The following is a 72,089-nucleotide window of genomic DNA, read 5'->3' on the forward strand; positions in this document are numbered from 1 at the left end:
CATGTTTAAACATGTAAATTTGAAGATTGTATATTTGAAGAAATCTGATGATGGCTGAACAGATATAAAACAGTAAGTCGAAACGTAATGAAAGGTAGAGGAAAAAATAAAGGTTATACTGATCAATTCACACATCAATTCGAAAAAAAAATACAAAAGAATACGGTGATCAAAACAATTGAAGCATATAGAATCAAGTTATAAGTTTAAGGAACATTATCAAACTCGGCAGAAAGCAGCAATAAAACCGATTATGCTTTTAGCTGATTGAAAGCTACGGCCATAATTTAATGAAGCTTTTAGCTACAAAAGCATACAGCTTGCTCTGGTAAATAGCTATATCAGTCCGCTAGCTCTGTTAACTTGAAAATACATCCGTGAGCAGTCAATTTAAAATTTTACTGTCAGATCATCCTGATCGATTTGGTTTATAGCAGTGATGACTAAACTGCGGCCCTTTTACATGATTCGTGCAGCCTGCGGACTGATTTCAGGGATGCGGTGATTGAGTAAATGAGTAAATTTTTCTATGACACAGGGGTCACTCAGTTTAATCGTAATGCCTCGTGCATGTTGTGAAACTGAATGCTTTCCGTTTTAAATCTTGCGGTGATTCCTAGAAAAAGGGTTTTGGGCACCACTGGTTCATAGCGTCCATAATAAAATATCTCACAGAATAGAGTCTCCGTTAGTTTGCGGCATATGCGCGTTAAATTTTATCATGCATATTGATATAACAGGTGGATAAAATCAACGCGCCATCGAAATTTTGCAATTTTCGAAAATTATATTCAATATCAATTTCTAGCAAAATCATTTTAGTTGCTTCCTGTGACAGGAAAACCGATTCTTTCTGCAAAAGACTGTAAAACAAAATTCTAGAATATGGCTATATAGTTTCACATAAAATATGATTTCGGTGTTGAACTCCAGTATTCTTCATAATAGGAACAAAAAATCTGATTGATTACGGTGTTACCGCTTTAATAGCCTTATAAAACTAACAGACTTAGACAAACAACCGGAATAAGATCAATTTCGATTGGTGCACCATATTGCACTGCTATGCTACACGTATGGTAAGTTTACAAAACACGTGGAGTTTTATCCTGGTAATATAAGCAACCACAATAAATTTGCTTTGTTTTATTGCCAGATCCCGACAAGGAGCGAAGAGCATAATGATATAAAAAAAATATCAAACTGTGTTATAATGCTATATTTTGTTATTGAATAGATATGGTGATACATTGATAACACATTTTGTTATTGAGCAGATATTTTAGGCAGTGGTTGTAAGATGAGTTTAATAACTGATTTTGTTATCATATCTTATTTTGACCTTAAAATGACATTCGATATATTTCATAATTTTTTTTATTGATTAATTTTAGATTATAAATATTTTATAAAATGATTTTCTAATATCTCATATGCTACTGCATATGTTATTCAATATCTTAATAATACTAAAATATGTTATTCAATACTCTGAATACAGTCATGTTATTGCTTTGTTATTCAAATAACACAAGTAGTTATTCTTTTGGCCTTACAGGAGCAAAATTTTGATATTATTTTTTGTTATTTTACTAACTATGTCAGCCAAACCAAGACCAAATTTTGATATGAGTTATTCGATTTGCAATAACACATTTTGATATTATTTTGCTCTTCGCTCCTGCTCGGGATGTTTTGACTCGTATTGATCTCGTACTTGATATTGCGTAATACCGTTATAAAACCGGCGGTAATGATTAACACCGCAATAAAACCTTTATAAAATTGAACTAAAAACAAGTGGCCTTAGAAGTCTACTTCATAATGATAGACAAAAAAGCTAAACACGAATGCCAACCAACAATTAAATAAGTGTCGTACTTATGTACGATGTCGATGTCACTCATTCATTTACCGATCGGGCAGTTAAAAATCCAAAGTACCAAAGGCAATGGCACGTTTCGTTTGCACAGCCAGAAGACGAGCGTACACAGAGTAGTCATCGTAACCTAACGAGCCAACATGTCCCTGCCGATGCCGATGCCGCTATTTGCAGCAGTATTAGTACCTGCTGTGTGCAAGTGCCAGTATGAAAATTATGTATTTAGAATGACCTAAATTTCCATGAACTAAATATAAGTTAATACCGTTTCGCGCGTTTCCTACTGGAAACGTTCTTTACTGCAACTGGCTGTCGGTTGGGAAAGGAGCTCGGTAAGTGGAAAAAAACAATGCATTCAGGGTGATTCCTGTGAACTGTTATTTCCGAGCAGGGTTGTCTTTACTGTTTTTCTACTGAGTCCATGAGGCATTACTTTTATTTTTTATGTTTTATACAATTTCAAAGAGTCAATAATTTTCACTGATTGACTGAAATCAATTTCAAAAGCATCCACCCTGATGTAAACGTGAAAAAACTTTTTGAACTAATAACGAGCCAAAAACATTTAGAAAAATAGGCATAACCTAACTTTACGACCGTCAACAAAATGTTGCACTCATCACCCAGTTTTGCTGCTTCGTTCAAGCAATAATTTTTCACGGCCCGGAAGTTTATGTCTCGGGCCTGCACTGCACTGTGCCGGGCTGGGGCACAGCTAAAAGACCGTTTCCGGGCGCCGCTGGTTCTGTTGTGCTGCCACCAGCTGGTTACGTGGAAATCTCACCCTGTCACGAAACTAAACCGCCTTGATGAAGAGCTTGCAGTTGAATGTATGGAAAGCCATGCCATTCCTTTCCCCCCTTCCGTTGCTGGGCGTGTGGTGGTTGTAGTTTTTCACTAACCATGGCACGATGGGGCTTTCCGCAATTTTCATGCGTCCTTCTTGGGGTGCATTGGCTTTTTGAACTCGAAAGCAGCCAGCCCAACCGGAGAGCGCAACTGCGCGGTAAAGACGAGCGGAAGTCAACCCACTTTTCAACTCTGAACTCCCCGGGTTCGTGATTTCTGTATCGAATGCAACGGTTGATGAAAATGGCTATGGGTTTCGTATTAAAGCGGATCGAAGTTGCATGTATGAGAAGGAACTCCATGCGATGCAATAAATTGTATGTCGATGTTTCCGGCGGAAGCCAACTGGAATTTGTTTAGCAAATCCAACAAAGATTCAATAGGTCGGAAAATGGGGGATGAAGTTTTTTTGAGTGATTGTTTTTACTATGTTGACATTTGACAGCATGCCAAGATTTCATCAGTGCCCAACTGACGGTTGGAATGGATTGTCAAAACATTTTTAAAATCTGTTTATTTTATTTTGACTTAATACAATAAGCTTGTCATCAAATTTAAAAGGTGTCTGGCACTTAAACACAGCTCGTGTTTTTCCCCACATTATTATCCACTGACAACTCATTTTATGTAGGTATTTCATATCAGTGGACTTTTTCTGTTTACACTGTGATTGCTTACGCAGCAATCGTACGCACAAAATACACCGTCTGTATACAAACACATTCATAACCAACCTGCCACTGGCAAAGGCGTGATGTAATCCAACTGTCGAGAGCGAGAGTTTCAGTTCCATTTCATTTCATTAAGGTGTTATTGAACCGACCTCATTTTTCGCTTTTTCTCTCGCTGAGACCATCATCAGCCAGCCAGCCAAACTCGGTGACTCTCTAAGCTTCGAGTCACGATTCACGAACAGAAGACCAAGCGGACCAAGCGGAATGTTACTGATGCAAATGGAGTGCACATTGTAGCTAAATAACTGCTCTGGAAAGGTGTATCACCACGACGAGCTCGGACCGTTGAAAATCCCAATTCCGGTGTACCCGGTGACTGGCAAGGTTGGTGCAACCGGCGAGATGGAAAACCTTTCGTGCGATAACAGTAAATGGTAATGTTGTAAATGATGATAATGACTTCGGTAAACAACCATGAATTTTAACTTTGGTTAGCATTCCTTAGATAGAAGATGATATGGAATAAATGATCGTGCGTCTCCATAGAATGATAATATGGAGGAAATGTTCGATGCGAAAGTGGATTTCAGATCTCAGAAAGACTATGTTTTTCTTAATTAAAATTTTTACACAAAGAAAGCAAAATGCAACCGGATCGGCAATGTATCTAAAAATCTATTTTACTCGATACATTGAGAAATGCGAAGAAACGAAGAGTGTGTAAAGATTTTGTTAATTGAAATTTAGAAATCTAATCAACGGAATTATATGCCATCATATCATGTACGCAAAAATTTAAAAAATAGTAATGATTTTTGCCCAATAGAAAGCAAAAGTCACACTGCAAGAAAGATAAATTATTAATTGTTTTTTATTAATTTGCAGACTTTCCAAAAAATTACGTTCTATCGAGATTTAAATTGCGTTATGTCGAGTTACGTAATATCGAAGTTACTTTGAGTCGAGGTTGCTTTATATCGAGGTCTTACTGTAGTTACAAAAACACGATAAAAATTATTTCTTGAGATTTAGTCATGAAGGAGTAAGGCTTGTTCGCGACTAAATTTGGACACCCCTAAACACACACAGCTTCGGAAATACATTAACAATGAGTGAAATATTTTGCAGAGTGGTAGACGTATGTCTGTTCTTTCTGAAAATATAACACTTGTTTACATTACAAGCGCTCAACGTAAAATGGCATCGAAAGAAGAGCAGATGCGAAAAGTAATTGTGTGCGGTCGCAATCAAAATCCGGATCTCTCGTTAAGAAAACTTGCCAAAAGCTTGGATTTCCTCCAAGCACTGTTCACAGTGTTTTAAAATCGTTCGATACTCGCTTGACAACAGCTAGGACGAAGGGAAGTGGAACAAAAACAGGCAAAACAAATATTACGGAGGAAATCAGATCTTTCTGTACGTACCATTGCTCGTAAAATAAAAATGTCGCCAACATTCTTGCACACTTCTAAGCAACGGCAAGGCATGAAGTCTTTCAAGGTGAGGACTGTGCCAAACCGTAATGATAAGCAAAATACGACGGCCAAAAAACACGCGCTCGTAAGCTTTATCGCGAATATTTAACGAAGTTTCCATGCGTTCATGGACGTTCATGCGTTAATGGACGATGAAACGTATGTACTAGACGACTTTAAACAGCTTCCTGGTATGTCTTTTTACACTGACATGAAACGCAATGGCGTTACAGAGCATTTTAGGACAAAGAAGAAAGCCAAGTTCCCCAAAAAATATTTAGTATGGCAGGCCATATGCAGCTGTGGTCGAGCAAGCAAAGGTACATTACTACGGGAACGGTTAACAAGGAAATGAACCGTAAAGCGATTGTTACCGTTCCTACACAGCCATGATGTACCCTCGCTGTTTTGGCCTGATCTGGCATCCTGTCACTAGGCCTGTCCTGTTTTGGAATCGTATGATGCTAATGGATTCCATATTGTACCGAAGGAGGCGAATCCACCTAACTGTCCAGAGTTACGCCCATCGAGCGGTATTGGGGTTTGGGGAAGAGAGAGCTGTCCCAGCACAAACAACAAGCAACAACTATAGATAAATTTCGAAAATCTTGGACAAACGCAGCTAAATTGGTTGCCAACAAGTCTGCACTGACCCTCATGGCAAGGGTAAACTCCAAAGTTCGCCAATTTTTCATACAGAGCAAATAAGTAATGTTAAGTTGTTTGATAATTATTAACGAAACACACATAAATGATATAAAATTGTTTCATGGATTAAACTTCTAGCAAATTTGTTTTATTGCAAAATTGAGGTGTCCAGATTTTGTCGCGAACAAGCCTTATTCGCAAGCAAGTTATTGGGAGACCAGATAAAATTATGGAGGCAGAAGGACATCGTTCTCTTTCTCGTGCCTTCAACAATGAGACCTCTGGTTTGGCTTTCAATTAAGATGTCCGAACGTTTGAAGAAAATTTTGATCCCGTTTCTACAAAAACATCATGCAGATGGACGTATTTTGGCCGGAGAGAGCATCATCGCTTTACTCCAAAAAACAGAATCGTTCCTGAATACCCATTCGATCCCATTTGTACCCAAAAACCAAGACCCTACAGATCTGTCTCGGTGCGCCCAATCGAAGATTTCTTAGAGATTTTGAGTTCTTTGGTGTACAAAAATAACTGTAGAGCCACGAATTACAAGCAGTTGATTGGTAGACTTCCAGCAGTTGAGTGGTAGATGCATTCGTAAAGTAGGCATGACGGTCGAACAACGCTCCATTTATGACATCAAACGGAAGTTTCGCCGAACAGCCGATTACGGACCATTTTCAAATGTACACTAATTTTTTGGACCATGTATCTTTAATTTCGGTAAATCAGATCTTCTTCATGTCTCTTTGTCTTTTTTGGCAGCTTGCGAAAAAAATCCAAAATTTTAGTTGTCACCCGCTACTATGCGTTTCGACAGAGACGAAATCTTTGACAGATTTCGTTGATAATCAACTCATGTTTCGCCAGTGAAACTTTTCATGATAGTATCTAAATACGATTTCAGTGACTAGATGGTCACGGGGTAGAATAACGGGATTCACACTATCTTCTGAAAGATACTGACTCAATCCTGTTCTGCCATTAATACGCAGCAATCCACGTTCATCAAGAAATGGGTTGAGTTTGCACAGTCAATAACGCTGACTTGAGGTCTTTCCGCTTCAGGACCACAGAAATGGGAAGATCTTCGGTATTGCGTATTGCCGCGCTCGTCACGCCTCCATAAATCCACGTAAAATGTTTTGATCGAGTGTTCCCAATGAAACATAACACATCTCCAACTGCAGAATCTCTCTCTTAGGATTGGTGTAAGGTCGCGTAGAAGCGGGAACGAATTTCTTCAATAGGAGACATTTCACTCAGACACTCGAGTACTCCACAGCGTACTTACAGTGCGACCCAGGCTGCCATCAACCTTTTCGACGTCACTTGTCGCTTCTGTGGAACGCACAAGGTTAAGTGGTATACATACTATAACATACCCAACGTCTTACCTCTTGAAGTTTCACCTTAAATCGTCCAATAGATTCGTAGTTATTGCAATTGGCAGGCCAACCATCCACTTTTGACCATTTCTACCAGCGACGCGAAGGCCTGTTGAACTTCGATTAACAAACGAGGGCGTACCTTTCTACATAGGGTGGTCAGTGACTCAAATGATTTTTTTGATTTCCCGCTTTTTTCCCGGTTTGCCCGGTAAAATATGTTTGTTTTTTCCGGTTTTTAATCGCGAAAGATAAGAGAAATATTACTTTTATTTATTTATTTTTTCTGTTTTTAAGAAGTTGTACAAAGAAAACAACGTTTAACTTTTTTGAACTTGATTTTTTATCGAGCAATTTATTCTGAAACAAACTTAGTTTTTCTAATACGTTTATCATACTGGACGCCTGTCGTAGTTTTTTCGCCGGCTGCCTTTTTTCGTTGTCAGTTTTGCGCAGCTTAAGCGATGGACTGCACATTTTGAACAACTCTTTCGAGTTTCAAATATCCGAGACCAAATTTTCCAGAGTTAGCGGTGGCAGTCAACTAGAAATATCGCGCGCCGATGTGTGCGTGCGGCAAACGTCAGCAAGCTCAATATAGTAACTATAGATGCAACCGATGCAACATGCAAGCAAAATATCTCGTTTTGTACGAGCGCAGCCAACGACAATATGTCAGTGAAAATTTCGGAGAGAATCTAAACTGATCTGAATCTGAAAGTGGTGTGTGCCTCTTGCTGTTTAATTTGATACATCGTTGCTTATCTAAATATTTAAAAGAACTTCCTATTTTGCTCAACTTGGCCATAACTTTTAACGTAAAATGCTTGCATGAACAAAGTGCTGTGCACGAGAATAACGCCTATTTTATGACCTAATATTACCGATTCCATCTCGTCACAATCCATCAGTATAGTAAAGTAAACGTCACTACATCACACGTCAGCCGGAATTCAGAAAATAGATCTGGAATTTCAGAGATTTAGTTGGTTTGTGCACAGTATTGAAATCGGTAAACTGTTTTGAAAATGGTATTAATAGCGGCCGCAGTATGCACTAAAGCAGGCAAGAGTATGTGTTTTATATACCCAAGGCTTCTGGAATTCCGGTGAAATATCTCGCTAACATGGCTTTTTTTCAGCTATCGTGTCACGCCAGTTTGTCGAAATGACAAAGGCTCGTATCGAGGGTCTTTTAGCAGCATTTCCAAAGTTAATGACGTCTGGCAAGCAACATACATTTGTAGAAACGGATTCGGTTCGATATGTTTATCAACCCCTAGAGAAGCTTTACATGTTACTTATAACCACTAAAGCTAGTAACATCTTGGAAGATCTGGAGACATTACGATTGTTTTCGAAAGTGGTAAGAATACAGATTTTAATACATAATTTACGAGTCTAATATACTTTTTCAATTGTAGATTCCCGAATACTGTCGTTCATTAGAAGAGAAAGAGATCATTGAAAATGCGTTCGATTTAATATTTGCTTTCGACGAAATAGTCGCCTTGGGATACCGGGAAAGTGTAAACTTGTCGCAAATTAAAACATTCGTCGAAATGGATTCTCACGAGGAAAAGGTTTACCAGGCAGTTCGTCAAACACAGGAACGCGAAGCTAAACAAAAAATGCGTGAACGCGCCAAGGAACTACAACGCGCTCGAATGGAGCAGAAAAAAGGAGGGCTTGGAGCCGGTGGTCGTCCGTATGCTGCCATAAGCTCGGATGGATTTGGTAGCAGTGGAGGCATTTCCAATCACTCCACAATAACGACCCCATCGATCGGTATTGGTGAAATTAAACCTGCCGCAACCGTACCGTAAGTATCAGTGTTTTGAAAGAAGAAATGACATGGTAAAACCTAAGTTTTTTTTTACAGTAAACCAGCTGCTCCGAAAAATGCGCTAAAACTAGGAGGTAAATCACGTGACGTTGATACGGGTGTCCCACATCAAATTGCACCACGGAAAAAACGCTGTAGAAAATTACCCGTTGGGTAATTTCTGTTGAGAATTTGAGTAGAAGTAGTTTAGAATGTATTATTTACACTCTATGTTTATCGCGGTCTGTTTTTCGATAATTGGGAAAAATGGCGTCATCCGAAAAACAACGTCGTGAATTTATTTTGCGTAAGAACCTGGAAAATCCTCAATTCTCTCATCACGAATGATGAGACTTACGTCAAGTCAAGGCGGAGCTTCCGGGGCTACTGGACTTCACCGCTTAGCACAAGTTTGATGGTCTGGAGGAAGTAAGGATGCAGAAACTTTCAAAGCTTGCCAAGAAATACATGATACGGCAAGCGATCTGCTCATGTGGCACCGTTCGTGACTACCGGGGTTGTACACGGGTAGATATACCTCAAGGAGTGTCGACAGAGAAAGCGTCTGCTAAGAAACTAAGACCCATCGAAAAATACTATGCTATAATCAAGCAGACATTCCGAGGAAGACAAACCTGAGGAAGACATGAAGAAAAAGTGGGTTTTCGTACAGATGAAGTTGCAGCCAGGTTGGAAAATTTTTTGAGTGGAGTTAAGCGTGAGATGCGAGCATACGGTTATGGTATTGAAGATAAATGAAACAAATATTCCAAAAGCTTACTAATGGCCAATGGGTTATATTTTGCTGTCTGAAAATTTGAAAAGGATCGGTCAATTAGGTAATTTTCTACAGCGTTTCTTCTGAGATGCAATTTGATGTGGGACACCCTTGACACGTATTTTAGTCCATCGGTGTGTCAACAAGCTATGTTTGTACGATAGAAAAAAAGTTTGTTCTAATATGTTGTGTAGTTTCTGAAAAAAAGGTACATAAAGTTTGAAAATTGTATTTTTACAGGAGCGGCGTTTTATCCGTCCAGTTTGTTCCACGCCGCGGCTGGTAAACGGCTGAATAATGCGTACCGTCGGTGCCTTGTGCACGTGTAGGCATAAAATAGACCCTACAGTGGTTCATAGCCTCTTATTCAGCAACTCCTATACCTACCGCCTCGTGGTACCAGCCGGGATACGAGCAACTTTGGTGGAGATCGGGTAACCAACCCCGGTGGAAGCCAAGGTCGTATGCTGACAGGAAAGGAGGGCTCTTTCGAGCTTCGTTGGCCCTCCGGCGAAACAGGGGGTTGGTGTAGCAGGCTTTGCGAGCCGTCACCACCAAAAACACTAAAGCACGGAACGAAGAACAAATATATTCTTACTGGAACAATCGGAATAGACTCACGCGACGAAAAAGGACTATGGATTGGAAACTCGGGACGTGGAACTGCCGATCTCTCAACTTCCAAGGGAGCACTCGAGTGCTCTCCGACGTATTGAAGAGCCGCAAGTTCGACGTCGGAGCGCTGCAGGAGGTGTGCTGGAAGAGCTCAACGGTACGTACGTTCAGAGATGGACATACCATCTACCAGAGCTGCGGCAACACACACGAGCTGGGTACAGCTTTCATAGTGATGGGCGAGATGCGGAAACGGGTCATTGGGTGGTGGCCAATCAATCCTCGAATGTGCAGGTTGAGAATCAAGGGCCGATTCTTCAACATAAGCATCATCAACGTGCACAGCCCTCACCTCAGAAGTACCGATGACGACAAGGATGAATTCTACGCGCAGTTGGAGAGTGAATACGACCGCTGCCCAAAACATGATATCAAGATCGTCATCGGGGATTTCAATGCTCAGGTCGGCCAGGAGGAGGAATACAAACCGGTGATTGGAAGGTTCAGTGCACACCAGCGAACCAATGAAATGGGCCTAAGACTTATCGACTTTGCCGCCTCCAAGAATATGGCCGTACGTAGTACCTTTTTCCAGCACAGAATCCACCATAAGTACACCTGGAGGTCACCAAATCAGACAGAATCACGGATCGACCACATTTTGATCGACAGTTGGCACTTCTCAGACATTATCGACGTCAGATCCTATCGAAGCGCTAACGTTGACTCGGACCACTACCTAGTTATGGTTAAGATGCGCCCAAGACTCTCCGTTGTGAACAACATTCGGTACCGACGCCAGCCTCGGTTAGATCTCGCGCGGCTGAAGCAGCCAGACGTCGCCGCAAACTACGCGCATTCACTCGAAGCTGCGCTGCCGGAAGAGGACGAGCTGGACGAGCCCCTCTCGAGGACTGTTGGAACACTATCAAAACAGCCATCAGCTGTGTGGCGGAGAGCTCCATCGGGCATGTGGCCCGGAATCAGCGGAACGATTGGTTTGACGATGAATGTAGGAGGGTGATGGATGAGGAGAACGCTGCGCGGGCGGCCAACATGCACTGCGCACACGTCAGAACGTGGAAAGACACAAACAGAAGAAGATGCAGCGAAACCAAATCTTTCGGGAGAAAAAGCGCACCCTGAAAGAGCAGGAATATGCAGAGTTGGAGCGGCTGCATCGTTCTCAGGAAACGCGGAAGTTCTACCAGAAACTGAACGGATCCCGCAAAGGCTTTGTGCCGCGAGCCGAAATGTGTCGGGATAAGACTGGCAGTATTTTGACGGACGATCGTGAGGTGACGGATAGGTGGAAGCAGCACTTCGACGAACACCTGAATGGCGCCCAGGCGGAAAACCATGGCGGCGGGGAAAGCGATTTCGACGGTGCAGCAAACGGGGAAGAGGTGCCAGCCCCAACGATAGGCGAAGTTAAGGAGGCCATCATGCAGCTAAAGAACAACAAGTCAGCTGGAAAAGATGGCATCGGAGCGGAGCTTATTAAAATGGGACCAGAAAAGCTGGCCGTTTGTCTGCACCGACTAATTGTTAGAATTTGGGATACGGAACAGCTACCGGAGGAGTGGAAAGATGGGGTTATCTGCCCGATCTACAAAAAGGGCGACAAGTTGGACTGTGAGAACTATCGAGCGATCACCGTTCTCAATGCCGCTTATAAAGTGCTGTCCCAAATCATTTTCCGCCGTCTATCACCAATTGCGAATAGATTTGTGGGAACTTATCAAGCCGGCTTCGTCGAAGGTCGGTCTACAACGGATCAAATATTTACACTGCGGCAAATCCTCCAAAAGGGCCGTGAATACAGAGTTCCCACGCATCATTTATTCGTTGACTTCAAAGCCGCATATGATACCATCGACCGGAAAGAGCTATGGAAAATCATGGACGAGAACAGCCTCCCCAGGAAGCTCATCAAACTGATTAAATCTATGATGGATGGTACACAGTGCTCTGTTCGGATTTCGGGCGGATTGTCAAGTTCATTCGAATCACACAGATGGCTTCGTCAAGGTGATGGTCTTTCATGCCTGCTGTTCAACATAGCGCTACACGGTGTTATGAACCGAGCGGATATCAACACGCGGGGCACGATATTCAACAAATCTAGTCAATTCGTCTGCTTTGCCGATGACATGGATATTATCGGCAGAACATCTGTGGCGGTGGCTGAACACCCAAGTAACAATTCAAAGCCACTTGGTTTTACTTGAATTTTATAAAGGTTTTATTGCGGTATGAATCATTACCACTGGATTTATGGTGGTATTGCACAATACCAAGAGGATACGAGTCCAAACACACTTATAGCTAGCTAGAAAACCATAATAAAACTGTTAATAAAGCGAATTTATTGTGGTTGCTTATATTACCACGTTAAAACTTGTTAGCTGCACCACGTCTCCTATAAACTTACCATAAGTGTGGCGTAGCAACACAAAATGGCGCACCAATCAAAATTGATCTTACCACGGTTACTTGTCAAACCGCAATAAATCTGTTAGTTTTATAGAGCTATTAAAATGGTAACACCCTAACCAATTTTTGCTGCTATTATGAAGAATACCAAAGTTCAACACCAAAATCATGTTTTTTATGCGAAGCCATATTGCCATATTCTAGTAATTTGTTTTAGCTCGCAAACAACAAGTCATCAAAGCAAAGTATTTTGCAGAAAGAAGGTCATTATCAATCGGTTTTCCTGTCAGAGGAAGCAACTAAAATGATTTTGCTTGAAATTGAGATTGACTAACTGAATATTTTCAATTTGTTAAAACAACCAGCAAAATTTCAGTGGCGCACTGATTTTATCGACCTATCATATCAAAATGCACGATGAAATTAAATGCGCACATAGTGCAAACCAACGAAATTGCTTAAAATTAATTAATATTCTATGGGATATTTATTCTGGTCGCTATAAACCAAATCGTTCAGAATGATCTGTCAGTAAAACTAAAACTTTTCTGCTCACGGATATATTTTCAAGTTGACAAAGCTAGCGAACTTATCTGGCGTTTGCTAGTATAGCGAAAAGCAAAAAGCGAAAAGCATAAAGCGAAAAGCAAAAAGCGAAAAGCTTTTTTAAATTATGGCGATGGCTGTCAAGCAGCGAAAGCTTAATCGGTTTTATTGCTGCTTTTAGCAGAGCGTGATACGACTACTTGAGTTTATAGCCTGATTCTTATAGCGGTTATGAAAACATTCTGAGGCGTGGGCCACTTGGTCAGAAAGCAGTTTTATAGCGGTCATCATAAAGTTCTGGTGGAGCTCATAGTTTTATTAGCGGTTTTATGAAATTGGTCATGAAAACCGCTATACGAACGTAATAAAACTTGAAATTGTTACTTGGGCAGTACACCAGACTAAAGCGCGAAGCAGAAAAGATTGGGTTAAAGGTAAATACATCTAAAACAAAGTACATGCTGGCCAGCGGAACCGAGGCCGAACGACACCGCTTGGGCAGTAGTATATTGATCGACGGCGATGAGTTTGAGGTAGTCGATGAATTTGTCTACCTTGGCTCACTGGTAACGGCGGACAATGATACCAGCCGTGAGATTCGGAGGCGTATTATCAGCGGAAGTCGTGCTTACTATGGGCTCCACAAGCAATTGCGGTCGAGCAGACTAAGTCCCCGTACAAAGTGCACCCTGTACAAGACGCTTATTAGACCGGTTGTTCTCTACGGGCATGAAACATGGACAATGCTCGAGGAGGACCTGCGGGTGCTCGGAGTTTTCGAACGACGAGTGCTAAGAACGATCTTCGGCGGCGTACAGGAGAACGGAGTATGGAGGCGGAGGATGAACCATGAACTCGCACAGCTCTATGGCGAACCCAGTATCCAGAAGGTAGCTAAAGCTGGACGGATGCGATGGGCAGGGCATGTTGCAAGAATGCCGGACAACTACCCTGCAAAGATGGTGTTCGCCTCAAATCCGGTAGGAACAAGACGACCAGGAGCGCAACGAGCAAGATGGTTAGACCAGGTGGAGCGAGATCTGGCGGAGAGTACTCGGTGTCCGAGGAATTGGAGAGCGGTAGCCCTCAACCGAGTTACATGGAGAAATTTTGTTCAACAGGCTTTGTCTTAGGACGGCAAGCCACCTAAGTAAGTAAGTTGTTCCACGCCGCACTGGAATGCTTATGTGTATGATTGTTTTTCGGCCTTTTCCCGTGGTCGTATCATTACAAAATTAGTATCAAAATAAGCGGAAAAGACTGCAGAATCAAAATCTGTAATAAACAAAATACTGATTTTTTCAACATTTTTAGCCGTTTAGGTTCCCTTAAAGAAGCTTTCATTTTCGGCACTGTCTCTGTCCATTATTATTTCTCCTATATACACCTTCGTTGTTACCTAATCAATACATTATTATATTATTATACGATTGTAATATATATAGTTTCCTTGTGTCTGACTGTAACGCTAGGTCCAAGCAAGCTGTTAAATAAAATTTGTTGTAGACTCCAACACGCGTAGTGAAGGTAACAATGATCTTAGGTTCTTAGGTGGGTGGGTGAAATCGGCAATTTGATGGGTTGCAACACAACTCATTCTAACATGTCCTGCGATTGAACAAAAAAAATTGCTTCTAAAACAATATTTCAAGGTCAACCGTTTGAGATTGATGGAGCACTCTAAACGTGTAATTTGGTACGTGATCACGATTTACTATTTAATTTACGATTTAATAAAGCTATTATTGACTATCAGAAGCTGCCAAAGCAGTGCATACTAAATATAAAGCATGAAGCCGCATATCCCTATCTTTACCTACATTTACTTCTTCCGGAGTTCCTTACAAGAGAGGTAGCTAAAACCGTTCCCGAATCAGGTGTAAGATTATACCAGAATCGCACAAAGGTGATGTAGAGTGTTTTCTTAAACAGTCTGATGTTTTATCAATGACACATTCAAACTTTTATGATAAAAACAAGAATTCATCAAAATGTGTTTATATGCAAAGTGTTGTTCCATGATGTTGTTGCTAAGTTGATTTACGAACGCAACCTGAATATCTCAGTATAAAGTAACATAAATATTGAAGTTTAGGCTCTAACTTTAAGAATTTAGTAGAAGTAGCTTTAGGCATTTACTGTAAAGTATTTTATTTTTTTATACTTTAGTATTTTAAAAGTATTCCAATTTTTTTTAAGAATTTGGGTTGCATAAAAGCTGTCGAAATCTCCAATATCCAAAGGTTTTGTATTGCATTGGTTCGATTTCAAGCAAATAACTAATTAAAAAGGTTGTCCGGATTACTAAAACGAAGGATATTTTTGTAGTTGTGGTCCAACAAGTGGTAGTGGATTAGACAGCAAGCATCAGCAAGCATAGCGGATTAGGCGGCAAGCATAATGCAATCAAATATTGTAGAAAAATCATAGGTTTGGCGACACCCAATTTAAAATTTGTCTCGGTTCTAAAATTGAGTAACTTTTCAAAATCGAGCAGCACGTTCTTTACAATTGGTAGATTTTCACCCTTTTTTCTTTTTTTCTTTTTCCTTTTTTTTGTTTGTAGATTACATGTATTTTGGTTAATAAAAGGTTTCCAATTTTTCGGTAATAAATTTTAATACGTGCTATTGAATTGAAAATCATATTACATTTTCAAAGGTTTTTATAGCGTGGCTAGCCACGACGGGTCAACCTAGTTTGTAATAGTGTATTTATATGTTTAATCCTGTTCCGTATCTATCAAATCTATCAGTAAATCTGTCAGTTTAAAGTTTCAGAAGTGCAATAAATGAAGTATCATAATTTAAATATATGAAGCTTCAGAATGCTAAATATTTAGAAAATACTATTTTTAAAATAGTATCTCTGCGCGTCCCGGATTGTAGAAAGAATAAAAAATATTTTATACAGGTATTCTATGTAACAAATAAAGAGCAGCATCAATTTGAAAAATGGAAAAGGTTATTTTGATTTCTCTTGAGATCAATTGCCATCGTTTCATACCGCCATGAAACCGTTCCAATTTTAGTTTTCCTTGTATTGGACTTGCTTGAACAATCAACGCTACCCGGATCTGAAGTTTGGTGGAAAGAATAAACTGAAAATAATCGTACCCATCTCGAGGACGAGGATGCTGTCGTTCGGTTCGGTGAAAGGGATCGCCAAAAAAAAAGAAGGTTTCTTTCTTCCAGTATTAATAACAAAAAAAAAGCGAAGAAGTGTATGTCTCCAAAAAAGCCACAAAAGTTCAAGTGTGCAGTTTTGCATCCTCAACCGCAGCCAGCCCCAGCCAGAGCGGCGAGAGGTGACGGTGTGTGGTTTATCGTTAACGCCCGAAACCGATCCATGCGAGTAGAACAACGAAAATCGGTGAATAAATCAACTAACCAACCGTGTTACCGGCCGAGCAGAGCAGGTAACCGAAAACCGAAGCTCTTCCACACACAACGCAACGCCAGCAAGACGCAACATTTCACCTACGAGAAACTCAATTTTTGGCCCGAAAAAGAGAAAGTAGCCGGTTTGACTTTGGCCGTGATCCTGACGTACACCGGACTGGGTGAGGTGATGTGGTGGCGAAGAGCACGACAGCGATGACAACGAACCTTTTTTAAGCGATGCTCCCTCGAAATCGTCAGCTCAAATAATGTATTTTCACTGGCATTTCCATTTGTTGCAAAACGTGCAGAAAAATAATGCCCGTTCCGCATTGCTGGCCGACCGCGTACGTATCGGCACTCAAGAAAGACAAGTTCAAGATGTTTTTTTTACGGATTTTTGGACCACGAGGAAAGAAGTTCACTAAGCTTTGGCCTCGGTTTCCGAAACAAACAATAAAATCGTGGTTACGGATAGCTGACTGCACCTTTTTTAGCCATTTTCGTGAGATGAGATTATAGAGACGTACCTACCTACTGTGATGCTTTATGCCATACAGAGCGCGGTTTAACTTTCAAAAGTGACGCTTTACAGCTCGCGAGCCGGTAAAAGCTGGCGTGGGTGAATGAGGAAAGTTTTGGAAATAATTTTTTCGCTTAGTTGACACCTTGACACCTTCCGAGCGGGTCACTTTCTCTATGGCTTATGGGTCGGGTGGATCTTAATCCATGTGGCACATGCCGGTATTGTGTGCGCAAAAAAGTCTATTCAAGTCTGCACAACATCAGCAGGGTATTAATTGTTGATAGTTTACTACGGTATATCCACCACTATTCGTCGGTTGGATCATGCATGTTAATGTTATTTTTTTATTCTGCCTCGAGCAGAAGATCTTTTGATATTCATATTAAAGCTATTTTCTATATTCATTTAGATATTCTAAATATTAAAATGATTTCAATCGTACTTCTATTCACTGGATTACGGTGAAAATTTCAGATTGGTTGTTCAGTTATAGTTCAATTAGAGATTTACTTGCTTGAAGATTTTGTTCAGCAATGAAGCTCAATTTTAATTAAATTGACATGTCAATAAACAAAACAGACGCTTTTCGGGTGAAGAGAATTCTCGTGTCATCTTCGAAATACAATTACATCTCGACTTACTTACTTGCATCTCGAAAGGATCACTATTTGCTACGCCTTATGGGTAATGTGAAGCAATTGTAGTTTCAGCAAGACGGCGCAACATGCCAAATTGTGCGTGCCACGATTAATTTATTGAAAGAAACGATCGATTAACAAATAATTTCGTAATGGATCCGTAAATTGACCTTAAACATTATATGATTTAACACCGTTGGAAACTCCGCCAGTGAGGGACCACGCTGATGAACTAGCACGTGTGACTCCATAAAAAGAGTGAACAAGTGATGGGGAAATTGGATCGGGACCCAAACTGTCTGTCACAAGCCAGGATAAAGGAGGAGTGTTGAGATTTGTCTTTCGGTGTGCAGCGCTGGATGGCTCCATGACAAACACGTGATGGATCCATCTAGATCTGCACCGAGTCTCTTCCGCGGCAAATCTTGTAAAAAAACGTTTGCTCCCAATGTAGCAAGCAACATTGGAGCATGCTGCATTCTGAGTAAATTACGGAGGAGGACCCCAATCCTCGGTGTAACGCGACCCGTGCCTAAGGATGAATGCTTGGGGGGGTCTAATTAAGTCTCCCAAGGTCGAACGGAGCCTGCATGGTACCAGGGCACCCCGTGCAGTAATTTGCTCCCTCTGTTCTAAGCTGGTAACGGACAGCTGATTCTTTCTCCCAGCAAATTAAGACCATTGAGATGGAAACAAATAATAAAACTTTTAATATAAATATAAATAACAAATTAAGTGGGGGATCAGCACTCAGGAGGGACCCTGACATCGATAAGACCCAAGAGGAAACTGGCGATGCTGATATAATCAGTCAAATCCCAGGACCCAGTTGTGTCAACGGTGCAGGACTAAACCCAAAACAGCCCGGTCGTACCACAAATCGTATAAAATTACAAAGAAAAAATGTTAAATTTGTCCAGGTGAATCTTCACCATGCAAAGGGAGCAACTGCTGTACTTTGTAGAAGATTCACAGAAAGCAACCTGGATGTAGCACTGATCCAGGAGCCCTGGACCTATAAAGGTAGGATAAAAGGAATTCCTACTAAGTCGTGTAAATTGATTTACGCCGAAGGTGAGCTCACGCCAAGAGCTGCCATTTTGGTAAGTGAAAACATAAAAAGTTTTCCAATTGCAGAATTGATTACAAAAGATCTCACAGCAATAATGATGGAGGTTCCAACGACCCATGGCACGACTGAAATTTGCGTAGCATCTGCATATTTTCCAGGAGATTTGGGTGAAGTACCTCCACCAGAAGTGGTAAATTTGGTTTCTTACTGCAAGAAACAAAACAAAGCACTTGTAATTGGATGTGATGCAAACGCCCATCACACTGTTTGGGCCAGCACAGATACCAATAACAGAGGTGAACTCCTTTTAGACTATATATCATCAAATGATATAGATATATGCAATAAAGGGGAAGAGCCAACTTTTGTAAACGCAATAAGGCAAGAAGTACTTGACTTAACACTATGCAGTCCAACGATGACTGATAAAATAAAAAATTGGCACGTATCGGATGAAGAATCTTTGTCCGATCACAAGCAAATCATGTTTGATTACGAAGCTAATCAGCAACTTAAGGAAATTATAAGAGATCCCAGGAAAACAAACTGGGATCAGTATAATTTGAAACTGAAGGTTGGAGTCAAGAACTTGAAAGGCTGCTCAAGGACATGTAAAGAACTTGAGGACAACTCAAAACAACTTTCAAACCTGATCCAACAAGCTTATCACGAAAGCTGTCCTGCAAAGGAACGCTCTACGAATAGAGATGTACCTTGGTGGAACAAAACTTTGGAGAAATTTAGAAAGAAAACTCGGAAATTATTTAACCGGGCAAAAAGAACACAACAGTGGGAGGAGTATAAACAAACTCTCACTGCCTATAATAGGGAAATACGAAGATCAAAGAGGATTCACTGGAGGCACACATGTGAAAACATTGAAAATACTCCAGCAACTGCTAGATTGCAGAAAATCCTCGCTAAAGATCATTCTAATGGGTTAGGTACTTTGAAAAAAGAGGATGGCTCTTTTACTAACTCAACTAAGGAAACATTAGAGTTAATGATGAGAACACATTTTCCCTGTTCAATCATTAATACATGCGGAGACCAAAGTGCACCGGCATTGAGAACTGTAAATCTTGAAACCAGGACAGACATTCTCGAAATAGCGAGTGAAATGACTGGGTTAGATAGAAACAGGAATGATGCTTGTACTTTGGCCAAAAAAATTTTTACAAGAAGCAAGGTTGAATGGGCGATTGACACTTTTGAACCCTTCAAATCACCGGGTAGGGATGGAATTTTTCCTGTACTACTACAGAAGGGCAAGGCGTTTTTAACACCTATTCTAACAAACCTTTTTCAATCAAGCCTGATACTAGGTCATATACCAGCAGTATGGCGACAAGTACGGGTCACGTTCATTCCGAAGGCTAATAAGAAGGATAAGACTTCACCAAAATCCTTCAGGCCGATAAGCTTATCGTCCGTTGTGTTAAAAACAATGGAAAAAATAATTGATGAGCATATAAAATCATCATATTTAGCCAAAGATCCTTTGAGCGAATATCAATTCGCATATCAAGAAGGCAAATCTTCAATAACAGCAGTACAAACTGTTGTAAAAAAACTAGAAAAGTCTTTTGAAGCGAAAGAAATTTCACTAGGTGCCTTCCTTGACATAGAAGGCGCATTTGATAATTCATCTCATAATTCAATGATTACGGCTATGACGAAACGTGGTTTCGATATATCCATTATCGACTGGATTAGCGAAATGTTATCAAAAAGGGAGATATCAGCAAGCCTTGGAAGCTCATCTATAAGCATTAGAGTAGTAAAAGGTTGCCCACAAGGAGGCGTAATATCACCTCTACTGTGGTCTTTAATAGTTGATGATCTTCTTCAAAAGTTGACGGCGCTAGGCTTTGAAATAATTGGCTTCGCAGATGATATAGTCATAATTGTTCGAGGAAAATTTGACTCTATTATCGCTGACCGAATGCAAATGGCTTTAAATTTGATTTCATCATGGTGTGATAGGCAGGGTCTCAGCATAAATGCCAATAAAACTACTATCATACCATTTACGAGAAGGAAAAAATTTACATTAAATAACATCAGATTGAAAGGAACACTTTTAAAACTTTCAGACACTGTTAAATATCTTGGAGTATTTCTTGACAGAAAACTCAATTGGAACACACATCTAGAGCAAGCAGTAAACAAAGCAACAAATGCTCTATGGATATGTAAAAGAACGTTTGGTAAGCAATGGGGACTGAAACCGAAGATGATCCATTGGATCTATTCGGCCATTGTCAGACCCAGGATTACCTATGCTTCGTTGGTCTGGTGGCCAAAAACGAAAGAGAAAACTACCCAAATAAAGCTGGAAAAACTTCAAAGGCTAGCCACTCTCTCAATAACAGGTGCAATGAGAAGTACACCTTCGAAGGCATTGGATGCTTTACTCTATATACTTCCATTGCATCAGTTTATACAATTAGAAGCTGAAAAAAGTGCTCTGAGGATCAAAAGATCAAAGAACCTTTTTGAAGGGGACTTAACAGGTCATCTCAGTATTCTAAAAACTATTAGTATAAATCCTCTTGTAACCAGTAATGAAGATTGGATGGAGAAAAAATACAACTTCAACCGAATATTTCGTGTATTTGAGCCTAGACGTGATTCCTGGGAAGATGGTGGTCCCGATATTCGTCCAGGCTCGACAGTTTTCTATACAGATGGTTCAAAAATGGACAATCAAGTGGGAGCAGGAGTCACTGGCCCAGGAATAGACATGTCAATTTCTATGGGCAGATGGCCAACTGTATTCCAAGCTGAAATACAAGCAATTCTAGAATGTACGACTGTGTGCTTGCGCAGGAACTATAAACATTCAAATATATGCATCATGTCCGACAGCCAAGCAGCTCTAAACGCTCTAAAGTCGGCGACATGCACATCAAAACTTGTCTGGGAATGTATTCAATCACTCCAAAAATTGTCTCGTCGTAACCAAGTCAACTTGTACTGGGTCCCAGGTCACTGTGGAATTGATGGAAATGAGAGAGCTGATGCACTAGCAAGACTCGGATCATCTCATCAATTTGTAGGACCTGAGCCCTTCTGTTGCTTATCTGCTTCTGCTTTAAAAATGGAGCTAAAAGCATGGGAATGTACGAAAGTGGAATCAAATTGGAATAACACTTTCAATGCTAGGCAGTCGAAACGTTTCATCTCTCCAAACGTTTCAATTACTCGCAAAATACTGGAGCTTTCGAAGAAAGATCTAAGCATTTATACTGGTCTTATAACAGGACATTGTCCGAGCCGCTATCATCTGAAGCTAATGGGAAAACTTCATGATGATATATGTCGCTTCTGCGGCATAGAAAAAGAAGACTCGGAACACCTGTTATGCCGATGTCCGGCAATTCTCAATAAAAGATTAAGGTTCTTCGAAAGAGGGCTGTTAGAAACCTCTGATATTTGGAGAACAACTCCCAGCGCCGTAGTGCACTTCATCCGAAGTGCATCACCGGGCTGGACAAATGCTATTAGTCAAACAATGACAATCACTTCTGCTAGTGGTGCGTCATCTTGACAACATAGCTATAATAAAACGGGGAATATATCACAATAGATCAAACAAATGGTCGCAGTGATAAAAATACCCAACATGGAAAAAAAACACCGTTGGACTATTTTTTGTATGGTTTTGTTAGGTCTAAGGATCGAAAAACCGCAAACAATTGCCATTCATTACGTCAGCACTGATGTATGACTTCTATTGTTGCAAAAAAATGATCAAAAATTGTGTTTCCCGACTAAACTTCCTCCAAGCCAGTCGAAATAGCCATACATACGTCGTCTCTATTAAAATTATCACTTATAGGCAAAATAATGTCTGTTTTAATAAGATGAAAATTGGACCACCAAATTATCCAGTTTTTTGTTCCGTCGAAAAAAATTGGGCAATAATGGCCATTACAAATATGTTATAAAGTTTTGGTCCTTCCGGTGTTGGGCCACTGAATGGGAGGGGGGAGGGGGGGTGGCCAAAAAAAACCAAGAGATTTTTTAATCGAACAAACAAATGTGTTTTAAGTATTTTTACTTAAAGCTTACACGTGAAAACCAAATCTATTCTTGATTTTCATATATACGCTATTATTTCCCATGCAAAAATCTACGAAAAGAAAGACAAATATATAGTATAACAAAGGTAAAAAGAAAGAAATTTTTTTTGGCCAATTTCATGGGTAGAATTTCCGTTTCTGTTTCGTGTTAGAAGCGTCAACTCAACTCGTACACTCATTTTTAGAGTTTTTTTAGGCTGTAGAGCACACAGACAGTTTTATACAAAAAAACTTAAGTCCTACAAATTTGTTTTTTAAGCCAATTTCCAAGGGGGGGGGGAGGAGGGGCAGTGACAAAAACATAAAAAATAATTTGCAATGGCCTATTATCAAACGTAAATTCAAGTAATGTCACAACAAATGAATATATTATATATGAAAAAATCATTTCTAATTTTTTCAAAACTCAATCAATATAAAACACAGAAAAAATATTCAGTTAAGCTCTCAGTTGACCGAATTCGAATTGCCGGGTCTTTCGTTTAACTGCCATCAAATTCTGTAAACAACCACCTCGTCCACTCTGTTCGCCACGTTTTACCTTCTACTGCTTGTTGTTTACAATATTTTTTAGGTATTCTACAGGTACCGCTTGACGATATTCTTATGCTTTTCAACTGGGTGGAACTCTAGTATGAGTGTCACGTATTGAGAGAGTTGCCCAAGGGGGCATCATATGCGTTTTCACTTTATAGCCTTAGTTCCGTAATGGAAGGATGCCTAATCCGACCAAAACAGCACGAAACAAGAGTGTTGCTTCAGGAAAGGAAGCAGACGTTTATCCAGATATTCGTTTGCGTAAATTTCCGGGTTAATGGTCCCAGTTGTAATGAAAATGTCGCTTCTTAAGCTATAGGGAAAGATAGCCTGTCATCCCAGACCTAAGTATTTCTTAACAAGTTTCGACAATTTAATATGCTTGAAAAAGTTCCGTTTTATCCCTTCCCGTGGACATATTAAACTCCTTTCCTTCATTTGAAACTTTGCTTTAACATAGGCTTCGCCGTCTACTATGTCTCTATTTTGATTTTAACTTTCCTGGATCGGGGAAAAATCTAAAGTTCAAAGTTGCAGCGATGATAAAAGTGTGATCAGTGCTTTTAAGCAGAAATCCAACTGAGAATATTGTTTACACCCATGTATCGGGCTAAAGGCTAACCGAATTGTCAACACGTAGGAAGGTGATGACTCCAAATTGCGATGATAAATAAAACAAGATGGCCAAAACACGGTCCCAGAAACAATACACGATGGCCTGGTCTTAAAATGAAAATCGGTCGGGGGGTCATGGTGAAAACGGCCATTTTTTGATAAAATCCAATATGGCGACCAAATCCAAGACGGCCGCCAAAAATTTTTTACTCCATTTGAAAGCCCTGTTCTTCTTATTTACCGGTCCATCTATTAGTTGTCTCATTGCAAATTTATGAAATATCACATGATATTGATCTCAAGGTTTGCTCAAAATTCAAATTTTTTTGAAACTGTTAGGCGACTTGGCGAAACTTGGCGAACGAGGGGTCCACTATTTCGAGGTATCAAAAGTGTAATTCTTATATTTTAGCCATTTTTAACCAAATAAGCGCAAAAGTTCTAATATTTGAAGACCTCGTGTCAGTAGTGGCCCCGTTTCAGCGAGAATTACTCCTGTATTTTTCAGTTCCTTTTACTGCTTTTTCTGTGCCGTTTTCTTCGTTTTGCTCTGACTTTCCATCCGTTTTTCCTTTTTATCTTTCGTTTTCTTTTTTTTGTCCTGTGTTTCCTCTGTTTTATTGTTCCGCTTTTGATCGTTTTCTGTTCCATTTTTAGTCCGTCTTTTCCTCTCGTTGTTTTTCACTCGTTTTTTGTTATTTTCTTCCCAGTTTCTTGTCTTTTTTTCGTTTTCAGTTTTCGTATCTTTCTAACTCTTTTTACCTCTTTTCCTTCTCGTTTTTCGTCTTCGTCTGTTCCGTTTTTCGTGTTTTCTGTTACGTTTATTATATTGTCGGCTCTTTTTTTTCGTTTTCCTTTCATCCGTTTTTCGTCTGTTTATTTAAGCCTTTTTTTCCAGTTTTTTTCTCTACTTTTTCTGACCCATTTACCCATCGCTCGTTCTATCTATCTCCTTGTACGTCCCGTTTCTGTTCCACATTCCCTTTTGTTCCCGTTTCCCTTTTCTCCTCCATGAGTTTTCTTTTTTCACTCTCGCTGTTCTTTTGGTTGCTCTTGTTTCAGTTCCACAGTCCCTTTCCTGTCTCGTTTTTCCTCTATCGTTTTTTTCCGTTTAGCTGCCCGATGCTTCTTCTTTCTCTTCTCTTTTCTGTACTCTACCCGTTTCTCGCGCTTTTCCCGAGTCTCCATTTTCTTCTGATCCCACCTTTCACCTGTATTCTTCCGTTTCTGCTCGTTTTCAGGTATGTTTTTTGTTGTTGTTTTTATCATTTTCATGGTCGTGGTCGTGGTTTTTATTTTCTTTTTCGCTCTTTTCCTATTCCGTTTTTCATTTTCATACGTTACTTTGTTACTATTTTTATGTTCTGCTCTTCTCTATTACTGACACGTTCTATTTTTCTTTCCATTTTATCCCTTGTGTCTTCCGGATGTTTCTCTTTCGTCATTTTTCCCTTTTCTGGCCCGTTTGGCTCTTTTTCTGTTCTTGTTACTCCATTTTCTTGTTCCCGGAGAAAAACTCTTTTTCTTTTCGTCTTTTTCTATCATGTTTTGTATTATTTTTTGTCCACTTGATCGTTTTCTTTCCCGTTTTCTTCATGGTATCCCTAATTTCTCTCATGTTTCTTCTTTCCTTCTTCTTTTTTCGTCGTTTTTGTAACTATTCTCTTCGTTTTCTCTTTTTACTTTTTCAATTTTTTTTCTTTTTATGTCCCGTTTACCTTTGCATTCTACCCTTTATTCTGTTTTTCTTTTCTTCATGCCAATCTCGATTTTCTCTTCCTCCCCAAAGCGCGCATGCGCGCGTTTTTCCTCTTTTTCTATCCGATTTATACATGAAATTGAATTTGAAACTAGACTTGAATGTGGATTGGAAATCGGACTTGAAATTATGCCTAGTTGAAATTAGACTTGGTAATGGACATGAAATTAGACTTGAAGGAACTAAAATTGGATTTAATTTGTATTTGAAAATATATTTGAAAGTGGATTTAAAACTAGGCTTGAAATTAGAATTGAATTCGAACTTGAAATTTATAAATTAGGCTCGAGTTGAAATTTAATTTTGATTAGAACTTGAAATTTGACTCAAATTACAATTGTTACGCAATTACTTTACTTAGCTATCAGATAAATTGTGACCGATTAGATTACCAACTGCGGACTTTTGGGTCACAGAAATTATTTTTTTTATTAAATTTTACATAGAAGGTGGGGCATGTGCATCAGCCTGGGCACGCCAGTGCACTAGGCACATAATTGTCCTGTAGTCTAATCACCGGTTGCAAAGTCTATCGGCAAAGAAGGGTCAAGTCTTAAATACTTTATAGTTAAGGCTTTGCCTTGCTTACATATTTGAAGATTCGTTCTTAAATTAAATATCAGCCCTTAGCAATAAACACAACTTCCGATAACCGATCAGGAACGCACGCATTTACCCTTTGGCCAAGCATAGTGTTCATTGTGTGCGGTCGATTTAGTTTGCTGTACAGACTTAGCACAAATCAAATGCCAACGAACTCGAACTAACCTATGTCTAGTGCAGCAGTTATGCTAGAGCTCTAGCTGAAAACTATTAATGAAACTTTTTCACGGTTCACATGCCGCGCCATGAGCAAAGCAAACAATAAATAAAGCCTCAAAACTTCTCGAACTAGACGAGTCAATCATTTCGGTTGGACCTTTGCAAGAGTTAAGCTCACGACCAACGAGGAACGAACAGAGTTGCGGGGTGAAGAAGGAAGGAAGATTGTAGTCACAAGATGGGCATATTTTCCACCAGGCAACCTCTCGCATAATGCCGAACCGGGGTAGGTTACCTAGTCTGGTGGAAACGTAGACACGTTTCACGAACTATGCTGGGTTAAGCTTCAGTCGCGATCCGAACGAAAGCGAAATGGCCGAAAACGAGTTTCACAGCTTGGCTTTAAAGCCAGTCTTCGCTAGCAGGAAAACATCATCCAAAGTACCGTTGCTATCCGATGCTTGCTTGAAGTGTGTATGTGATGTATGCCCCCAGAATATCTACACATACTGACACAAAGGGCGGCACAACACAAATACATAAACCCGGAAAAGCCAACCCCACGGCTAGCCAGAAGCGCGGCTGAATCAGCGCAGTCAACGCCAGTCTCGGCCAAGCTTTTGGTTTCGAGCGAGCTTTCGGTTGACGTGCTTGGTTGCGTGTAATGCGCAGAACGATAGTAAAAGTGGTTATACTGGTTTGCTGTTTTAGCCACAAGAACGGGCCCCAACCGCTGAGAGTGGAAATGTGTGGGATCAGTGCTGCGGCATAGTGTTGCAAAAAGTGCAAAAACGCTTTCGAGAATGTTGGCGAAAGTGGTTGCCATGCAAGCCGCCATCGAGACCACCATAGTTGATTCTAATTCAAAAGATGTAGCTGGATGCAAAAAAAAATAGAAACAGCTAAACGTCATCAGAATTTTTCCTCGAAAGAGGAAATTTTCGCTAAGAGCCACCCAAAATGCCAAAATAATTCTAGTATTACTATTCAGCAAAGTCATTATTTCGGATTGTCGGATAAGAAATGTAATTTTATACCTAGACTTTCTTTAAAAATTCATAAACTTTCGACGCACACAAAGTTTTTAGATTAACAGATAAAACATACTTCCAAATCATGTTAAAAAGTATCAGGATTACTTCCGCATATCAATTTTTAGATGCATGTCCAGAATCTGTGAACCGCTTTCGGGGGATCGTACCAACGCTGTTAAAGAAAGTATTCAAGCTAACATCGTATCCCATGTTCGATCGGAGAGATCGAATTTAGCTGACACCGAAGATCATTGATTGATGCAAACTTTTGCGATTTGATGATGTCATTGATTTTTGCATGTGCCAAAAAATGCGATCGAGCGAGAGCGAATGAAAAAAAAGAACGAACACGTCACTCGCCTGTCGAGCTCGAGACTAGGGCTTCACTTCACCGTCCGCTGACGGATTTGTGCATACGTATGTCGCGCCGGGTTCGGTAATGGATGGAAGAGTGTTGCTTTACTACGTTATTATATATAGGTAGGCGGGCTGGCTGGCTGCTGTTGCCGTTTGGAGCGAGGCTCTCTGCCGCAAAGGGTTATGGCGGTTCATTGGCCCACTTTTGGAGGCATTTGCGTGTCTGGGAGGCGTTTTCGTTCAAAGTTCTTTGTCGTGTTGCCTTTTGGTTGTGTTAGGTACATTTTGTTGCTATTGTTGTCGGTATTGTCGTTTGTTGCCGGTGCTGTCAATGATGGGCGTATTTTTAAAGCGAACGACACAATCAATAGTATTTAGAAAGAGAAATTATTCCTAGCGAGGTGTTACTCGAATGAGTGCTCTGGTAGGCAAAGCTTTATTGCCAACTCTAGGGCACAGACTTGAGGTACTAACCATCCTTGGCTCTAAAAAATGGTGAAGGTACGATTTTATCACCTATTCAGCTAATATAATTATACATATAAAAAATCACAAAAGCAGTTGCCAATTTGTATTACGTTGTCTTAACATGAATTTCAATTTCTTTTCATTTCAATTCTAATCTAATCTAATCTCAGTTATTTTCTAATCTAATCTAATCTCACACTAAGGCAGCCTGGAAAATGACGATTACTTGAATCAATCATTTTTCTTGTCAACGGCCAGGCTAGGGCTGTCGGTATGGAGCCCTTTTGGTGAAAACCGGTATTTCGGTATTAGCGTAGGAAATACCGGTAGTACCGGTAAAATACCGGTATTGGCAGATTATTCGGAATCAATAAAAATGTTGATGTTTTTCAGTAAATATCTTTGTTTTTAAACTTTTACTTCAGTATTGTTGCTTTGCAAAGTAGTATTAAGGCAGAAATAATACGCTTTGCGATTTGTTTTCTTTGGTAGAACGAATTTTATTGCCAACGCTTCTAACAATTGAAAAAACTTCCGCTTTTATCGAAGTCCGACGAACGGCTTTAAGCGCAGCAGGAATTTTCCTATCATTTTTTCAAATTTACTGTAGCGAAACCCGCTTTTAACTATTTTTTAAAAAATCCAGTATTGCAGCTTCCAGCATAATGCATGCACTGGTCTCTTACAGTCTCTTCGCGAATTTTTCCTCTATCCCTATACCGGACCCCTTGTATAGCATCATTCTCTTCATCATCATGCACAGATACCTTCTCTTCTCTGCTTTTAATCCCACTGTTCATAGATAGTGGCTTGGAGATTTCATCTGCTTGTTTAATCAATATATCACACGAAAGACTTGAAAAATATTCCAAATTCTTTCCTGGTAAATCTTTTGATGCCAAGAATACTCAAAAAGCGCGAAGATAAATGAAGCTGACTTTCTCGTACCTTCGCTTCATACATGAAGTCACTTGTTTCATTTGTTGAACAAAACGTGTCAAGCAAACTTCAGCTGAAGTTAGTGACTGTATCAAATGACGACGACTGGCAGTCAGGCACGATTTATCGATGTTTTTTTAAATTTTTTAATGTGGTTTTAACCAATTGGTCATTCACCACGCTTATCGATGTTGAGTAGGTTAGTTATAATATGTATTAAATTGTAAGAAATATTAGGGGATTGTTTCCTGTTGTGAAACGGCCCCGGTTGTGAAACATTCGTAGTTTTTAACGTTTTTATTATCCTAGTGCTGTCAAGTTACTACCAACGTCTAGTTTCATAGTAATATAACTTTTAAGCAAACAACGGTCAAACTTAAACATTTACAACGCTTTGTAGGAAACTTGTTTGAAAAAAACACCCAAAAAAACATACATATAGAGACATACAGAGACACCCAAAAAAGTTTTTTCGCATGTGCCAAACCCAAATGGAATAAAAACGGTCATATTTTTTGTAATATGGCCCCCGCCCCGGTTATGAAACAGTCGAGTTCCCCAGTTATGAAACATCTAGAAAATTATTTATTTTATACTTCACTAATCATACATTACTTTAATTGGGGCATTATGAGTCTTTATGACAGTAGGATACATTTAGGTTTAGCAAAAACTCAATTCCTTATAACACATGTAACAGGCCAGTGCATTTTCAATGCGCCAATATGACTGTTTGCTTTTTAACATGCATTTTTGCGATTCAGATTTAGATGATTAAACGAAGAAATTGATCAATGATTTTGTATTTTTATTACCTATTTTCCGTGAATAAATGAATCTAATTTTTGATTTTCCTTCGATATTTCTATATTTTCTTTTCTTTTCTAACGATTTCCCGGGGTGTTTCACCACTGGGGACACTTTTTTTAGCCTCAAAAAACATATTTTGAAATTTTGCTATAAGTTTTGTGTTTTACACAAAACCCATATACTTCTTTTGGCAAAAAGATAGGTATATGTTTAAACTTTCCAATCCAATGATCAAACGCTATGATAAAAAAACAAAGCCTGTTTCATAACCGGGAACATTCCCCTACTCAAATTCAATTCAATTGCATTCAAAGTTGTTGGCCTTCTAGTGAATATTTGATAGAAGAATACAAATGAAACTTTAAAACTGATCGTCATGGTGAAGTGAAAATCGTTTCATGGTGTGTGATTGAAGCCACTTTTGAAACGAATCGGCGTTGCTGCAGTTGAAACTAAAGTTTCATTACTTCATTGTTGAGTGACTATTGTATTTACTACTGTAAGCGACGTTGCCGGGCCCTAATCTTGTTTCCTAAATTCATCACTTGAGAGCTTCGAATAATTTGATGGCTTCTAAATATCAAGTTGTTCAAAAATAAATTGAAACGTGACGTCTGGCTTATACAATGAAACATGTGCATGAAACATACAGCAAAGATGCTGTACTGTACCTTAAACGGGTTCAAGAGCTATAATTATTTGACCCACAGTTTCACCCTCTTCATTGCTAGTAGTCGAAGAATCTGGTCAGCATTAACACGAAGTTGTTTTTCTATGAGTTTTACAATTTTCTATCCAACTTTGTTCTTCTTTGAATAAGGAAACTAGAAAAAACTAGAATATTAGAAAATACCGGAAATACCGGTTTTTTGCCTTTCCAAAACCGGTATTTCGGTATCCAAAAATTGGCCGGTATTACCGGTTTCGGTACTACCGGTACTACCGGTTAGACAGCCCTAGGCCAGGCCAACTGCGCAGCATGTACCGCAGAGTGGAACCAGAAAAAATACCTAATTCCATTAAACTCCTTGAAATCAAGGGGAAGGAAGAAAGCGTGGACCTCCCGTACCAAACGCTTCCCATATACATAGATAATGATTTATTCACAGTCGTTGGGAGTATCTTTGCTAATAAAGGTTAAGTGATACTCCGGACCCTCAGGGATGAACTAATGGGTTTTATGCCAGAAGCCAGGCTGCAATTGGCCAAGGATATAGCGCCTTATTTCGCTCTATGGAAATAGATTAGTTTGCCACAAATATTAGTTTAAATCTTATAATACTTGAAAATAAAGTCGTTTGGTTTAATGGTTGCCTAAAACTACATTTGTAAGGTTAGGAACTGTAAACCGCACCTCCTAGCTTGGCTACTCAATTATACAAATTGAAGTATTTCCAGGTATGGCCACGTGGAGGTAGGGGTAGGGGCTAGGTAAGGGCTTTAAGATTAAAGATTAGTTATTTTACTAATTAATTTATTATTAGAAAAGTATACCATACCAATTTCAGGATTATTGCATGGTTACAGCCCGGTTAGCTTGGCCGTATATTCGAATCTCGACTGAGCAGTGTTGCTATAAAATCAATACGATCGTTGCACTAGCTCCGTACTCTAAAAACTTTCGGAGTCTGCCGATAAAGAAGGGTCAAGTTTTTCAGGACGTTTATACCCATGTCTTTGCTTTTTTACATCCGTAGTTTAGCTAATTATTTCCTTCTATATAAGGAATGTTCATTTTATAAAGTGGGCAATTGTTTTTCAATGTTAATTCTTAATCAAAAACTATGAAAACTATTTCAGTGTGTATATATTTAAAATGCACATTTTTGCAACACATACACAACTGATAAATGTCAAAGTCAAAGTAGGTAAGTGCAAATGCCAAGAGCATAGATTGGCATGTCGATACTCAGATTAATTCTGCCCAAGTAGTGCTCCGACAAATTACACGGTGTGACAAAAAACGTTGTTAGTCGCACCTAGTACATCATGAAAACACATATGACATCATCCTAACACCCCCAAAATTTCAAGTTACTGCAAAAAAAAAAAAACGTTTTTTGGCTAGGTGTACACATACTACATGAATAACTCAATAATTTTCCAAGCAATTTTAAGTTTTTTATATATTTTTGGAAAGCTTAGAGGACAAGCTTTCAGGATATATACACATTCTCTATGGTTCTACAAAAAATAGACGAGATTTTTTCAATTAAATATGAAATTTAACTAAAAGAATGAAATTTTTCTCACTTTAGGGGTCTTTAAAGTGACCTTAAAAATGACCCACATTCCTTAGCTCAACATAACTTGTTTTATATTCAATCATAAGACTTTGGTCGAAATTTCAGCCAAATCGGTCAACATTTGCAAATTTGAGATCATTTTTAAGTGTTATAGAATTTATTGCTTCTCATATATCACCCGCCTAATCTTACAACTGAGCATATTGTTACCCATTCTGTTCGTGATATTGCCAAAAAATTGAGCATAAGCATCGAAACAGTACAAAATATCAAGAAGCGCCATAACATCAGAGCCTAGAAGAAACAACGAACACCTTAAAAGATTTTTGCACAACAAATTTCCTCGAAGAAAAAGTCATGGATTTTGTATAACCTTCTACTGGAGTTTGTAATATGGCAAGCAATCTGCTCGTGTAGATTGAAACGTTTTTAAGATTTAACGCTTCTTAATCGAAAGACGGATATGAAATGGAAAGAGTTACCTGGAAGGAGCGTCAAACATAGCTCTGGCTCTCTCAAGCTCTCACCTGGCGCCTCCACGCAGATCTAAGTCAAATGATCAGTTCATACAATTAGAAGCTGAAAAGAGTGCTCTGAGGATCAAAAGATCTATGAACCTCTTTGATGGTGATCTTACAGGTCATCTCAGTATTCTAAAGACTATTAGTATTAATCCTCTGGTAATCAATAATGAAGACTGGATGGCGAAAAAATACAACTTTGACCGAATTTTTCGTGTATTTGAGCCTAGGCGTGATTCCTGGGAAGACGGTGGTCCCGATCTTCGCCAAGGCTCGACGGTTTTTTACACAGATGGCTCAAAAATGGACAACCAAGTGGGAGCAGGAGTAACTGGCCCAGGAATAGACATGTCAATTTCTATGGGTAGATGGCCAACTGTGTTCCAAGCTGAAATTCAAGCAATTCTAGACTGTTCTACTGTGTGCTTGCGCAGAAACTATAGACATTCAAATATATGCATCATGTCCGATAGTCAAGCAGCTCTAAATGCTTTAAAGTCGGCGACATGCACATCAAAACACGTCTGGGAATGTATTCAATCACTCCAAAAATTATCTTGCCGTAACCAAGTCAACTTATATTGGGTCCCAGGTCACTGTGGAATTGATGGAAATGAAAGGGCTGATGCGCTTGCAAGATTCGGATCTTCTCATCAATTTATAGGACCTGAGCCCTTTTGCGGCCTATCTGCTTCTGTTTTAAAAATGGAGCTGAAGGCATGGGAATGTAGGAAAGTGGAATCAAATTGGAATAACACCTTCAATGCTAGGCAGTCGAAACGATTTATCTCTCCAAACATTTCTATGACTCGCAAAATACTGGAGCTTTCAAAGAAAGATCTAAGCATCTATACTGGTCTAATAACAGGACATTGTCCGAGCCGCTATCATCTGAAGCAAATGGGAAAACTTCAAGATGATATATGTCGCTTCTGTGGCATAGAAAAGGAAGACTCGGAACACCTGTTATGCCGATGTCCGGCAATTTTTAATAAAAGATTAAGGTTCTTCGACAGAGGGCTGTTAGAACCCTTTGATATTTGGAGAACAATTCCCAGTACGGTAGTGCACTTTATCCGAAATGTATCACCGGACTGGACAAATGCTATTAGTCAAACAATGACGGTCGCTTCTAATAGTGGTGCGTCATCTTGACAACATAGCAATAGTAAAATGGGGGATATATCACAATAGATCAAACAAATGGTCGCAGTGATAAAAATACCCAACATGGACAAAAAAAAAAAGTCAAATGATGACGGTCGTTGGCTTTACCCGGAAATGCTTCATGTACTTACTGAAGCAGCTAAGCTGGGAGGTGCGAACTAGAACGCCTGTTCTCCAGGTGAGGGGCGACTCACACAGCGTCTGTCTCGTAACGTGCGGCTGAATATGAAATGCTGTATCCCGCAAGCTATACCTAAGATGGCAGACCTATCGCGACCCCGGTGAGGTAGTATACCGAAAACTCAAGTACCATGAACAACGAACAAAGAAATTCAGGATGGCACAATCGGTATAGGACACGGCAAGGGACAAGAAAACGATCAAGGGATAACGATTGGAAACTTGGTACCTGGAATGTCCGAACTCTCCATGAACCGGCACGGGCTGGCTTGCTTGCTCGAGAGCTGCATCAACTCGGATTGGAGATCGCTGCTATTCAGGAAGTTCGGTGGCCAAATTCCGGAGAAAGGGAGTTCCGTGCAGTAGACCCTATTGCAGGCACTTCTTTCAAGTACCACATCTACTACAGTGGCGGTAAGAAAGCAGAACGTGGAGTCGGTTTCGTAGTGTTGGGAAAACAAAAGCAACGAGTTATCCGGTGGAGGCCCGTAGATGACCGTATATGCGTGTTGAGGATTAAGGGCAAATTCTTCAACTATAGCCTAATCAACTTATACGCACCGACAAATGATAAATCCGATGATACTAAAAACGAGTTTTACGCCAGGCTTGAGAGGACCTATGGAGAGTGCCCAAAACACGACGTAAAAATCATCATCGGAGATGCAAACGCGCAGATCGGGAGGGAGGAATTCTTCCGTCCAGTTATTGGAAGACATAGCCTGCATCTGTCGACCAATGATAACGGTCTGAGGCTCATAAATTTTGCCGCGGTCAGAGGGATGGCCATCTGTAGCACCTACTTTCCACGTTTGAATATTCGGAAACACACCAAATGGAGACTCTAGCTCTCAAATCGATCATGTCTTGATTGACGGTCGACACTTTTGGGATGTTATCGATGTACGGTCTTTTCGTGGACCAAATAACGACTCTGACCACTATCTCGTAGTGAGTAAGATTCGCGCAAGGCTGTCGAACACGGCGAAAGCTCGCACTGAGAGGACGCTGCGTTTCAACATTCAGCGGTTAACGGCAGACGGCGTAGCAGTGGAGTACGCCAGGAAGCTCGACCAGCGAATCGCAGAACACCAGGTAGAAGAAGAAGATATAAATGGGCTGTGGAGGAACATCCATGGTGCCATTCAAACAGCAGCGAGAGAGCCTACCAGCTACCACCTCGACGACGCGTGGAAGACAGCGTAACAGCTGGTTTGATGCCGAATGCCAGAGAGTGACAGACGAAAAGAACCAGGCCAGGAGTCGCATGCTCACTGCGGCAACGCGTCAAAACAGAGAGAGATACAGAGAGACTAAAGCTGCGGAAAAAAGAATCCATCGTCTAAAGAAACGCGAATACGAGGAGCACGTGCTCGCCGGCGTAGAGGAGCGATACGCCAGCAACGACACACGGAGTTTTTATAAAACGGTGAGATGCAGGAATTTTGACATGCCTGTGATGTGCAATGATAGTGCTGGTAACCTGCTTACCGACAAAACGGCGGTAGCAGCCAAGTGGAAGGACCACTTTCAGACACTATTGAATGGAGAGGTAAATGCGGAGATTAGCAGGGACAGGATAGAAATTGTAAGCGATGGTCAAGCTGTGGAGCCACCAACACAGGAGGAGGTTAAGAAGGCAATCAGTGAGCTGAAAAACGGTAAGCCTGCTGGGAAGGACGGTATCCCGGCTGAACTTCTAAAAGCGGGGAGCGAGCGGCTGTACGAAGCAATCCACTGAATCATTGTCAGGATCTGGGAGAAAGAACAAATGCCGGAGGAGTGGTTGGATGGCCTCATTTGCCCAATTTTCGGAAAAGGACATCGACTGAAGTGTAAAAACTATCGAGGAATTACATTGCTCAATTCTGCCTACAAGGCGCTTTCCGGTGCTTAGGTTCAAGGTGCTTAGCGGAGTCCTTCGTCGGCGAGTACCAAGCTGGTTTTCGTGTGGGTCGCTCCACGACGGATCAGATGTTTACCCTGCGTCAGTTGCTAGACAAGTTCCGGGAGTACAGCTTGCAGACACACCACCTGTTTGCGGACTTTAAAGCGGCGTACGATTCAGTTAAACGAAATGAGCTGTGGCAGATAATGCTAGAACATGGTTTTCCGACGAAACTAGTTACGCTGATTCGTGCGACGCTGGACGGATCCAAATCATGCGTTAGAATAGCGGGTGAGACCTCAGCTGCTTTCGTGACGTGGGATGGACTGAGCAAGGGGATGCACTCTCTAACCTGCTATTCAACATTGCCTTGGAAGGTGCATTACGAAGGGCAAACATGAAAAGGAATGGAACTATCATCACGAAAGCTCACATGCTTCTTGGTTTTGCGGATGACGTCGATATCATCGGAATCAACCGTAGAGCAGTGGAAGAGGCCTTCAGGCCCTTGAAAAGGGAAGCTGCAAGTTTGGGACTTACCATTAATACCGCCAAAAAGAAAGTACATGGTTGCTGGTAGGGAACGTGGGAGTCCAAGTGGTGTTGGTGCCGAAGTGGAGTTAGATGGGGAACGATATGAAGTAGTGGAGGAATTTATATACCTTGGTACACTCGTGAGATGTGACAACGATGTAAGCCGCGAAGTGAAACGACGAGTTGCAGCCGCGAATCGGGCTTTCTACGGATTACGTAGCCAGCTGAAGTCCCGTAGTTTGCAAATTCGCACAAAACTGGCGCTCTACAGAACACTAATCCTCCTGGTGGCCCTTTACGGACACGAATCATGGACGCTATAGGAAGCTGATCGGCGAGTGCTTGGGGGTTTTGAGCGTAAAATTCTGCGATCTTGGTGGCAAAATGGAAAATGGAGTGTGGCGCAGACGCTTGAATCACGAGCTGTACCAAGTATACAAATATGCTGATATAGTGAAGGTAGTGCAGTGTGGCAGGCTGCGGTGGGCTGGACACGTGGCCAGAATTCCTGATGAAAGAGTAGCCAAAACTATTTTCAGCAGAGAACCAGGAAGAGCCCGTAGACTCCGAGGCAGACCCCGCACCCGGTGGGTGTGTGCTGTCGAAGACGATGCACGTTCAGCTGGTGTTCGTGGGGATTGGAGAACGGCAGCCCAGGACCGACGGTACTGGAGGACCATAATTCGTTCGGCGCAGGATCGGTAACGGACCGTTGCCACTAAAGTAAGTAAATAATCGAAAGACTTCACAGCCGTTTATTTGAGTATGGCCGAGGCCGTTGTAGGAAACCTTTGTTGGCAAATATAAGTGCGACAAATTCTTAATAAATCGCAAGAGTTCAACTTGCAGACTCACCATTTGTTTATAGACTTTAAGGTGGCGTACGATTATGTTAAACGAAATGAGCTGTGGCAGATTATGCTTGAACAAGAAGGTGAGTGCGTGCTGAATGAAGCTGTACCTTCCTCTATGGAGCTAGATGCTTCGACCTTCGAAAACGGATGGAACACGATACGCTCAGCTGTCAATGAGGCCACAACCGCGGTGCTAGGTGAGGAGATATCGAGCGCACGAAATGATTGGTTTGACGGGAAATGCCAACAAGCGATAGACAGGAAAAAACAGCTTGAAAAAGATATTTGCATATCCCTGAGGGAGACTTTTGGTGAAGTATTGACGAGTGCGAAATAAGTTGATCATGATCCGGAGGATGAAAAAGCGCCAGAAGGAGGACAGATATCGTGAGGAGCCGGAACAAGTATTCCGGGCTAATGACACGCGCAAGTTTTACGAGAAGGTGAACCAAACTTGTAAGGGCTACACACCTAAACCGAGCGCGAGGTGTACGACAGATGTATTTCTCGATGAGAACAGCGCTATAGTAGAAGGAGATGTAACGAAAGTTAACCTAGAAGTGCCTACAAACGACAACAGCGCGCCGGCTCCCGATCTCGGAGAGATCCGGCGAGAAATCGATTAGCTGAAGAATAATAGAGCTGTCGGAAAGGACCGACTCCCGGCAGAGCTCTACAAAAATGGCCAAGAACCGCTAGCAACGGCACTACATTGGATAATTTAAAGAATTTAGGAGGAGGAGAAACTACAGGAGAAGAGGATGGAAGGTGCAGTTGGTCCCATCTACGAAAACGGTGACCGGCTAGATTGCTGTAACTACCGCGTACCATTACGCTGGTTAATGCCGCCCACAAGATACTCTCTCAGATTTGATTGCGTCGTCTACCGTCACTAGCAAGAAAATTCATAGGGCAGTAACAGGCGGGCTTTATGGGGACCCGTGCTGCTACGGATCAAATTTTTACTCTCCGATAAATCATCCAGAAATATCGGGAGTACAACGTGCCCACGTACCATATTTTCGTGGATTTCAGGGCAGCATACGATACAGTTGAACGCGAACAGCTATGGCAGATAATGCACGATCTGCCGGCTGCGGCTGATCAAAGCGTGTGATGTACTACGTGCACGTTTCGGGGACACTTTCAACTCCTTTCGAATCGCGCAGAGGGTTGCAGCTAGGGGATGGACTGTCCTGTATGTTTTATTTAATATCGCTATTGAAGGGATGATACGGCGCGCGGGCATCGAAACAAGAGGAACGAACTTTAGCAGGAGTAGCCAACTTCTAGCCTTCACACGGCCTAGCCTTGGGACGGTGGAGGCAATCTAAACGCCAGACTAAAAACGGATGCTAGGAAAATTGGGTTACAATCCAATGCGTCGAAAACCAAATATAGGAAAGCAACGTTTACCTCCCACGGACAGCGACTATTAATGACGACGAACTGGAAGTAGTTAATGAGTATGTTTGGGATCTCTGTCACCGCCAACAATCATACGAATAAGGAGATTCCACGACGCATTCAAGCTGGAAGTCGGACCTATTTTTCCCTCCACAAGACGCTACGATCAAGGAGTATACGCCGCCACACAAAACTGACGATGTACAAAACGCTGATCAGACCGGTAGTCCTCTGCGAACTTGCTTACGGAAGACATCCGTGCTCTTGCCATATTTGAATAACGAAACAATGGTAAGAAAAGGTGTATGACGCAGTTGTTCAAAACACTTTTCTTTGAGGACATCAAATCAGTCTCGGTTCAAAAGTAGCAACAGAAGCAAAGTTCGGGATCTTGCTAGGACGACGAGTCTCTGTTACAGTGTGACATTCGTGAAAAATTTTTTTATAATGATTAAAATAGACGAAAGTCGAACGTTACTAACTCTAGTGAACATGGTGGGAGTGGTAGGACTTCTTAGCCACTATTTAAAAGTAAGTATTTAAGAGTATTTAGCAACACGTGCACAAGCAGGTCGATCATAACGAAAATTGCAGGCTTGCTTCTGATTGCATATTACGGCTGTTTTTACGTCGCAAATGAGATAGTGTGAAACGACATGTATGGTCATAATGAGCAGCCTTTTATTATATTTTCAACCGAATCGGACAAGGCTGTTTCGGATCGATTCGCGAACTTGCGTGTGCTACTTCAGTGTAACATCGCCCATTATTTATTTTTAATTTGAAGTTTAATAGGGTTTTGGGGAAAGTATGTACTTCCTTCCTTCGGCCCCATTTTACATGTTGAATTACTGACATAAACTATAACTATTAAAATAAGTTCATTATGAAAATCATCGTTGAGGAACGCCGAACACGACGAACAACAACACTAATTACCTTAATATTATCAAAACATCTTCCAGAACCATGATCAAACAAACACGACAGCAACCTTACCGAGCAAGAAAAAAAAACGGGAGAATCATAAATTTGAGCAACATCGACGAGCAAATAAAAGTAGAAGAAAAGAAAAACCACGAGGTCTGCCAGTTTCCGCTCGGCAAAAGAACGTACCTACCGACCAGCAATCGGGCTATCGAAGTCAGAATAAGTAAACAGCAAGGTAAACAGAAATGAAAACCGGCAAGAATGGGAATTACTCCACACCGAACGTGAACGCGAACGCGGAACGGCCGATCGACCCACAAAGCACGTGCACCCGCTGCTGGCTGCCTGCCTGCCTGTCCTCCTGCCCTCCTGCTGCGGTGTGGTGCGGTTCGTTCCGAGGGAAAAGCTCTCGCTTTTCGTAGAGTTGCCAACATTGCTCTATACATACTACGCCATGTTCTCTACTACGAGTCCCGTTTTTTCGTTCACCGCCGTTTGCTCGTGCACGTTTTCGTTTTCGTTTTTTTTTCGCTCGCTCATTCTTCCTTCCAATGGTTTGTTGTGGCGAAAAATAGGTCAGTCATTGAACCCCCTTCGTCATTCGCATTCATCCAGAAGCGTGTCGATCGCAGCAGTCGTCATCCACGGCGATGCGATGCTAGAGCTAGCTAGCTGGCTTGTGTGGTGTGGTGTGGTGGGCTCGCTACCACCACTACGATAATGGGCGAAAAAGGCGGCTCCTCGTGTTGTGTATTTTTTCTACTTGTTTCTTGCATGATATTTCGTGGGGTGTTCTACCTCCATTCTAGGGCATTGGAACAAGGCGATGCATTTAGTGTTGCGATAACTCAATTTGCTGAGACTCTCGAGTGAGGAGGTAAAACTGCGGATGGGTTTGGAAATATTTTTGTTAGAACAATGAGGAGGGCAGATTTCGTTAAGAGCCAACATGTACAAAGTCATGGAATTATTGAGCATGTTGTAAGTATTTTTGTCGATAATTAGTGCAAATGGTTTTAATATACTTTTTGGTATGAAAATAAGAAAAAAAAAACAATCTGAACATTTGAGTAAAATACTACAAATACTGCTTCGATTTGTTTGGTTTCTTTGTCAACAAAACTAGTAAAGTAAATCTTGCTCTACTTGTGAAATGATGCACACTAAAGTGTGAATAAATTCAAGAACTACCCCTTCTTCCCAAAGAACCCAGAAGAAAAGATACTTTATTTTATATCTGTTTGAAATATGCTTTTTAGCGTCCATGCAGAGGTAAGACGATCAAACTAGGATAGCATAAAAATAACAAATTAAAAACTTACAAACATTACAGAACATTGCTAAAACTTTTGATCGGGTAAAGGCTGGAAACTGGGAAGGAATCTATTTAATAGTACTGCCAAGCACACAAAAAACATTTGACTGACTGTGTCGAAATGAACGTTGTTTACGTTTTCAATTCATGTTTCGCTGTGCATTTTTGCCAGCTACCGCGGTGACAGCCGAAATAAGGCCGACAGGAGTGGAACCATTTCAGAACGACGGATGGCGAAAATCCATTTCAATTCTTATGGTCGGAATCGTTCTGCGGTATGACGACGAACACTGCCAACTTTGGACAGAGCAATTAAATTTGGTGTGCCATGGCGAGGGCCGTAGTTGCTCAGCGGAAGTCAAAAAGGAATTTATGACGTCAGCGAAATACGTTTCGTTTTTCGAAACCTGGGCAGATCGATACGTCGCGCAAGACAAGTGGAAATTTTTGAAAAACAAAATGTGTAGGATGAATGGCACTGCTTTGCAGGCGCGCGCACACACACACTACCGCTACCGACGACGCGACGCTCGCGTGGAGCTGTCAGGCTGATTAATTGAGTTTAGCATTTTAGTAAATGCCGTTACGATGCTAATTATGTCACAAGTGTGATCCGAATTAATTTTGAAACGCGAGTAGGCGAAACTGGATTCGAAACGAATTTTGTTGTGGAACGATAGTTTATGCCCACGTTTGGTATAAGGGCCCTCTATTGGGAATCACTACGATTATGTGCATCTTCCATTTCAACCTTACGAATGAGTGGGATTGCCGAAGCCATCAAGATGATCGAATTATTGTGAGACCGTCACGACCGTTTGTTGAAAAGAAGAATATGTTGCTACTTTTTGGTTTGCAAAACCACAATAGAGCGTAAATATTAATTTTTACCGAAAGAAAAAGCGAAATTACATCTTTAGAATTTCAATAACCTCAACCAAGAATCAACCTTTTAACTAATATTTTTTGGTGAAGTTTAGTAGTAAAATCTCAAATTGGAGAAAGATAAAACTTTTTATTTTAATTCTACCAATTAGACTGGGCAGTGCCGCTATAGAATTAATACGATCTTTGCACTAGCCCCGTAATTTTCCTGTACTCTAATAACCGGCTGTGAAGTCTGTTGATAAAGTAGGGTCAAGTTCTGAAGCATGTTTATATCTATGGCTTTGCTTTGATTTGCTTTTTGCGTTTATTAAGCCTATGCAGAGAAAAAATCACCGCGTTGATTTGCGGCAACCATGGCGAAAACAGTCATGCTGCCACCTCCACCTCCGGAGCTTGGTGTGGGATATATTGACATCATTACCTCCTTACCACTGGGCGGCAACCACTGGCAGGGGATCAGGTACTTAACATCCCGCTTAAGTACCTGATCGCCTACCAGTAGTTGCCGTCCAGTGTCACGTAGGTCACGGCATACACTATTATCACGAAGTCGCTCTTCTTCGTCGGAAAGGTGTTTTTCGCCAGCACCTTCAAGTGCTCGTTCTGGGTGATTGCCCGCTGCTCATAAACGGCCGGCCTCAACTAACGCTTTGGCCGATTGCTCAACCCTCCCGTACCAAGACGTGGAACGATGAGATTACCTTGCTCTCGATCATCCTTTTCAGCCTCTTCTGCACTTTATGGTCGCCTTAGCACCAGGCTTTTCTCCCGCTTTTCTCCAGAAGGGGAGCAGGATGTTGCAGATGCTGGATCGGCTATATGCGGTGAATATGAGCACGATGTTCAACTTCTTCGCTCCGGGGTGGAGCTGGCAGTACGAACATAGCATTGAACGTAATTGCTTGACTGCATTCGCTATGGCTGACGCAAATCAATAGATAACGCTGTCAATTTTTTTCTGTACAGGATAACTAGAGTCGGGGTGGCTGTTCAAGTAGTTATCTCCATTTTTTGGCAACTCGACGCTAATTTACCAGGCATCCGAGAAGTCGCAAGTCGTTTTCGATCTTGTCGAGCCATCTTGCACGTTGTGACCCTCTGTTTCTGGTACTGGTGGGGTTGTTGAAGAGGACTGTTTTCGCTGCACTGTCGTCCGGCATCCCTGCGACGTGTCTGGCCCACCGTAGCCTGCTAACTTTCCCTAGATGTACGATGGGAGTCTGCTCAAGCAGTGCCTGTAGCTCGTGATTCATACGCCTCCGCCACTCTCCGCTTTCAGTTTGTACTCCGCTAAATATAGGGTGTCCCACATCAAATTGATTCAGGAAAAAAACGCTGTAGAAAATTACCTAGTTGACTGATCCTTTTAAACTTTCCGGCAATAGAACATAGCCTATTGGGCAATAGAATATAGCTTTTGGTGTATTTATTTCATTCAACTTCAATACCATAACTGTATGCTCGCACTTTACGCTTAACTCCACTTATGAGGTTCTTTACAACATCTGGCTGCTTCTTCTGCACGGAAACCTACTTTTTTCTTCATGTCTTCCTCAGATTTGACCTCCTTGGGATGCTTCCGTAGTACCAGCTTCATAGTAGCCCAGTATTTTTCGATAGGCCATAGTTCCGGTGCTTTGGGAGATTCATGTTCTTGGGTACGAAAGTGACCCCGTTGGACATCCTTTAAATAATGGCACGAAACTAGACCCGGTCAGAAGATCCTAGGGCCCTCGTGTTGCTTCAACAGAGGTAGCAGACGCTTCTATAGACAGTCCTTGGGGTAGATCTGACCGTTTACATTCCCGGTAGTCACGAATGGCGCACTTAAGTTGCCCCGTTTATTTATTTATTTATTTATTTATTTATTTATTTTTTTGGGATAATTCATCTGACCTTGAATTTGTCTACATGAATAAAACTTAAGTTAAATAAAATCAAAACTACGTAGCTTGTGCGCAAACAATTGCGTTGATTCACCTAAATTGAACAGTTTCTCCACCTTCGAAAAAGTTCTAATGCATTCAGTAATTGGCTCGTTGTAACCGAATGCAGTCCGGTGAAACTGCGTTTGCAATAATCCCGTTGAGCGCAATGGTCGTTGTGATGCCCGGAAATTGAGCATGGTTAATAGCGTTGGAGAGTCAACTTCGCCGTTGATAATTTTGGCTGCAAATAATGCCTGTTGCATTTTGCGTCTACGTTCTAGTGTGTCAAGTTCCAGTAAACGGCATCTATCTGCATAAGGGGGCAAGTTATCTGGATGGTCCCATGGAAGAAGTCGTAAAGCAAGTCGGATAAAACTTCTTTGCACGCGTTCAATCCTTATGTTCCAGGTTAGCTGTTTAGGGAACCATACCAAACTACAATTCTCCAACAACGGGCGAACTAGGGCGCAATCTTAAAAATGAATCCAAGCTGCCGAGATGCTTTAGAGATAATTAGCTCATGATGTAAGTTAAACGGCAGTTTTGGGTCCAGTAAGTCGCCAAGATCACTAATTTGGTCCACTTTGCGCAACTCAATACCATCCATCAATGGTGTAGCTGAAGCAAATCGGGGTTTTAATGCGGTAAAAACTCATCACCTCGCATTTAGCAATGCTCACAATGAGCCAGTTCAGTTTGCACCATTCACCAAACAAATCGAGCAACTCTTGCAGGCGGTGGCAGTCGTCAATATTTTGTATTGGAGCAAATAATTTCAGGTCGTCAGCGAACATTAATTTGCAGCAAATAATAAACGATAAAGTGACGTCGTTAAAGAACAACAAGAAAAGCAAAAGTCCCATGTTGCTACCTTGGGGAACTCCAGACTTATTAGTAAATACCGATGAAATACTGGAGCCGAGTTTTACACGCAATACTCTACTGCTGAGATATGAGTACAGCCATTTGACCATTTATTGAGAAGCACCAAGCCGAGATAGTTTTCGTAGTAGTATTGTATGGTCAATTCGATCAAATGCCGCTTTTAAATCTGTATAGATAACATCGACTTGTTTCTTGTTTTCCATTTGCGAAATACACATTGATGTAAATTCTAACAGATTAGTCCAGACAGACAGACCAGGCATGAAACCGTGCTGAGCCGTTGAAATATAGTTCTTAGTGCGGGACAGTATCACTACACTTACAATTATTTCAAATAATTTAGATGCCGCCGAGTGGTGATTCTACGGCAATTTCCCACATTATGACGATCGCCAGATTTAAATACTGGGAACATAAACGACTGTTTCCAAATATCAGGAAATACGCCTTGCTCGAATGACTTATTGAAAACTGAACATAACGGATAAGCCAACACTATGCTATGCTATGCAACGACTCAAAACTACGGCTGAAATACCATCAGGACTCTGTTTGCTACATGAGCAGATCGCTTGCCAAATCATGTATTTCTTGGCAAACTTTGATACTTTTTGCTTCTCTACTTCCTCCAAAACGTCAAACTTGTGCTGGGCGGTAATTAACAGTAGCCTCGGAAGCTGCCGCAAATCCGTCTTGACGTAAGTCTCATCATCCATGATGAGGCAATGAGGCTTCGTCAGCGTCTGGGTGTACAGTTTCCGGAGCCGTAATGTTCCCACCGTATTTTGCCGTTCGTTACGATTTGGAGCCTTCTGCACTTTGTACGTATGCAGTCCCTCTCGGTCATTGACTGTCTGAACGAAAAACTTGGACAGGTTGAACTTTTTGACCACATCCCTGACCGAAGCATTGGGATTCCGCTTAAAGTCTTTCACGACATGCTTGTGATCCTAAACACTAATTGAACATCCATTCTGACCGCATTTCTCCTTCCGTTCGATGCTCAGAGTTTCGTAGTAACGTTTAATCACACGACTCACCGTTGACTGCACGATTCCGCGTTGTTTTCCGATGTCCCGATAAGAGAGGTGTGGATTTTCCAGACGCTTGCGCAAAATCAATCAGTGACGTTGATTTTCGGGTGACGCCATTTTTTTCAATTTTCGAAAAACTGGCAGTGATAAAAATACAGTGTAAGCAATACACCCTAAACTACCCAGCTAGCATTTTCATATGTATAAAAAAGGTAAAAATCACCATTACGTACAGATATACATGCTAAATAAATCGTATTTCATGCGCAAAATTGGCATATCCGTACTATTTTGGAGGCGATATACGTGATTACGAATAATTTTGAGCGTTACGACTATATAAGTATTTATATACGATAATATCCGATTAAGCGCGAGTCGCTCCGTACAACTCTACGATTTTGTGCTGAAAATCGTATGTATGTCAGTCATTATCATTATATACGACAGAAAATCAACTTGATCCCACTTTATCCAGCTTTAGTTACGATTTCGAGTTTGTTGGGAGATATTTACGATAGTTTTCGTACATTGATATACGAGTTGGTGCTAGCTGGGTACTTCTACCCAAACTTTCAAGAGAAAATACCCAGTGGGTAATTTTCTACAGCGTTTAGATCTCCAATCTAATGAGGGTTTTGGACATTGTTATCTTCGCATAGCGGCATATGCTACTTAATTGTAACGTTTTACAAAGAGCAAAGTAGACCCGATTTCTTGCTTGATTGCGCCGCTGGATTGTCTTACTTGTATTATTGTCCCCGATCACCAGTGATCCCAAATACACGAACTGATATACCACTTATAGTTCGTCGCCATTATGATTCAACGGTTCGTCGCCTCTTCTCTTCGTGTTTGGCTTCAACTGTTAGCCCAATCCTCCAAAACTTAACTTTCAGTCTGGCCTAGATTGCCTCCACCTGACTATGATCTAGAGATGGTCGGGTAGCGGAAAATTTGCCCGAAACCCGCACCCGTACCCGTACCCGCCGGGTTCGGGTATTGAAAAAAAATAATTTGCGTGTTTGGGTCGGCTGCGGGTTTTTAATTTTGTTTTTGAAACCGGGTATGGGTCGGGTCGGGTATCTCTTTTGATCACATTTAACACTAAAGATGGTCGGGTACCCGGGGCCGTCCCGTACCCGACGAGTTGCGGTCGGGTTCGGGTATCAAAAATAATAAATTTGCGGGTTCGGGTCGGGTACGGGTTTTCAATTTTTTTCTTGATCGGGTACGGGTCGGGTCCGGGTATTCAAATTTTCATATTTTTTTGAAACGATGGTTCTACAATTGATGAAGGGACGGTAGGGGAAAGAAATGAAAATTTTTGGTGAAGGAGGGGGAAGAGCGGAAAGGATGGGGGGGGTATTGGTAGCTATGCTTGACAAGTAGTCATTTTGACTCCTACCTTTTGTCCAATGCTGGAAGGTGCATGAGTCGAACCAAGCTACCAATACCCCACCCCCTTCCTTTCCGCTCTTCCCCCTCCTTCACCAAAAATTTTCATTTCTTTCCCCTACCGTCCCTTCATCAATTGTAGAACCATCGTTTCAAAAAAATATTAATATATGTATGACCTCATTCCAAGGTCAAGACTAAAAATCTTGAGATTAGTCTATGGCAAATTTTCATACCCGACCATCTCTACTATGATCCACCTGGCTAAGATTAAGCGACAGAGTCTTGCAAGTCAAACTAGAATCTGCCGTTTCATCTGTGTTCACCAATAAATCTGGTGTCCCCCAAGGAAGCAACATGGGACCTTTACTCTTCATTCTATTTTTCAACGACGTGACTACACTGTTTGAAGCCGGATGCGCACTTATTTACGCTGACGACCTTAAATTGTTTCTTCCCGTGCGTTCCATCGTCGATTGTCTCCGGCTGCAAGGATTACTAGACGTTTTCGTGAACTGATGCAAGTTTTACTACTTGATTGTAAGCACAGCAAAATGTGAGGTAATCATATTTTACCGCATCCATATAACATAGACGGGAATACTCTCCGGAGGGTGGATCATGTGAGCGACCTCGGCATCGTACTCGATTCCAAACTTACGTTTAAACTTCACTATTCTGCTATTATTTCGAAGGCATCTCGACAGCTTGGGTTTATTGCCAAAATTGGGAGAAATTTCAAGGATCCTCACTGCCTAAAATCGTTATACAGTGCGTTAATCCGTCCTTGAAAGTGCAAGTATGATCTGGCAGCCCTGTCAGCTCACCTGGATTTCAAGAATCGAGCGCATTCAAAGAAGATTCAACCGTATGGCCCTAAGGGATTAGCCCTGGAGAGATTCTGATAATCTTCCGCCGTATCAAGAACGATGTAGCCTGCTAGACTTAGACACTTTGGAACGGGCGGCGCTGCAAAGTTCAACAGGCAACGCTAGTGGCAAAAATACTTAACCATGACATTGATTCACTGACCTTACTGACGGAACTAAACTTTCGTGCATCGCAAAGACATTTACGCACAACGGCGCTATTGCATACCGAGTTTCATCGAACCACGTTTGGGTACCATGAACCAATGGCTGCATGTATCCGCACATTCACGCAGGCTGAAGAACTGTTCGAGTTTGGAGAATCTACCGGAAAATTTGCGCAAAAATTGAAGAGAACTGACTTATTCTTATTTATTCGTGCACTGGAACGAGTTGTTGTGAGTGTGTATTTAGCTAACAACCACGTTCGTCGCTCTCGTTCGGCATTGCAGCCCCAGTTGCTGATATCGATCACACACGAGGACTCGCACTCCCTCCCATGAGTAAACTCGAGGGCGAGGATGAAGAAGAAAAGGGCAAGTAATATGCCAAATCTGTATCCCTGTGCACCACTAGCCTTCGCTGGTAGCAGGTTGCCTACGAGTTGTTTCGAGTTGTGTTCGCAAGTGTGTAGGTAGCAGAATGTCTGCACACAGCAACGGTTGATCTTACGTTTCCGCGAGAGGCGTTTAGCGTTGAATGCAATGCTTCTATACTCGCTCGTGTGAGAGTAGGCATCGTTGGATTATCGCACGATTTGCAACATTGGTAAGTGGTCCTTACCGATGGCTTTGTAGATGTTCGACAACTCAATTTCTTGTTTATTTTTTTGAAAATCAGGTACTGGGACATTACTATCTTCTATGACTATTCTTAAGTTAACTTCCATTTCGCCTCCTTTTGCAACTTTGCAATTGAAGTGTTCATCGAAGAATTACTTTCACTTGCCGACCACCTCGCGCTCGCTTGAGATTCTCTTCCTACACTTTTTAGGGCTCTGTGTATAGCTCTTACGATATTAATTCATTTTATCGTAAAATTTGCGCGTTTCATTAACTTGAAATAGTAGTAAAATTTCTTCACGATCTCTGTCCTGCTTCTAGTGCTTTTTACTTATCAGGACGATGGTCAACTGATTTCTAGCTTGTCGGTATTTAGCTAAGTTCTCCCTAGTGGCAATGCCTAGATGATTTTTCCAAGCCATTTTTTTCTCTCCACCACTAGTTGGCATTCCCCATCAAACCAATCATTTCGTATACACTGGAGCTCTGCGGTAGCTGCCTCTGTAATGGCCATGCTTATTCTGCCCCAACCGTCCTCGATGGTTGAAGCACCATACTCTTCGGAAAAAGGCAATGATTCATTCAGTATCGTGGTAATTTAGAGACTCCAAATAAACCAGCTACAGATACTAGATTTGTTGTGAACTTTCCGAAATTTACCACTAAAGTTGTTCTGCGTGTATCTGGCTCATGGTAAGAATACTGGACGACTGCGCAGTCAAAGCTGTTCTTTTCAAGAATCCTACCGGCACCAGGAATATATGAGTTCACCGTATCATTCCACTCGACCAGGTTGAAGCTGACTTGCGAGTATCGAGACGTATCGTGGCACCACCCCGCTGTTGTTAAACCATTCCAGCTAGCGTCTAGTAGCTGTCCCGGCTGGGCGGTGTTCCAAGAGTCAGTAGTCAGTGATCCGCACTTCGTTTTCAGCCTTTTACCAATCTCCCAGAACGTTTACTACCAATACCCATGTGTGGGTGGGTGGTATGAATGCTCTTGATCATTGAGCCTAATTATGAGGATTTTCGCTACGACCGTTATATGGCCAACAGTATACTTGAGCAGCACTTGGAACAGGTCTTGGCTTCCGTGACGCGCCACAGTTACAAAACGGATTACACTGGATGGTGGCTGCCTATCTTGCGCCCGGAACAACAGACGTCCTTGCAGACACTTATGAGTTTGGCTATATTGGCCTTTGGTCCGATTACAGCCTGGTTCGATCCATGAGTTCCCCAGCTTGGATAAAAGATTGCGGTACACAACGTCTTAAACGTTGGTTCAATGACCCTCCCTTACCCCCACCTCTTCCGCTCTTTCCCCTACACGCCTGATCTTAATCTGTTTCATTACTTTCTTCTATCGTTCCCTTGGTTAACTGTAAAAACTACTGTTATTAAAACTTCTATATTTTTACTTTTCTTGAACCTAGACTTATTTCATGTGAAGTAAAAAGATTGTGATGTTCCACGCCCCTGTTAAATCATATTCCATTCCGTCTCTAGAGGTCAGTTACTATACCGTTTTTGGACAATTTGTACAACAATTTGATGTCTTCATAGTATGTTGTTTAACCAAATGATATTGTCCATTAACATTTCCTTCAACGTTAGTTTGACAGTTTTTCCGTAGGTTTGCTATCAAACTAACGCTGAAATACACAAAGTACATATTTGCATATGATCTTTGAGAAATGCATGGGAATGCTATTCGTCTATTTTCGATTTCTGTGTAGCAATTTTGCTAACGTAGAAAAAGCGCCAGCATTACAAAAAATCGATCGTCTATCATGATGGCATTCTAATTTTTGACGAATGCTCAGTACCAATCAGGTAAAGTGCATTCGCGAATCGAACGTCCCGTGGCTGAAAGATCTCACCCTTTGCAAGGTCTTCTGCCTATAACCTGCAACAAATAGACAATACTCGACTCGAGCGAAACTGACTAATATGTAAATTAATGCTCAAAGTGCATCGTCAAAAATGCCCTCCGGCACGGCAAGGTATCAAATTCGCACAGCAGTCGCGGCATCAAGCGTTCAAGATCGCAAAAATGCAACGTTGCAGATGGCCACCAGATTAGGAAACGGCACCACCATCGTACCGTCATCAGCTCAGTCGCGTCGGCGATTGGCGGATGCTGTGTGCAGGAATCACGTTGGCGGTAAACTTTTGCTGCAGTTTGCCGTTCGCAATGCTGTTGCTGTTGCTAATTGCAGTGCAGCAGCAACAGCAGCAGCAGCAGCCACGGTGGTGTGCATAGCTGAAGTTACCTTTCTGGTTCGAAGACGTAAAGGTTGCAAGGGCAAACTGGTAATTCTTGCCAAATCGAAGCGGGGTATGAATCGCCAAACACTACCACCTTCGCGTGTCACACATGTCGCGACAGGGTTGCAGAACTCGAAGATGGACCATTATCTTCTCAGAGATTCATTAATTTTAGAACTTATGGACAATGGCAATCTAAAAATTCTAATCTTAACGAAGTTTGAGACGTTTGTAACTGCACTTATGATAGAAGAATCGAAAAAACGTAGCAAAACTCAAGTGAGAACCAACTGGCAGCACTGCTCCGGGCGACAATTTCCCACTTCTCCACTCCCTAGATACAATATATGGTGATGCAATTACGAAGCAACTTTTTTTTAAGCAAATGCCATTAAACTTGAAGAACCTTAGGCATGGTGGCAAATGAAATTGAAAACTGCATCGCGTCGTTTTTGCTCCCGCCTCTCGTAGAACCCCTGCCGAGTTGACGGTTCTGGTGCGACGCGGGTCTTTAAGCATTTTCAAGGCAACTCGGTCGCTGCACGATCAGATGGCGCGTCGCCGCCGCCGCCGCTGTCGTCGCCACCGGTGCAGTGGGTACGGCCTTCCTTTTACACGACGATGGCTTAGAACAAGAGTTGAATGCCTTCTCTTCTATTGCCAGTTTTCTGCAAGCATGCTGCAGCAAGCCGCAGTCGGTAGGTGCAAAATGCATTAGAGAATTCGCTGCACACATGAACTGACATGAGGACGACGACGGTCGTCATTGATTAGTGGTCGCCGGAGGGCACCGTGGGGAGGTACGGCTCTGGGTAGTGATTAATCTTCGAACTATGTGGTGGACTCTGGTGAACGTGAAGTTGCAGAAAAAATCATGGCCTAAGTAAAGTACTAGATTTTTCGACATTGAAGGCTACGGAGTTGATAATACTGATCATGTCAATAATGGCATGATTGCTACCGTACATGACGAATTTCCCCTTAGTAATGATTGTGCCGCAAGAAAAATAAACGCTTATAACATGTTAATTTATTCATTCTGATCGACACGTTTGCTGTACATTCTACATAGAGCAATTTCACGCAAAATCTTCCTAAAGAAGCTGAAATCTGAAGTGACTGTTTATGATTTAGATTAACTTTACCGTCGTTTTTGATACCAGAAAATCTGCACCTTTCACAGATATTGGCATGATTTTGACTCAAGAATCATTTTAAGAAGACTATTGATCTAGGAATTAACAAATTTCTGATTGAAAGCCATTAAGATGGTCAAATTACTCAACATAAAACAAAATAATAATTGACATAAAACAAAACAAAATAAAACAAAATAGAAAACAAAATTAGTATTAATTGTGCACAGTCTTGACTTGTAATTGTTTGTAATTTTTTGGGAAATGGCGCATGTAGTCCAACCAAAATCGTAACCAATTTTCAGGAGAGTTACTTAAAATTTGTTACGATTTTGGTTTGACTGCATACCCCATTTTCCAAGAAAGTTTTAGTCGTGTTTTAGACTAATAGACATATTCTAGCACTGCGTTCTTTAGGAAAAATGCGATTTGATAATGTACAGTATTACGTAGCGTCTGGTCCTGTTTTGTCGTAATTGCTTCTTCCCATTCTATTCAATAAAAATTACCAAAAATATCCACGTTTTTTTATGACACACAATGTAAAACTCCCTAATATTTTATTGAGCTGGCTATCATGCGCGATCAATAAAAGTGAGCTGAGACCTGTTTAAATACTTTTTTTTTCGTTGAAGAACTGTTAGGCAACCAACGAAGAAGAAATATCGATTTTCCGTACAGTAAATTTTCCCTTGAACAGCATTACAAAAAAAAACCTGAAATCACCATTTGGTATAAAAATTTTCTTATAGCCTTATAAAACACATGTTTTTCCACAATCTCACATTACTCTTTCTTCCATAATTCCAATGAAATTCGCTTTTGCCACCCTTGTTGTCAGTTTGGCTCTCAGCAATTAGTGTGAATTAAAGCTTCCACTTTAATCAAAGAGTTATTGGTGATTTAAAAGTCAAAAACAGAATAATTTTGCTGTAATTAGTTGTTTTTATCACCAGCTCATGTATATGGGTCATTCCACGCGAAGTGTCAGAGCACCGTGTAATCGACCTTCACGGATTTAAACCAAATTTCGCCAGATTGTTCGCTTTCGGCCAAAAGGCAAAAATCGAAAATTTGGTGCCGATCGGACATTCCCTCGATTAATGGGAGCACCTCCATTTTTAAGGAAAATACCCTTTTTTGTCAAAATTTCTTATTTTCTTTTGCTTATATCTCCGGAAGTATTAGGTTTAGACAGACACTATTTTCACATTTTTAAAGGAAATTACCCAAGGAATTCGAAAAAATATTATTTTTAAGCACCAGTACTGCCAGATATCTTTAAACTCTATTTGAAAACTAAATTTTCATTTTTCTCTCAATGAAAACAATTTAATCTTAAAAATCTCAACTTCATCGTGTTCCGCAGATTTTTTTACATAAGAATCACTCATCACCCCGAGGTATTCGTTGTCGATCCCGAGATACAGCATTTTAAAGCAAGCAATTCTCCATTTTTTATATAAAACTATAAGCAAAATAACTTTTTTTTGAAGCAGTGATTCTCTACGCAATGTAAAACTACTTTGCCATATCGGGAAAGCATTTATACATTAAATAGCAAAGTTTTTCTTAACAGTATTGCCAGCTTTTCAGTTTTTCGTTTGATTTATAGCGCTAGATGAGGAAATGTTACTTCAAAAAGGCGTAAAATATACGTTAGTTGTTTGATCATAGCGTTGTAAACTGTTTTTCATCTTGCTAATAGACGTGAGCTCTTACTTTCCTTGTTTATTATGTTTATTGTTGCTAGGAGACTAACGAGAACGATTATCCGCACAAACTGAAGCGGTTGATCAAAGCTACCTTGGAGCGAGTGATGCGCTACGTGCGTGTTTCGGGGGCACACGGAATCCTTTCGAATCTCACAAAGGGTTGCGGCAAAGAGATGGTCTGTTCCATATGTTATTTAACATCGCTATTGAAGGTGTGATCCGGTGAGCAGGCATCGAAACGAGCGGAACGACCTACGGCTAAAGTAACCAACTTCTAGTAGTTCTTAGTAGAATCAGGCCATTCGATGTTAAGTGACTTTAGCATGGGTTTATTCTCAGGCCCCTCCACATCCTTTCTACTGCATTCTGCATTTAGTAACAATGAAAGCCTCTTGCCAGGGCAAGTTGTAAGAGTGGTACTTGCTTGAGGTGCGAATGAAACCTCTTGTTCAAGGGCAAATTATAGCTTGTTCCGCTTCCTGGTTCTAGGAACGAGATTGGTAATGCATAAGTAGTAAGGAACACATACATACACACATACACACCCTCACTCTGTGCTGAACTCTGCTTTACCGACCATGAAGTCTTTAGCCGAGGCTGGTTATGAGAATGACACTTGCTCGAGGTGCGAATGAAGCCTCTTGTCCAAGGACAAATTATAACTAGTCTCCGCACTTCCTGGCTCTAGAGCTAGATTGGTTGAAAAGTAGTAGGGGAACTGTGGGTAAAACCGACACCCTAATATTTTTCACAGAAATTGCGTATTTGTACGTCAATTATTGTCCAACAAACATTCCAGAATCTTAGTTTAACTCTAAATCCTTCATTCCACGAGGTCTGTTTGGTACTTATTGCGAATGTTTTTGATATATAATGAAAAAGATAACTATGTATCTTCAAGCATAACAAACAGCGGTGCGGGTAAACTCGACACCCTGTCAGGGTAAAACCGACACCTCATAAATATCAAGTGAAATCTTTTCTTAAAACAAATTATGGTTCTCAGGGAAGGTGCTTATAGTACGCCTAACGACATCGAGGAAGAAACAACCCCCTCTCCTCCTTTCCCCTTGATTTTTTATTTATCCTTGAATTTGTCTTTCTTAATTCAACGGTCAAAAACAATTTTGACATTTTCAATTGTTTTTCGGCCCAGACTCTAAGTTTTATACCAAAACATAAAAATAAACGCATTAAACTTAAAACACATACTATCTAGAAGCACAAAGCCTTTGTCGGCTTTATCCTGACTAAAAGTGTCGATTTTACCCCGAATTGACTCAAAATTTCAGAACAATGGTTTAGAGCAGCAATAAACGCAAAAATCGCCAGTATTTTTACAAAGTAGACTAAAGAATAATCGCTGATAAATCAAAGATGCAAAAAGTATCGAGTTTTACAAATTTTTCCTACTAAAAGACTTAAATCCCACTTGCGAAATTTTACAAGGACTGTTTTTTCACTGCTTACCGATCTTGTTTTGCTGTTTGTTTTGACAGCTACGGCGGTGTTAAAATGACTCAAAACGTAAGAAATAACAAGTGTAAACAGAATGCATTTGCAAAAAACAGCTTATTACCTACAAAATCGAGGGGTGTCGGTTTTACCCACAGTGTCGGCTATACCCGGATTACGGGGAAAACGGGGTGAAAACACGCCGACACTTTAAGCACGGATAATGAGCAGTTCACTCACTCTATAGCGATACTGCAATAACAACGAAGTGCGGAAGAACACTTGGATAAGATCACAATAGATCAAAATGCTGGTCGTAGTGATAATAGACACCAAAAAAAAAAAACAACTTCTAGTGTTCGCAGATGGCCTTTACATCATTACTAGAAACTCTGGGATAGTGTAGGCAATCTCCGAGAAACTAAAAACGGTGGCTAAAGGATTGGGCTACAATTCATTGCGTCAAAAGCCCAATTTATGGTAGGATGAGGATCCAGAGAAAACAACGTTCGCTTCCCACGGATAGTGATAATTGACGGTGATGAACTGGATGAGTTTATGTATTTGGGATCACAACAACACGAGTAAGGAGATTCTACAAAGCATTCAAATCACAACCCCGCAGTCACGAATGACCCAAGCTATTGAAGTGACTATAATCAAACAAGTAAAACGAAGCATTTAAACTGAAAGTCGGGCCTACTTTTTCCCTCTGCAAGACGTTTCAATCAAGAAGCATACGCCGCCGCACAAAGCCAACGATGTACAAACCGCTAATCAGACCGGTAGTCCTCTACAGACTTGAGACTGTAACTATGTTTGCGGAAGACATACGTGCATTTGCCGTATTTGGACGCAAGGTTGCGGACAATTTTTGATGGAGTACAAACGGAAAGCGGAGAGTGGCGGAGGCGTATGAATCACGAGCTACAGGCACTGCTTGGAGAAATTCCCCTGGTTCACCTGGTGAAACTTGGGAGACTACGGTGGGCCAGCCACGTCGTCTCGCCTGGTAAAGTAAGTAAGTAAGATTATTTAACAAATACGGTAGGGATTTATCTAAATGACTCACAGATTACAACTTTTTGTAGTTATCATTTCTATATCGATTCATATCGGTCAAAAATCACATTTACTTCCTCACAAGAATCATAAACTGTTCAAATGAAATTTTAGAAGAAAAAAGCTAAGTGAATACCGTCATCCGGGGTGAGATTGTGCCACGGGGGTGAGATTGTGCCAAAAACCAAAAATGTTTATTTGTGAAAATTTATTATATTATTAGAAACTGGTGACCTAAATTCAAAATCATCATGAACATAGCTTATTTATTCATAACTTAGAATGGAACACAGATAATATTAGCAAACTATTTAGCCTAAACAGGGTTTCAAAGTTCGCGATCAAAAATACTCGGAAATAACGCTTGTAAAAAATGTCCCGCATAAACCAACCCAAACAAGAAATCGCATCAACTTGCTATTTCGATGGTATATGAACTAGCCATTTACAATGTATTGAAAGGTTATTATGCATTGGATAAGTTTTGATTACGAAAATAATATTTTTCGAAACTTTGTACTTTTCGAGCTTCACGGGGGTGAGATTGTACCAAGCCATAATGATTGATCCAATTTGTGGATTTCACATACACATCAAAAATACGTCAGTATACACCAGTACACTCACATTCTTTACTATTGCGCACAATATTTTGACAGATTAGATTGGATCATCTATTTTGGAGCAAACAACATGATAGGTCTGCTAAATAATTTAAACTAATTTTTACTTTTTCTCTGGAAATTTCAGATGCTTTGAATAAACACTCTAATATAAGACGAATATATTATACCGTGTATAAACTGACAGTTTTAAGGAGGGGGAGGGGGGTAAGATGGACCACATGTCTGCGGCCGCGGGTTCTCGAACGAATTAATGGTTACTTTTGTTAAATGATCAAATAGGTATGCTCCCTTAGGATACACGCCCTCCATATATCTCCCCCTTGTTAACCCTAGAAACGCTACTGGTTATATAAAGGCTGTCCATTGACTATGAACTCATTTTTAGTTATTTCAGACCTCCCCGGGTTATTTTCGTTCGCACTTTATGTATGATGCGTTGTTTTTGGCCGACCCCCTGCCACTAATAGTCCACTTAGTTCATGGACGGCCCCATATGAACTACTTTATACTGATATTTATGTGAATTGTTTATAAACATGCTAATGTTCACCGTTTAGGTATTTACCTTAACTTTATGTTTTTGGCACAATGTCACCCCCTAGAAGGGGTGAGATTGTGCCAAAGTTCATGTACTTCCAGTAAAATTAGGTTTCATTGTAACTAAACCATCTCTACGGTAGTTGTTAATTGAACTTTGAAATCAACTTAGTTCCTAAATTGTGTGTATACTGAGCTAAAGAACAAAAACATATGCTTTTCTGGCACAATCTCACACCGGATGACGGTGCTAAAGATTTAGGGGGATATAGTAATAAATTTAAAGGAATTTTTGTACACCTCATCATGAACCGTTGCTGCAGTTTTTTAAAGGACATGCTTTAATGCTTTATTTGAACAATTCCAAGCTATGGTGAATCAAATAGGAAAAAAAAATATTTTAAAGATTCCCACTTGCTATTTCAAACGATTCATCCATTCATCATCACTTTCTTGGGTGGTGCTCTAAGATTGAAACGTACCTTATATAATAGACACTAAAACATCTGTTTCGTTTTCCATTCGTCAATTCCAAAGATGATTAGTAAACATAAAATGCAAATAGACTAAAATTCGCACGTTTATCGTGATCGGTGTGCCTAGTGTTTGTCTATTATCATCTCGTGACTGCCAGCTTGCACGAGGTACTGAGCTGCAGCTAGCTTCGGGTAAACTGCAAAAATGCAACATACCGGCGGCGCGGCAGGCAGTGATCATTCATTCGTTCGCTCGTGAGATGCAGAGAATGCAACGTGGAGAAAAGTGTAAGCTCATATTGGTTTGTCGGTACACTACTGCTAGTGGTGATGTGTTTGTGGCTGCAGCAGTACCACTAGGTAATAGTAGTAGTAGCACGAGAGAACATTGACCGAGTGTCATTGAAACCTAAATTTATTGTGCAATCAATAGTCAGCATATTTTATTTCCCAGCTTCACACGGTAACAGGCTCTCGTGACTAACCGGCTTAGTCAAAGTCATCCACGTAGGTAGGAACTCCGAGTAGGGTAGCTGAGCTTCTATTGGTTCACGTGGACCACCAGTTAATGGTATTTTATTATCTATTTGAAAAAAAGTTGTGATTTTGGTTAATTGAAGCTGCATTTGAAATTATTTGACATACTGCATGTAAATTATTGTAACATGACCAATATCTGATCATGCATTTCAGTTGTTATGTTAGCATCCAGCCCGGTTTTTCTCTCTATTTTGTCTTTATTTTAGGTTTTCCATAGCTGCTTGATAAAAGTTTCGCCAATATTTTGTCCATACTTAATACTTAATTAATTCTATTTTGGTAATTGCATGCCAAAATGGAAAAAATAGTAGTTTTCGTACACTACTGACAGTTATGTTCCGCTATATGTTTCGACCCTACCTCCACAAGAGTAGTGCCAAAAGTTAAACGAACAACTTTTCCTTTGCTGTGACCTCGCCAGCGCATGTAATGTCTTTCGGTGGAATTTCTTTGACGGGTATCCTTCGCACACCCGGCCACTGCAGCAGCAGCAACAACAGCACCAGCCAATATTCCATGAATGTTTAAACTATGACGGTTTTCCTTCTTCCAAATCTCAAGTACAGTAAACCAGGGCAACAACCTCGCGAGAGTTGATGGCCATTCGGCGACGTCGACCAGTTTTGGCTACGTACCACACGGCGGCATGCAGTGAATGTTTTTAGCCGCGGCATCGGTGGTGGTAGATTGTATAACGTCGAAAAAACCCCTTTGGCAGGCAGCTGCCGTCTGGCAATGGCCATCGTGCACACCACAGTGTCTTGAACTGGCCGCCGAGCGGTTCCCTCTGGGTATATTAGCGTGCGTGGTGGCCCAAGCCGTACATTTCATTCGCGCAGCAAACCAGTAATCGTCGCCATGGTGACCGCATCTACCAAGTTCAAGCCATCCCCTGACCGTTGCGTTGATTGGGTGTCGGCCAATTTTTTGGCACGAGTTCAGGCCATAGAAATGGTATCCTATGTCCGCTCGAGCTGCGAAAAAATAACATATTTCAAACGAGATAGACACTAGCGAAATCATCGCCATCGTCATGAGTACTTGTGCCTAGTAGGTACCACCACCGGTGGAGAGACCGTTTGTACTCAGGAACGCATAATCCACAAAATGGTGTCCTATGTGTAGGTAACTGAGCTACGTTGCATAATTGCATCATAACAGAGTGACATGACATCAGACAGTAATAATGAGCGGTGCTGGGTGCTGTTTGAATGGCTGACGCTCGTTGGTGATGTTTTTGATTTGCTCATAACTAGAAGAAAACCAATCGAGTAAATGATGAATCCCTAAATTGATGCGTAACAAACAGTTTCAGTTAGGCTAACCCGGTAGGACTTGATATAATGTATATCAAAATGGCTCATGGGAGACACTCGTGTTTTCAATACATAAATAATATTTATCTGTATGATTTCAAAAACCATACTAATAACTTAAAATATATCTGGAGAAACTTCAGTTTCATTTACAGGGTGAGTAGTAATAACTGTCAGTGTTTTTTGGACGTTTTCAATAAAAAAAAACTACAAGGTATACAGCCCTAAGGGTTGTACGAAAGGGTGATGTAGCACTAAATCAGATCATTAGTTCAAAGACTAATGTAAATTGCATTTCTGGCATATGTATGTTTGTAAGAATCTGTGAATGCCATTGTTTAAGTGAATGTTTAAAAGAGAAGAGCGAAATATTCAGATTCAATTCTTCTTTGAATGCAATGGTGGCTTTGAAACGCCTACAACCTTTGAGACATAGAGATTTCTTTTACAAATCACTGTAATGAATGACCAGCCCACAGATTATTGTATTAAATATGATTATGCGTAGCTCGACATGTTTCAATAATCTTACTTTAACTCGCTTGTGTCCTTTAAAAGGGCCATTGGATACAAATAACATTATAGCCAAAGCACGTTCATCGCACATATGACGTTCTTCTTTTTTGACATGAGTGTCAACAGGCACGTAAGTTAGCGGCGTCGATTCACTGTATTTTGCTCCGAGTAGGTTTTACTAGTTTACTTTCACAGCTTACAGCTTACCACTTGTTACACAGCAGAAAATATGGCACATATGCAAAAAATTCTGTTTTTTTGAATGAGAGTCCTTATCCTCTTACCACAGGGGTGAGGGATTTCAAACCATCATAAAATAAATACATGCCTCCAAAAACCCTCACATGCCAAATTTGGTTTCATTTGCTTGATCATTTGCTAGTTATGAGGAAATTTGTATTTCGTTTATATGGGAGCCCCCCCCCCTCTTAGAACGGGAAGGGGTCTCGGCACACCATAGAAAAAATTCTTACCTCCAAAATCCCCCACATGCCCAATTTGGTTCCATTTGCTTGATTAGTTCTCGAGTTTTGAGGAAATTTGTATTTCGTTTATATGGGAGCCCCCCCCCCCCTCTTAGAACGGGAAGGGGTCTGAGCAAACCATATAAAGAATTCTTACCTCCAAAAACCCCCACATGCCAAATTTGGTTACTTTTGCTTGATTAGTTCTCGACTTTTCAGGATATTTGTGTTTCATTTATACAGGAGCCCCTCCCCTTTTACGCTCTCCATAAAATTGCTCTCTTACTCCCACCATAAAATTGCTGATAATTTTATCTGTCCAACGACATATGAATTGTTCAGTTTCGTTCAGTAGTTATTACCATTTGAAATCTTTCATTCAAACGTTACACTTCTATTTTGGTTTTCACAAAGGGCTACCCAGTCCCAGTATAGTAAACAAAGACGTAGTCCTACGTCAAAATTGAATGTAAATGGGTTAGAAATTGACTAAATGTTATAATTCAAAGATTGCAACCTTTTCATTTTCACAAAATCCGCCAAGAGCTATCCGTGCGGTACAACTAAGTTTTTGGCGATATGCGGTAAGACGTAGTCCTACGGGAATAAAAATATTGTTCGAAACATTCTATAACCGCAAACTTTTTTCATGAACATATTTAGGGCACTATTTTTTCGTCATTTCGTATGCGGAAACTGACTGATATTGCATATTTTCGGAAGTAAAATATTTTGTGTTGCCAAAAACGGATACTTTTATTGCCAAAATCGAACTACCGTGACCGCTCCTAATTCTGCGCAGCTCCTAACTCTGCGCATTTTTCTTTATATTAGAATTTTTTAACATTGTGCATATTTATGATCAATGCATTATTTTTTTATAAATATCTGTTGAATATTACGCCATAATTCACAAACGGGCCATAATATTTGACAGCGAAATAATTTAACGTGAAACTCAAAGTATTTTATATGACAGAAAACATCGTCGTTAGTACTAGAAAACTAACAAATTTATGGTCGAAATTCTTTGCAATAATTAGTTTTAGTTATGTTTTACTCTAAAAGAGTGGTTGCATGCATTGCTTCCCTTAGAAAAATACGATGAAGAAATGCGCAGATTTAGGCACAGATTTTTTATTCATGTTCCAAATTCTGCGCAGTAATATATCCTACGAAGAAATCGCGAAAGAATACGCAACCTTACCTAAATGGATGAGGTATAGAGGCATGAAAATTCAAGTGGAATCTTTAACTTGCATTGATTGGAATCCTGTGCTGTGCCTCGGGGTCCAAACCTACGAGCGCCAATTCATGAAACCGTGTCTTCCGATTGTTTTAAATGTCCAGCCTCAGGGAGCTGTCAGTGGGGAAGTGGTTTCTAAATGAAAACACAATTTTTAGTATTAGTCTAAAGTGTAATGTTCAGTATGCAGAAACCCTGAATCAATTCGCCCTTTATGTTATCGAGTACAAAATATTTAAAATGAGGCAATCAAAATGATAACAATATTCCTGTGCCACCTGGACAGCACCGGATGACTGGATCATGGATTTAATTATGGTAATGGCTAATGCCAGATTTTTGGTATGCTTTCAACGTATAAAGACATAAACAGCATGGCAGGAGTATTTATTGTTACGTTTTGGGTGCGCAGAATTAGGAGCAAACATGCGCAGAATTAGGAAAATGGGCAGAAAAGTGCGCAGAATTAGGCACCGTGGATAAGTTTACAAAACGAAAACTATACTCAATTGATGGTCGACTTTAAATTCCCATATTTTTTACTAGGTATTATAGACCGTAACACTACACGTTGCTGCTATGCACGTTGTTATTTTAAATCTAGAATACTTAGAATAGCAGAAGAATCATAAAAATGTCTTAACTGCGCAGAATATGGGACGTTCACGGTATACCAAATTCGAAATCCTACTGTATATGAGATTATTCCCTTATATTCCATCATTAATTTTTTGGAACATCTATTCATCATAAACAGTTTTATCCATTATGACAATTTTATTACCAACTAGCTGACCCGACAAACTTCCTATTGCCACAAATCAAACTGTGTTGTACATAAATCGTGAATCTCGGATGACCTTCGTCACAATCTCGAGTTTTGCAAGTTTCTGGGGAGTTCATGGGTGTTTTAATATACAAATTTTCCTCACAGTAAAGTAGAAAACAACTCCTCCCATTGCTTAGCCTGATAAAATAAAGCGGATAGCATTTAAATATTCGCCATCATTACAAACCATTTCGCCGAATACCATTTTGCGGAACACCAATTCTCGGTTGACAATAACGCGGAATATAGAGTTTCGCAGAATACCATTTCGCGAAAAATCTTTTCGTACCATTTCACGGAAAATCTTTTCGTAGAAAGTACAATGTCGCAGGGGTGACTCAACTGAAGGAAAGTAATAGAGGTCAGTAGATCTAGGAAAATAAATAAACCTAGATATAGGTGATCTCTACGGGGGGCTGTCTCCCCGCAGTGGCCGGCGAATCCGACGGCAGGTCGCCGGCAACATTCGCGGCCTGTGGCCGTCTCGCGCTGAATTATCTAATGTTACTATTGATAGTTTTTGGAGGTCTTGTTATTGATTAATGTTTTATGAAAAAGTCTAAAATTTCTCGAGTTCGATTAGTTTTTGAGTTACGCAAAAACTTTTGTTTTATTTGTATGAGAGTCCTTATCCCTCTACCACAGGAATGAGGGGTCTCAAACCATCATTAAAAAAATTCCTGCCTCTAAAACCCCCCACATGCCAAATTTGGTTCCATTTGCTTGATTAGTTCTCGAGTTATGAGGAAATTTGTTTTTCATTTGTATGGGGGCCCCCTCCTAAAAAGGGAAAGGGATCCTAATTCATCATAGAAAAAATTCATGCCTTCAAAAACACCCACATGCCAAATATGGTTCCATTTGATCAATTGATTCTCGAGTTATGAGGAAATTTGTATTTCATTTGTATAGGAAGGAGCCTCCCCTCCTGAAGTGGGGAGAGGTTTCAATTCACCATAGAAAACATTCTTGTCTCCAAAAACACCCACGTCAAATTTGGTTCCATTTGCTTGAATAGTTCTCGAGTTATGAGGAAATTTGTATTTCATGTGTATGGAAGCCCCCCCTCTTAAAAGGGAGAGGGGTCATTTTTCCCCTCCTAAAAAGGGGAGGGGTCTCAATTCACCATAGAAAAAAAATTGCCTACAAAAACACCCTCATGCTAAATTTGGTTCAATTTGCTTGATTAGTTCTCGAGTTATAAGGAAATTTGTATTTCATTTGTATGGGAGCCCTCCCTCCTAAAAAGGTAAGGGGTCTCAATTTATCATAGAAAAAATTCATGCCTCCAAAAACACCCACATGCTTCGTATGGTTCCATTCGATTAATTAGTTTTCGAGTTATGAGGAAATTTGTATTTCATTTGTATAGGAGCCCCCCCTCCTAAAGTGGGGAGGGGTCTCAATTCACCATAGAAAAAATTCTTGTCTCCAAAAACACCCACATGTAAAATTTGGTTCTATTTGCTTGATTAATTCACGAGTCATGCAGAAATTTGTGTTTCATTTGTATGGGAGCCCCCCCTCTTAGTGGGAGGAGGGGTCTCTAACCATCATAAGAACCTTCTCTGGCCCCAAAACCCCCTATATGCAAATTTGCACGCCGATCGATTCAATAGTTTTCGATTCTATAAGGAACATTCGGGCAGACAGACAGAAATCCATTTTTATAGGTATAGATTTGTATGGCAGCCCCCCCTCTTAGTGGGGGGAGAGGACTTTGCCATCGAGAGAACCTTCCGTAGCCCCAAAACCCCTTACATGCAAATTTTCATGCCGATCGGTTCAGTAGTTTTCGATTCTAAAAGGAACATAGGGACAGACAGACAGACAGAAATCCTTTGTTATAGGTATAGATAACCAATTTATTATTATTCATGTCAGATTTATTCCCCTGGAAAGGAAATTTCTCCGCAGTTTTCGAAAAAAATGTGCGTAATTAACTAATTTAGTTAGTCAAGCTAGTCAGAATTAAGTCAGCAGCTATTAATACCAGCTTCGACGTTAATTATCGCCTTTTCGACATTTGATTTTGAAGAAACTGCATAGTTGAGGCCCATATTTAACGTTGTTTTGTTGTTGAGGGAATTCTACAGAAGATTTACTGGCTGCAGTCATTCAACAGACGTACCTTTTCAACGTCTACTCATCACACGCCACCGCCCGGCAGCAGTTCAGATGTAGTAGGATAACAGTTCAGAAGGTAGATCTTGCAGTCAAACGGAGACTAAAAGTTCAATACATCAATGATAAGGCAAGTTTCAGCAATAAGGTAATAGTCTTTGCAACTGAATGTCGCAAGCCGTGTATACAGTTTAAAAACTATGGAAATAGAACTTAGAAAGAACATGCTATGCAATTTGGAAGAGTCAGTTGAAAGTGGAGTTAATAAAAAATAAATATAAATTGTAAAAAACACGCTATATAGTTTAGATAACGAGGTTAGATGCTAGTCAATGCAACTTTGTTGAAATAGAACTTTAAAGATCATGTTATACCATTTGGAGTCACTAAGAGATGCATCAGAAACCCTCATAGACTGGATTACCGGTCTATGGTCATGAATCCCGTGAAAATATTGACAACATCGGTAACGATCGTCACATTCGGTATGTACACTTTGATGTCTCGTCAGGAAAATGGTGTACCGTGCCAATAATTCGTTCGTAATTATTTACGAAGAATTGAATCAATGGCATCAAATCAATGGCAGTGACACAATAAATCAATTCGAAATGTTTGAAAATCACTATAGACACATTTCACGCACTTGTAAACCAAGGGATCAAAATTTCAAACTCTATTTGAACCCATATTATACTGGATATGAAACAGTATCTATTGAACTGTAAATAAATCATAGTTTTTATTAAAATTAACATACAGAACATTTAATAATCTGTTTTAGTTTATCGTGCATTCAAGTATACAGTTTTGTTCTGTTTGGTATTTAGATGAAGTCTTCAGAACAAACTAGGGCTCAAAAATTATTATTAGAGTAGAAATATGCAATTGAATCGAAAAACGACATTTCTGCGATGGTGTCGCGTTACGAAATGTAACTTGTTATATCTACCTAAATAACAATCCAAATCAAAAAGTAAAACTTTCTGATATTCCTCGAGACAAACTGGCTGTTCAATGGTTCCAGAATGTTTCCAGAGTGATGGTATGGGGAGGTTTCTTCAAAAATTTAAAAGTTCCACTACTGTTCATTGAACTTGGTATTAAAATCAACACTAAATATTACATCGATAATGTTTTGAAGAACCATTTGCTTCCCATCGTCAAAAACACTACAAAGATGCACCAACATTTATGTCCAACAAGATTCTGCATCGTCTTGCCAGGCGAAAGCTACTCAGGCTTGGTGTGAAGACAGTTTCCCGGAGTTTCTTTCGGAAAGAGTGGCCTGATTTAAATCCTCTCGACTTCTCAGCATGGGGTTACCGTTACATGCAAGGCAAACTATGGAGCACCAAAGGATTGACTGTGGCTACTATCAAGAAACTTTTGGAGAAAATTTGGAATGAAATACCTCAGGATGCCGGGCGACTTGCAATTAAAGCAAAGGGAGAAAGATTTGAATTGGGCCAATTTAAGATAAATGTTGTAGATATATTTTATAAGAAATACATCCAAAATTAAAATTAATGCAAGCGCCTTATTTTTGAGACCATTTACTTCACTGACAGTTGTTAAAGGGTGTTCCACATCGAATTGCATCACGGAAAATACGCTGTAGAAAATTACCCAATAGGTATTTTTTCTTGAAAATTTGAGTAGAAGTAATTTAGGGTGTAATGTTTACACTGTATATTTATTGCTGTCAGTTTTTCGAAAATTGGAAAAAATGACGTCCCCCGAATAGCAACGTCGCGAATTGATTTTGCGCAAGCACCTGGAAAATCCTCAACTATCTTATCGGGACATCGAAAAAAATAACTCGGAATCGTGCACTCAACTATGAGTCGGCAGCTTCCAGTACAAGTTTGATGTTCCGCCCAGCACAAGTTTGATGTTCCGGAGGAAATAAGGGAGCAGAAACATTCAAAGTTTGCTAAGAAACACATCATTTGGCAAGCGATCTGCTCATGTGGCCAACGGAGTGCGCCGTTCGTGACTATCGGGACTGTAAATGGGCAGATCTACCTCAAGGAGTGTCTACAGAAGTGTCTGCTCCCGCTGTTGAAGCAACACGAGGGCCCTGCGAACTTCTGGTGGGATCTAGCTTCGTGCCACTATTCAAATGATGTCCTAGAGTGGTACAAAGCCAACGGGGTCACTTTCGAACTCCAGGACATAAACCCCCGACGCACCGGAACTAAGGTCCATCGAAAAATACTGAACTATTATGAAGCAGGCATCCCAAGGAGGTCAAATCAATTCGAAATCGTAATTAAAGCTTGATAAAGTGGGCCCAAGTTGATTTTCTATCGTATATAATGATAATAACTGACATACATACGATTTTCAGCACAAAATCGTATAGCATTACTAAGCGAGTCGCGCTTAATCGGATATTATCGTATATAAATACATATATAGTCGTAACGCTTATAATTATTTCTAATCACGTATATCGCCTCCAAAATAGTACGGATATGCCAATTTTGCGCATCAAATACGATTTATTAGCATGTATAACTGTACGTAATGCTGATTTTTAACTTTTAAATACATATGAAAATGCTAGCTGGCTTATCCTGAATGCTGTTCAACATCGCTCTTGACGGTGTGACCTGACGAGCATTCACCAAAAGTAGGGTAAATTAACCATTAGTGGACCAGTTAGTACTTGAGTAGTTTTCTTCCAAGAATTATTTTAAACTGGCAACGCTAAACACGCAACCGATGGTAGTTACAATACGAGTAACTTTCGTTTAAGCCTAAAAAATATCAATTTATGTTGCAAATCTCTATATTATACACATTTTTTAAAACAGGTTGGAATGTCCGTTTAGTGGACTTTGTGGTTTACAATAGGATAGCGACCGGGTCCATTATAGGAATTCTAGTGTATTTTGCATGAAGAGGATCCGCCAATGGCGATGTTTCGCGTTGTTAACCATAAAATGGACCCTAACTTGTTGAAAATGTCGATTTTAAGACATTAATCGTTAAATTCAGCTAAAATTTCATAAAAAGAACCGTGTAGTATGTCCGGTACTTTCTGTTTCATGTCTTATATCCTCGAAAATTAGAAGCACAAGCTAATAAACGCCAAAACTGTACCCGAGGTCCACTATAGGTAAAGGGTCCACTATAGGTTAACTTACCCTACTCAATTCCTAGGCTTCGCAGATGACTTTGGACTTTGCGACGGAAAAGGTAATTTACGCCAGACTGAAAGAGGAGTCTAGGAACAAAAAATTGGGCTAAATGTGGAGGAAGGTTGCTGGAATCTCACACGTCCTGGTAAGTCCCATGCCAGACGTAGAAATCACCTCTTAACACGTGCAATACGAAAGTTACATGCGAAGTAGAGTAGAGTTCAAACAATTTAACGTAGGGTTCATGTGGGTATTTTCGACGCCGACACAGATTTTTATACCAATTGGTTGGATAACATTTATTAACTATCTGGGTGCATTTTGGTCTTAATAAAACGCTGTCAAATTTGAGTTACAGTCGCGAGAAATGATGAGGTTGCTGCGACTGTCTTAGGCCCATTTTTTATTGTGGTGTCTGTGTGGTTTGAATTTCCGGCAGACCGAACGCGTCTGTATGGTACAAACCATAACGGTTATAAAGCAATCCCCCGAATAATTTGTTAGATGTGCAATTAACAATAAAGTTGCTTGTTGGTATATTGTTGGGGCTTATCAAAGGCCTACCAAAAACTGCTATATCTATTTGTAGAAACCTGATAAATTACGATGAGCAAACAGCACCACCCAAACCTATTCGGTGGATTACTGTACTTCAACAGCAGACCAAAAAGGAGTCAGATGGTTTCAGTGTCGATGTTTTTCAAGTGTTGCCTACAAACCGGCTCATTGAAATTGAAGCACCTCATTTTTTTGGGCTGAAATTAACAAGATGTTGACAATTGCAAGTGAATGAAAATTGATTTATATTTTCATATAAGAGGGGAATTTTTGTGTTCCTTCTTGATAAAAAGAAGAAGAATTAACAGATGTACAGCAATATAACAGATGTAATTTCTAGAATAAGTAAACATGAACATAATTGTGTGTGTTTTCAAACCATCATCGAGAGCAGATACACGTAAGCGGTAGCTTCTACTTTTTCGGTCAAATTCCAGCAGCACTAGACAAATCGCGATGGTAATGTCCCTTTCTCCCTTTCTCATCGCAGACAACAATTCGATTTAAAACTGTAGCAAATTTTGACACGAAGGCAATGCAAGCCACCAAACGATTTGAGTTTTGCTTCTCAGGTAAAACTGGATTTTACAGGAAGGTAAAAGCGTAAAATGAAAATCTGAACGTTTAGAACTTTTTGCTCTATAAGGCTGAACATGCTATACATTCCATGTCAGGAGCGGCTTACAGCAGCATCTGACTTGCAGCGGGCGGCTGAATTAACCAACGGTTGTGGTCAACCAATTAGGAAATGGTTGTGGTTTATATATTTTTAGGAATTAGTCCATTTTTCAGGAGCACGAGATCGCTGAGTCTCAATGAAGATGATAGGATGATTTTCAAGCAGATAGAACTCCGATATCCGGTATCAAGACACTGCAGGAGGACGGTCGCAAACGTGAGAAGCTCTGGAATATACGTAACGAGTAACGGCAGGGCTCAATTTTATCTGAGCGCTGAAGCCTTCAAAAAGGTTGGAACGAACTTTGTCGTTTTGGGCAGAACGGGAGTGTGTGTCTGTTAAGGATGATAGGCTGGTTTTTCAATTACAGCGTCGCAAACGTGTATTGCCCGTACGGAGGTAGAGTAGACGACGAAAGGAAAGTGTTATACGCGCAGCTGGAAACAACGCAAGACAGCTGTCATCCATGGGACATCAAAATCGTTATATGATCGCGATAGAGGAAGCGATTTCGAGACGTCGTTATGTCAAGAATTCGTAGGACATTATAAGCCGAGATTTGTAGGGGCCTACGGTGCAACTCCCAAGGAAAAATCTAAAGCCGCTTGGTTTTATTATATACTAGCTGACCCGACAAACTTCGTATTGCCACAAATTAACCTGTGTTGTACATAAATCATGAATCTCGGATGATCTTTGTCACTATCTCGAGTTTTGCAAGCCCCCCAGTGGGCGGCGCTTCCGACGGCGGGTCACCGGCAACACTCGCGACCGGCTCGTCCTGAATGATCTAGTGTTACTATAGATAGTTTTTGTGGTCTTGTTATTGATTAATGTTTTATGGAAGAGTCTCGAATTTCTCGAGTTGGATTAGTTTTTGAGTTTCGCAAAAATTTCTGTTTTATTTGTATGAGAGTCCATATCTCCCTACCACAGGGGTGAGAGGTCGGTCTCTAACTATCATAAAATAAATTCAAGACTGAAAAATCTCCTACATGCTAAATTTGGTTCCATTTGCTTGATTAGTACTCAAATTATAAGGAAATTGGTATTTCATTTGTACAGGAGCCCCCCCTCTTAAAGTGAGGAGGGGTCCTAATTCAACATAGAAAATTTTCTTGCCCTCGAAAACTTTCACATGCCAAATTTGGTTCCATTTGCTTGATTAGTTCTCGAGTTATGAGGAAATTTGTATGGAAACCCCCCCTCTTAAAGGGGAGAGGAGTTATAATTCCCCTTATAAAGAGGGGAGGGGTCTCAAATTACCCTAGAATAAATTCTTGTCACCGAAAACACCCACATGCCAAATTTGGTTCTAATCAAGCAATAGTTCTCGAGTTATGCAGAAATTTGTGTTTCATTTGTATGGGAGCCCCCCCTCTTAGTGGGGGGAGGGGTCTCTAACCATCACTAAAACCTTTCCTGGCCCCAAAAACCTCTACATGCAAATTTTCACGCCGATTGGTTCAGTAGTTTTTGATTCTATAAGGAACACAGGACAGACAGACAGACAGACAGACAGACAGACAGAAATCCTTCTTTATAGGTATAGATTTGTATTTCATTGGTGTAGAAGCCCCCTCTGTTAAAGTGTGGAAGGGTCCTAATTCACCATAGAAAATGTTTTTGCCTCCAAAAACCTCCACATGCCAAAGTTTGTTCCATTTGCTTGATTAGTTCTCGAGTTATGAGGAAATTTATATTTAGCTTATATAGGAGCTTCCCCCTCCTAAAGTGGGGAGGTGTCCCAATTCATCATAAAAAATATTCTTGTCTTCGAAAACCTTCACATGCCAAATTTGGTTCCATTTGCTTGATTAGTTCTCGAGTTATGAGGAAATTTGTATTTCGCTTGTATAGGAGCCCCCCCTCCTAAAGTAGGGAGGGGTCCCAATTCGTCATAGAAAAAATTTTGGTCTCCAAAAACACACACATGCCAAATTTGGTTCTCTTTGCTTGATTAGTTCTCGAGTTATGAGGAAATTTGTATTTCGTTTGTATAGGAGCCCCCCCTCCTAAAGTGGGGAGGGGTCCCAATTCGTCATAGAAAAAATTTTGGTCTCCAAAAACACACACATGCCAAATTTGGTTCCATTTGCTTGATTAGTTCTCGAGTTATGAGGAAATTTGTATTTCATTTGTACAGGAGCCCCCCCTCTTAAAGTGGGGAGGGGCCTAATTCATCATAGAAAATATTCTTGCCTTCGAAAACCTTTACATGCCAAATTTGGTTCCATTTGCTTGATTAGTTCTCGAGTTATGAGGAAATTTGTATTTCGCTTGTATATGAGCCCCCCCTCCTAAAGTAGGGAGGGGTCCCAATTCATCATAGAAAATATTCTTGCCTTCGAAAACCTTCACATGCCAAATTTGGTTCCATTTGCTTGATTAGTTCTCGAGTTATGAGGAAATTTGTATTTCGCTTGTATAGGAGCCCCCCCTCCTAAAGTGGGGAGGGGTCCCAA

The 72,089-nt window shown here is 40.6% G+C and overlaps 1 protein-coding gene across 1 annotated transcript; it reads left to right on the plus strand.

Annotated features, from left to right (window-relative positions):
* The first annotated feature begins 7,613 nt into the window (after window positions 1-7,613).
* On the plus strand, window positions 7,614-51,191 carry LOC128735733 (coatomer subunit delta-like). Its single transcript, XM_053830222.1, has 5 exons — window positions 7,614-7,987; window positions 8,058-8,281; window positions 8,340-8,737; window positions 8,798-8,859; window positions 51,148-51,191. The coding sequence occupies exons 1-5, from the start codon at window positions 7,945-7,947 to the stop codon at window positions 51,189-51,191; spliced, it is 771 nt and encodes a 256-aa protein (XP_053686197.1). The 5' UTR covers window positions 7,614-7,944.
* Window positions 51,192-72,089: the final 20,898 nt, after the last annotated feature.

Source organism: Sabethes cyaneus, chromosome 2 (genome assembly GCF_943734655.1).
Source record: "Sabethes cyaneus chromosome 2, idSabCyanKW18_F2, whole genome shotgun sequence".
Lineage (NCBI taxonomy): Eukaryota > Metazoa > Arthropoda > Insecta > Diptera > Culicidae > Sabethes > Sabethes cyaneus.

Bases quoted from the DNA above. Each gene is read 5' to 3' on its own strand.
- LOC128735733 (XM_053830222.1), top strand. From the start codon at position 7,945: ATGGTATTAATAGCGGCCGCAGTATGCACTAAAGCAGGCAAGA. The intron at 8,282-8,339 runs GTAAGAATACAG...TTTCAATTGTAG, and splicing joins TACGATTGTTTTCGAAAGTG to ATTCCCGAATACTGTCGTTC. The intron at 8,860-51,147 runs GTGTCCCACATC...TGCTAATTGCAG, and splicing joins ATCACGTGACGTTGATACGG to TGCAGCAGCAACAGCAGCAG.